Source organism: Tympanuchus pallidicinctus, unplaced genomic scaffold, assembly GCF_026119805.1.
Source record: "Tympanuchus pallidicinctus isolate F22 unplaced genomic scaffold, pur_lepc_1.0 scaffold31, whole genome shotgun sequence".
NCBI classification, from domain to species: Eukaryota; Metazoa; Chordata; class Aves; order Galliformes; family Phasianidae; genus Tympanuchus; species Tympanuchus pallidicinctus.
Window position 1 is genome coordinate 7,107,116 of NW_026294749.1, and position 62,135 is coordinate 7,169,250.

A 62,135-nucleotide genomic window follows, 5' to 3' on the forward strand; every position below is an offset into this window, starting at 1 on the left:
CTTGTTCCAGTTCACACCATTTAGCACAGGCCTCTGCTAGTCTTTTTCCAGGTAGTTTGACTCCTCCTCCATTACTTCCTTTCTGCCTTATGGTACCCCAAAATCACAACAAATAAATTCCTTCCACTTCCTTTGGAGATTGCCCCCTCCCAGAAAGGCCTCCTAAAAGTGCTTTCTTGGCTGATGTTGCAAAAATTTTACTGCAGGAAGTTAAACAACTCAGACTTTATGTTCTAAAACCTTCTTTTAGCTAACTTCTGTCTTACAGTAATTTTACACGTATAAATATTTTCCTAGCACACACAGCCTTCCACAGAGTGTGGTGATCCAGGAAATGTATGTGATGGTCATGTATGACCTCAGCAAAATGCCTTGGGGAGGTCTCCCTGGTGGTATGATGCCAGGACTTGCGCAGGTAAAGAGCCAGATCTGCTCTCTGTGGGAGGTCTGAAATGTGTTGACTCAAAGGCAATGATGCAACGGCCTTGAGGAGGAGCAGAAAGCATCCTGCTTGCCTGCACCTCCCCGCTCTCAAAGGAATCACATTCCACTTGGAGATCTGAATCCAGAAAAGCACATAGCTATCCTCAGAGTAATGGGGCAAAAATGTGGTAGGTAGGACAGCCTGAATTTTTGTGTTAGCCTTTTGGCACAAATCCATCATAATAACTCTCTTTTTCTGGCTTTTTCTGTGCTGCTTCCAAAATGACAGAGATTATATATGTACAGGGCTGGTTACTTACCATTGTAATTTGTGATTTATTCTGAATTGGTCTTAGTATTTAATCTAGTGCAGTAAGGTCTGCTTAACAGAGTGCTATTCTCCAGCAATTTCTCTGGTTCAGTTTATCAGGGTGTATAATTGAAGAATATTAGGATGTTATAATCACAAAATAAACAAGAGAGTTAGGCAAAGCAGACTATGATAACAAAAGAGAATAAATAGGAAGCTTACCCCTATCCTGGGCTCAGTCACAAAACTCCAACAGAGCAGATCTCCAGCAGAGACCCTTCCCCACTGGCAGCCAGCTCTTAAATAGGTCTAGGAGAGGTGCAGCCAGGCTCCCCCCCTTCCGGCAACACAGGTGAATTGCCTTCACCTGTGCTCCTGTGCTGACTCAGTGCTCGCCTCAGGTGGTCAATCAGAGGTTCAGGCTGTGACTCAGCAGTTCCCATACACAGGGGAAATGATATACATTGGTAAAACATGATTCCTTGAGCTGATATTTAACTTGGACCCTAAAACAGCCAGCATCCTTGTAATCCACTGTAGTTCTGTTGGCTCCATACACAGATCTCAAGGTTAGTAATGAAATATTAGCAATAACAAGAAGCAGCCATTACCCATTCTCAATTATACCTTTACGGAAAGACTGCTGCAAAGGAAGAAAGCAACTTGGCTTGTACATTTAGTCCAGCCACTCATAGTAAGCAGTAAATGTTCAAATCAATGTTATTGAAAGTCAAGCACACTTCTGCTCTACCGCATACTTCAATCTTCAATCAATTCCATTTATGGTGAAATAGCAGATGCATCTTCTGAAACTTCTGTTATTGTTGTTGTTTTTGTTGTGTTTTGTTTCTTTGGGGCTTGCTTGTTTGTTTGTGAACTGCTTTATATTTTTGTCTGTCATGATTTCTGGAATGCCAAGGAGCTCAAGAGCTTGATTATGCTTTTGTAGGGAAAAAACCTGCTTTCTTTAGCTTGTCTTGAAACTTCTGCTTGGTAAATTGATGTCTATCTGACTCTATCAGATTCAAGCTTAACAAGTCTCATTACAGTGATTTAAACATCACTGACCATTTTTCCAGTTCTGCACACAGGTCTACAGTTTAATTTCCAAACTCTGCAGTCCACCAAGGGCAAGGCAGATGCCAGAAGTCAGCATGTGATACTTGCACCTGCAACTGCGTGTATTACAGAATGATCAAAATCCATTCTATGACAAACATGGAGTAAAACAGAGGTGAGCAAGGACTGGTCATTTGTCCAGTCTCATTACTTGTAGTAATCCCTACACCAAGCTGCTGTGTCACTGTGCTTGGAGCCAGGCTGTGATGGTATGACTCCTGTTTACAAGGAATGGCAGACAAGAGGGTAGAGTCCAGACCTGAGAGATTCTGGAAAGGAGAGTGAAGGTAAGCATAGTGAGATGAGTGCTCTACTCCAAGAAGTATCATTTTTTGCCCTTAGAGACCACAACCCCCCAAAACAGTGGTAGATAGCTTGTGAAGTACAAGGTCGATATACCCAGCTAATCATAGATGATACAAAGTTTTGTACCAATCATAACTTGTGCAAATATTTTGAGGTACCAAACCTTTTCCATTATTTACTATCTGTTAACAATGTAGAAGAAATAGGAGAAGGAATCAAAGGAAAGTGCAGCACAACAGAAAATATCCACTGCCAACTGAGGAGACTATCTGGTCAGTCATAGTGCCTAGATATGCATTTTTTTGTTTGTGCTGCCCATGAGAAAATGAATGCTGCCCGTGAGAGAAAATGAGTGCCCACCTTCATTAGATGCTGTTTACAGGGCTTATGAAGATGAGGCACACAATCAGTAGACTTCTTGCTTGTATTTTCAGGATCTTCTATATTGGAACTCATCAAAGACTTTTGAACTGGAGCATAGAGAGCACTGCTTTGAGACTGCATGCTCCCAGGCTAAGCTGTCCTGCACTACGGACAGGAGTGGTGCCTACAAGGCTGTTTTCCAGGCTGCTGAAATGCTGAGCTCTGCCAGTTTGTATAAGAAGAGAAGACCATCCAGGCCCCATCATCACAAACAAGCCAAGCAGTGAATGTTTAATCTCAACAGGGCCCTAGAGCATCACCTCCACATGTCACTGATTGTTAGAAGCTTCAAAATAGTTTCCTAACGTCCTCTGACAAACTAAGACCTGTGGTAAAGACTGAGAGCCAGAATAAATAATGCGGCAAGTAAAGGGAGAAGAAGAGACCCACCGGATGCCCGTGTTCAGGAACAATTGTGCAGCAGGAAAATTGTACTGAAAAGTAACAATAGCCTGAGGAAACGAGTTGTATCTCACATACTGGAGAAGACGGCAATCTTCCTTTCCCCAGAGAATTCTTCTTGGCCCGAGATCAAGTGTTTGGCTTAACACAGATATCATGAACAAGATACAGTACAAGATTTGACACTGCTAGGATCTGCAAAACATGCTGTCATGTCAGTATCACACCTAGGACCTCAACATTCTCATGTCTTTTCCCAGTACTTATTTTCAGCACTTCTCCAGTATGCTGCTAACAGGATTTTTGATCTGAGTAGTGGAGATGCAGCATGGCTGGAAGGGCTCAGATGTGCTGAACAATAGGCGAGCAAACAAGTTAGCCTTCACAAAGCTGCATCTGTTGGAATTGCATGGCCCTAAAGAGCTAATCCCAAATGGACCTGAAAAGTGTGCTAGGTCTCTGTCTCCACAGAAGTGTTGTAGGGTCACTGATGGGCAATACTTAGCTTCCAGCAGTGGTCCAGTGCAATTGCAGGTGGATGCTCTTACTGCTGGAGATACCTTTTTGAAATCACTGCTGACTGTTTCCCAGTTTTTTTCACACTCTTGAAGATGTCTAATGAAACATGTCCAACTATAGCAAAAAACAAACAAACAACAACAAACAAACAAAAAACACCCGCAAATGCATGACTTAGCTATGCAGTAGCACTATACTTTCCAAATTTGATATCTTCACTTGAACAGGAGACTTGCCTGCTAGTCCTGTATTTGGTGGTCATGGCTAATCTTTTTCTGCAGTGGATGATAAATACACAGGGCCTACGAGGCTGTGAAGGAAACAAGATGCTCCATGCAGACATCTCCACCACTGGTACTCCTCATTAATAACCTTGGATGGTTTTACTCTCTTACATCCCAGCTACCAAAAGGGCTATGCTAGAAATAAAGCTTTTCCATGTGCCTATCTCAGGAGGGCCTTTCAGCAAGATGCTGATGTATACAAAGGCCTCAGCTCCACAGTCTGTCCACGTTTTGAACTGTACCTTCCCTGCAATCTGCAAGTGTTTTCTGTATTATTTTCTTTTCACTCTGACTTCAACAGTACCATTGCAATTCATGTCTTTTCAACTAAGAAATAAAAGATTAGCTCTAAATCAAAAGAGGAACAAGGACTCTAATTGTGACTCATCTCATTTCAACAACTGTCTTTTTTTCATTTTTATTTTTTTAAATGAGACCAGAACGATCACAGGCAAAAAATCTGCTGATGCCTGGAGAAGTTTCTCTGGTGTGTTGGAATTCCATCTCCTACTGGGATTCACTGAATCCAGTGCTACCATCAGTCTGAAGTCAGGACATCTCAACTAACTCAGACCTGTTTTATATCAGATTTACATAATGAGAGCTTACAAGCTGACAGGTGACAGACTTCACTGCAATGGCAATTAAATCTGGAGTTTATTAGCATTCCAAATAATTGTTATAAGTTTACTTAGACAATTTCACCAATTTGCCTTTTAAGACAGGTTTTCTTTGCTGTCCATGTGTATATTTGAGAACATCTTTATTTCTTAAAGGTAGAATTAAAGGCTTGATTTCATTTTTGAGTCTTAATGTGTCTCTCAACTGTAGCCAAAAAATAAAAAAAAAATAATAAAAAAACCCCAGCAAAACAGCATACTTTCCTACATGATGTCTGTATGTTTTTCCAGTCAGAGACTTTGTCTCCCAATCCTAGAGCACAATCATTGTATGGTAATCTGCTGTTTGTTACTAGTGAGGTTGTAGGCCACTGAGCCTGCCTAGCATGCATCATCAGTAAGAAAAGCTGCCCAGCGTTTGGCAATTGCAAGTGCAGTCCTCAGAAAGACAAGTGGTTACTGTGGCTACAAACTCTCCTGAGTAAATTTAGGCAGTGGTAAAATGAATAAGAATATTAGACCCCTTCAAGCTGAGCATCTTCTGCAGTCAATGTCTATAGGAAGGATGCACTCTTCTTCATTGTGAGTCATTTCTATTTTACACATCAGGACGTAGCCCATGGGAGACACCTCTCTTTACTCTTTATAGATATTTATCCCTATGCTTACATCTGGATACTTTTACTTTTGGATATTTTGATGGCAGAGACAGAATATATGGGCAAAATGGTCCACTGTGTCATCTATATGCTGTTGCACATGAGACAGTGAAGAACTGTAGGTGCAGTGTACTTACATAGTGTACAGATCCTGAAGAAGTAGTTCAGAAACCATTCTAACTTACCATGAAGCTATGCAATGCTACAGTTGCTGCAGAGCCTAGGGCTTATCATATTAAGCCTAGACTAAAACTGCTCTGTCCTGAACTGAGAGAAGGACAAAGTAATCCACACTCAAGCAGAGTGAAAATATAGCAGAATCAAAGTTCTCCATTCATTTACCTTTTGTAGACCCTGTGTGTCCTAATTAACGACTGACAGTATTCTAAGTTGATGGTGGTGAGTACAATGAAATGGATCAAGGCTCCCCAAAGTAAAGGAGCATCCATGTACCATGAAAGGATGTTTCTCTGCATCAGATGCAGATTCTTCCCTGCAAAATGTTAAAGCTACTAACTGTCTGTAAAAAAATATTCAGGGTATTCAGGATGTTGACAGATAAATGGATGGGATTCTCAGAATAAAAGAGAGAGAGGAACAGGAGGCACAGAGCTATGGCCAACCTTGAACTCCATTGTGGCTCTCTTAAATCCAAGCTCACGACACCAATTCTCCTATGTTGACTGAAAAAGCATTCCCACGGGGCATTCCACATTTGCAGGTACAATTTCAGTTTGGAACAAGCCCTTGTAGCAAGTGGCAATGGTGCTCCCAGGACTCCCGTGCCAACTGCTACACTCCCCTTTTCCTGCTCTTTCTCAGTCAGCCTGTTCTGATGAGTAAGTTAACCCAGGGAATAGTATGTACTGTATGCCAAGCCACAGTCTTCTTCTGCGTCAACACCTTTGCCTCATTCAGTATCTCTGAGGAAGAGAGATGCAGTCACAGAGTTGATACATGTCTTTGTAAGGATATTCAAAAAGGAGATAAATTTTGCAGCTTTATCTACAAAATGCCTGAGCTGAGAGAAAGTCACAAGCAGTACTTTTTTGGGACGTGACAAGAGAAAATAAGTATTCCCTTTGTGCTGCATTCACAGTCAGTTTAGCTCATTCTGGAGTTCTCTCCCTATAAACTTGCTCTTTGGAGGATATCAATCCATGACTGCAGCACTAAAGACCGACTGAAGGTAAATAGTAATGCACAACCCAGCACGCTGGCCTCTCTCTAGAGGTCTCAAAAAGCAAGGTAGTTTTAACCATGTGACGTTGCTGTAGAGTATGTTCCTTTATTACCACTGAACACAGAGGGAAACCAAGGCAAATGGCAAAAAGTCATATGATATCTCTTTTGAAGGAAGGCTCTTTGTCAACTAAAACAGGCCTTAATTTGTCCATGCTTGACCCAGATCTGTGTGTAATTCTCATAATGGCGGATTTTTCAAAGTACAGTGGAAACCAGAGGTCAGAGGGAGAAGGTGAATCATTTACAAGGACTGAATGGGAGCTGGAAAAGTTTTGAAAGATGATTTTCTTTTCTTCAGAGTTGCCTTTGAAGTGAAAAGGATTTTCCGATCCAGACAATTTAGAGGTTTTTAACAATGCTGGCCATTTTTGACAATCTGGCTCCTTACTAATTTATAGCAGAGACATTCCTACATCAACTGTAAAAGAAGAGTGACATTCTTAGATCACTGGATTCTCCAGGACATCTCTTCATGGTGTATGGACTGAGAGTAGATATCCCTTTGATCCATACCTACAAAAGTCACAAAAGGTGAGACATGATCAGTTGTAAATAGCTGAACAAATCTACGCAATTACTTTAGAACCATTATTCTCAATGAAAAAAAGGAGTTTGTTGCATTGTAAGTCCTCTCAAATGCCTTTTTCAGTGCACTTTATCCTGACTTGCCAGTTTTGATAATTTACTGGTTCATCCTGAGAACTTTCTATCATGCTTAAATAAATACATACGTGAATTTCTTGTGTAAAGGCAAATCACTGCTGGCTCACTGTCTATCTCCACATTCATGAAAGTGAATTCCGGGCTGACACTAAGCTAATGTTAGTTGTTCACAAGCCATTAATCCAAAGAGCTTTGAAAAGGTCGTGGGTGTTTTTTTTTTAGCTAATAGAATAAAATCCACATAATATAACATTCAGATAGATTGAAAGTTTAGGAAGTGTCTCTTGCAAGCTAATTTAATCCCCTGTAGACTAAAATGTCTGGATAAAGTTCACAAAAGATTAAAGGCATTGAGGGACCTGATTTTCTAACCCATTGCATTTTCTATCCCAGTGCAAATCCATACAAATCTTTACCTCTTTGAAGTCATTAACAAATCTCTTGTTTTTTTTCAATGGGACTTACAACTTCACTTCTGGTAATTACATCAGCCTGCCACTGTGGAACATCACTCTTGGGAAATGTTAATAATATAAAGCTGTCCACTGCCAGATCCTCTTTGTAGTAAAGCCATTTAATTTAAATAGTTCTTTTCTCTGCCTTGTTGAAGATGCAAGGATGTTAGAGACTCTGCAGATGCCCAAATCATCTCAGAAAGGGAAAAGGCGATCTTTTTAATGACGGTTTGAACTCTGATGGTCTAATCAGAGAGATGATCATGGCTATGTAGCCAGATCTCCCAAGGTTTAGAGGCAGGTGGCTGCTTCAAGGTTCATCTCCCTTCCTCAGTGCATGGCTTTCCTCCACACGATACTCTGACTTGGTACATGCCTGTCATAAACTTCTGCAAATTGCTCAGCTACATATCTCCCTCTTCGTCTTTCCAAGACCCATGTTACTGCCCGACCCAATGGGTGCACGGCAGCTCATCAAATCTGACAGCCTGTGCTCAGGCCATGCTCCTGAGGATGGCTCCACCTCATTCTGTGCACCCTGATGGATCAGCAAGAAATGGAATAAAAATTTGGCTGGATATGAAAGTAGGTCACCTTTTATCAGCAGCCTTGGCAGGCTGATAAATCTTTCCTTTGTGAGCCTCCTGAAATTAACACGTTGCAGAGGCATCCTGCACTGGCTGAGGAGCTAATGTTTGCCTAGGGGTACTTTCCATTGCTCTGTGCCCACATCCTGAAATACATCTTTTCATGGCAGCATGATGGATAAGGAAAAGGAAACAGAAGATGCAAACTGTGCTGCAAGGAAATAAGGGAAACACACTGCAGTCTCCTTCTTTTACTGGTTAAATTTCCAGCCAAAATACTCCATTGATGGAAGCACTGTGCTCTTTGGGGTCTTCTGTTTGTTTGTTATACCTCTCCGTTGATTTAGATAAAGGCACAAATGCACACAGAAAAGCAAAACAAACCAGAATTCTTGACTAAAGATCTGGATTTTCTGGCGAAACATGGGAATGATTAATTGCAACTACAGAACTCTGCAACATCTGCAATATCAAATGCTTGTCTGAGGTGGAGTTCACTGTGATCCCATTGCTGAACACTGCCCAAAGGCTCTCTGTTTCAGTAGCAATGTGTCTGCCTGTTCAAAATGTTATGTTTTTGTGGCCTGGCAGGTTGCTAAAGAAAAAGTTTCTTGTGCACTGCAGGCTTCTGTTCCTATCGCAGTTGCCATTTCTTTTCTCTACAGGGGAACTGTTGACAGAGCAGACAATAAGTAAAAGCCTAGATGATGATCTGGGTGTTGACAGATAAGATCCATGTGATTGTTGTCTCAACCCAGGCACTGTTTATCCAGTACAACCATGGGCTAATTTCACTGGCACTCACTCTATGCTAATGCCACACCATAAAGGAAGATTTAGGAGTTAATACAACTCCACCTGAATGCCTGTGCTGCTCCAGGTAAATGTCAGCTGAAATACCAGATGCAGAGATTGCATGCTCGATGATTTTTTTTTACTTGGGTGTTTTTTCTTGGAGTATCAATGTGGTGCAAGTCTGCCATTGTATCAGCTGCAGGTACTCCTCACTGAATGAGATTCTCTGTGAGATTTAATGCATATCACTCCCTAGGTATTGGGAAAAGTATAGTGGTAAACCAGCATAATTTGAGACTAGAATCACTCTAAATGACATATTAAATCCTGTGTTATTCCAATACCTTTGATGACACTGTGGCAGATGCAGGCTTGTGCTGTTTAAAGTAGAATCTGGGCTGTTTTCTCCTCTCTAAGCACAAATGCAGTCTTTTGGGAGCAGGAAATCATTTTCACATCTGCATGACAAAGAATTATTACATAGAAGAGATAATTAAAAGCATCACTTCATAGATCTTGTTTGAGTCACATAATTAGTTTTGTATCCAGGTGATAAATGAGGGCCTCGCCAAATGGAACCAGCGCTTTCTTACTTATCAGAAGAAAGGATTTGCTTGAATTGTGCTAAAACTCTTTTCCCTCTTACCACTGCCTTCTTTGACAAGCACTTGTAGCTCCTTTACTTCAACAGTATCTCCCCGAAATCATCACTGCAGGATAAGGTCTGTTCCTTAAGTGCCTTCTTCACACCTCTATACTCAAGAAAAGGCTGTGAGATTTATGTCCTTGGCAATAATCCCAGAAAGACACTCATTTCTCAATCTCGGTATCAGAGATACATCTGAGGCAACTTCCAGTCCATGTGCATTGACATTGATTAGGAAACAGCTGCTGGAAAGTGATGAATATTTAGAGGTACTCTTTGTAATGACTGTAAATCATAATTAGGGCTGAATGGAAAATATAAGTAGCTTGCTGAGAAGATGAATTTGCATTTTGTTAATGAATTCCCCCTGATGGTATCTATGTTTCTTTCTAATGTTCTTGTATTGCACAAACACCTAAGTGATAAGGATTTTCTACCCACACAAAACTAGGCGTGTTGAAACAGATATCATTGCTGCAGGTGTCCAAAGTGACTGAAGAGGTGTCAGGAGCATTTTTCCCACTGGTGATCAATACTGGAGGGATCCGGGCTTGCACAGCACAGCCTCACTGAGGGCAAACTGGTGGCAAATGCCAGCTCCAAAACAGATACAGCAGTGAGTTATCTGCACTATAGCAGCACTTACAGCTTCCCTAAACTATAGGGGACAATTGTCCCTAATATCCACCCTAACAGGGGAGATGCAGCTCTCCTTCACTAGCTCTAGTATCAATTCTTGAGAACTTCTCTCTAAGCAGAGCACTCAAATGTTACAGTAATATGAGAATTATGCCATTTAACTTGTGCCATAGTTGCTGCTGGTAAAATATTTTAAACTACTAGAATAAGAGGTAATGAATGCTTGTTACTGTGTGACTATCATTAACGTTTGCTTTTCTATTTACAGAATGATTTTGCTGTATCCTCTGCTAAACCCATTTTTCTCCTCTTTTGAAAAAATTACAGTTGAGTCTACCTATGCTAAACTTTGTAATGGTCAGCTGTGTTGTCTTTTGCTTTTTGAGTTTTTTTGTTTGTTTGCTTGCTTTGTGTTTTTTTTTTTTTTTTGTAAATAAATATTGTTAACTGGGAACTTAAACTTCTTTTATTTGTCAGATCAAGTCAGAACTTTAAAGCAGAAATCAGCTTTGAAGTGAGGCCTGAAGTACGAAAGAAAAGCCAACAAAACCTTTAATGTTTTATCTGCAGGTTTGCTGACCAAATCCATCTGCTTTATTTGACAACTGATAAAGACTGGCAGGTGCCCTAATGAGCCGGATTTGGCTGCACTTGCAGATCATCCTTTTGAAACTTACAATGATGTTGTCCTCCAAATAGCTGAAAGACATGATTGACCCCAATGTCAAATGTCTCTGGGGATGTCTGCATGACCATTCTTGTGAGCGTGTCTAAAATATTCTCCCACACCCCCTTGCTGCAGCTCTTTACTCCTGCTCTTCCTTGCCATACACATGCACACACATTACCACCACACTTGGTCTTTTTCCCTTCCATTTTGGGTCCTGACTTTACTACAACGTATAGAATCATAGAATCACAGAATGGCCTGGGTTGAAAAGGACCACAATGCTCATCGAGTTTCCACCCCCTGCTGTGTGCAGGGTCGCCAACCAGCAGACCAGGCTGCCCAGAGCCACATCCAGCCTGGCCTTGAATGCCTCCAGGGATGGGGCATCCACAACCTCCTTGGGAAACCTGTTCCAGTGCCTCACCACCCTCTGTGTGAAAAAATTCCTCCTAATATCTAACCTAAACCTCCCCTGTCTCAGTTTAAGACCATTCCCCCTTGTCCTATCACTGTCCACCTTCATAAACAACCATTCCCCCTCCTGTTTATATGCTCACTTCAAGTACTGGAAGGCCACAATGAGGTCTCCCTGGATCCTGCTTTTCTCCAAGCTAAACAAGCCCAGTTCCCTCCTCAACCTTTCTTCATAGGAGAGGTGCTCCAGCCCCCTGATCATCTTAGTGGCCCTCCTCTGGACGCATTCCAAGAGCTCTGCATCTTGCTTGTGCTGGGGAACCCTGGGCTAGAAGCATGTCAATGTCTGATGGAAAGAAGAGTCCAGTTCCTACCTATAGCACTGGTTCCCACCTATGGCACTCCCCATCATATATAGAAAACTTCAGAGGACTAAAGAGTTTCCACATTTCATCCATCTGAACAATCCACAAAGATCAGAAGGTTCTCACAGCAAAGAGGAGAGGAACTCATCTGTAAGAGCTCACATCTGAGAGAAAGCTTACAGAATGGCTTGTGTCACCCCACAGTCTGTATTAAAAGGGGAGAAACAAACTGGTCAGTGCTCTGGTCCATGGATGCTGCTCTCATTCAGGTGACAGAATTTTATCATTAAAAAGGCACAACTTATGGGAAGAGATCAAATAAAATCTAATAATTAGCTTTCAAAGGTCCTTTGCTCTTCTTAAAGTAGGCCCAGTTTCCAAGTTAATGGCTTCAGTATCAATATCTTCCTGTGCTACCTTGTCAAGCACCTCAATCTCCCTGTTTTGCAGGTGCGAACTGGAAATGTCTTCTCTCTATCACAGTCTAAGGGGACAGCATAATCAGGTTAAAATTAGAGCAACTGTTCCCAATTTGTATCTAGCTTTTCAGTTTCTTCTATTTTTTGACTCAAAGAGGAATTTCTGTACCCAGACTCTTGTTTGCTTTGCCAGCTATATCAGCCAGTCTGTTACCTCCTCCTACAAACCTTGCTTGCATTCTTAGACTCCCTCAGCAAGAACATTATCTTCAGTGGCAGTTTTGACTCAGCAGCGGACAGAAAATTCTTGTCTCTGAGATTACACGTGTTTTATCTCAGAGAAACTACTGAAGCTGTTATTGAGATAAGGAAACAAATCTAAGATTCAGTAAGCTTTTTAAAGGCTTAAATTGTACATAAATTCTCAAAAGAGAAATTGAAGTAAAAAGGCCAGTGTGAAAACAGTGATTATTTGGTCTGTATGTAGCTGAAATTTATTTACATTATGTATCCAGATCTTTTTCTCTTCTCTTTCTTCCTTTTCTTTCTTTCAAACTTTTTATTGCTGAAGTTGACAACATGCTCAGTTTCCCATTCCAAATGAAATGAGAAAATATTAGGAGAACAGACTTAAAGAAGCAGGGTTGGGCAGAGATGTAAGTGGAAAGATATGCTGTGCCCAAAGTTCATTCATCTTAATTACGGTAAATGATTAAAGAACATTATCTCATTCAAATCCCTACCCTGACATCTTCCTCTTAAAAGTGAAAGCCAAACTGCTGATGTAAGAGCAATGCAACTATCTTTGAATTGGGCTTTACAACCAAAAACAAAAAATAGGAGAACTCTGTCATTTCATTTTTACTGATAATATTATAGGAATTTCAGAGCAGTCATTTCTCTATGTGGTCCTGCTGTTCCTGACATGACTAGGCACACACAGCAGATTTTTCACTGGAGTGCAATCTTGCTGCATTTAATCAAGTCAGAAAATCAGAAAAGCTCCAACTGTATCTCCCTGAGCAAGTCTTGGCCCTCACAATTACATTTTCGAATGCTTGGGGAAAGAGAGAAGAAAATAAGACGAACTGTTCAAGCTGCCTTGAAAGGAATGCAGATTCCATCAGTATCCATTTCTATCCATCACTGGAAAGGACTCCCAGAAAATGCTATCTAAATTAATTGCTCAAGCTTCACCTGTTGGACTAACTACATTTCTTTCAGGTGCCATGTTACTGTTGATTATGATTTACACCAGGACATCCCTTCATTGTGGATATGGTATGTGCTTCAAGGAGTTCACGGTCTGATCAAAGCAAAATGAAGGACAGAATAAAGAACTTGTTACCATCACTTACAAACTGGGACTTCAGACATAGTGGGGCACTGGTATCTTGAGGGGCAGCTTGTGGTTGCTAAGAAAAAAGGGCATGAATAAATAAGCTTCTGTCACAACAGGATAAAATACTTGGCCAGAAATCCCAAGCTCTCAAGATCTGTCCTGCTCCTCAAGCTTGGGGTAGCCACAATACTATCTCTAATCCTGGAGAGAATTTGATGCACTGGCTAAAATCAGCTCTCAGCCACAAACCTTTCCTCTTGGCAATAACTCTTGAAAAATTCCATCACAAAAGCATAAACATCAGCAAGGAGAGTGTTTTAGGGGCCACAGCAAGCCTGTAAAGCAGGTGATCCACAAGTTTGTGGGAGGAGTGTCAAATAGGGCATTACTGCTCGTGCCGCTGAGTACTCATTGCTTCATGGCACTGGTTCCCTTTAGTTTCTCTTCTTGCTTCTTCTTTTTGCCTTACCTTCCCCCAGATAATACTGACAGGGAGGCCTGAACTGAAGAAGCAGGAGAGAAAGTGTTGTTTGCCATAATAATAATGGAGAATTTAGTGAGTTAACCCATCACATTAGATCTCTCAATTTGAAATGCTGAGGGACAAATAAGATCAAGAAGCAGAATGGAATTTCTTCCCCTGGTTTCCTTTCCCAAATACGAAATTTCAGTATGCCAAATAACTGGAAAACTGTAATGCAAGCACAATTAGAATCCTGAAGGGCAAAGGAAAACGAAACACATTGCTGTTCATGGAAAACTCATGTCTAAGGTCTGGACAGATAACCCTAATAACTTTCACCACACCATTTGAACAGTCACACTCAATGTCTAGAAAATTCATCAGCCAAAAAGAGCAGTCCTATCCAGGAAAAATAATTCCTCTCAGGAAAAAAAGGCAGCTAATGCAGAAATGGCTGGCTGAAATCCCACTGCGATGCAAGTGTGATTATAATGGACATTTGGACGTAATCTACATTTGCTCCAGCACTGGCTGTGTTCTTTCCTTCAGGTTTGGACCTAAAAATCTGACTCAGGCCATTATTCCTTCCTAGTGCAAAGTAATCATTCACTGTGAACAAGAGGCACTGAGCACAGACACAGACCGTCTGTAGCATCCATTGGAGTAAATGATGCATGGTCAGCCTATCTGATAGTCCTAGCCCAGGAATAACAAGAAAGTGTTTCCTGTAGTAGTCTGGACAATGCACATTCCTCAGCCAGGCACAGAGAACCATAAAAAGAGTTACTACTGGAGTCATGTAAGGTTAGTACATCATGTGAATGTGGTAACAGCTGTACGTTCATGTCCAAAGCATTCCTCCAACAGGGTACTTTCTACAGACTGGCTGCTAAGAGACTCACTCATGTCCCTAACTGAGAGAGTGTGGGATGTCCTGATGTACTCAGAGGGATGGTTCATAAGGCTTATGAGCTGATAAGGTCAGACACAAACAAGGATTTCTAAGCTAAAACTTTGGAAAATGTGAATGAAATAAAAGAGGTAGGGGATAGTAGTACATGTGGAAGCAAAGTGGGCAGGTATATTCTATACATCAGGAAAGACCTCCATCTAGTTATACCTTTGGGAATACCACATATTTTGCAATTGTGCTTGAGGATATAAGGATGATACATTCCAAAGTCAGATCACAGATGAGACCTGAAATACACCTAGACTTCTTTTGAACCAAAGAATTACCAAATTATCAACACCCAGAGGTGTGTACCTCAGTGCTCCAGCAATTTTGGGTTCCTGCCAACCCTGTCACAAGCAGAAGAAAACTTCTACTGTTACAATGCATCTACTAGAAGTACTAACATCATTTTAACCCAAAGCCTTTCTTTTAGGTCTGTATTTCTCTTACTGCTGGTCCTTTGCAGAGGGATATTCAGAGAGAGCAGCAGCTCTCCCCTATAGTAAGCCTTGCTTTGTTCCTGGGCTTGGTTTTGGAGAACATTTACTTGACATGTAGAAGTAGTAAAATGCAACATTTCATAAAATCACCATTCTAATACTTGTCTTGGCTTTATTGCTATTTTCTGTAAGTATAAGTGTTTGTATGACTGCTTTTTTTTCATTTTTTTTTCCCCAAAAGTTAGTGTTGACAAGCAAGCTTCATCAGAGAACATAAAATAATCTACTTAAATCCGTCAATGGAGATTAAGATGGGAACTTTCTGGAAGGTGTATATATTAATTTCAGGAAGTTCTGAGTGGCAGAGCCTTCAAGTCTAGCCATAGGGTTTGTGAATTCCTCAAGGCAAGGCCGTCAGCTAAATGAAGGAGACAAACTCACAGCTACTTGACACTGATTTCCACCTTTCCTTCTTCTCTCAACCTGGACATCAGGAAAAATCTATCCTTTGGGCCATGTTCTGGGATTTCTGTTCTCTTCTGATGTGCATGAGCTGGGTTAGCCATTAACAAGCCTGATCATAGTGAGCCCTGCCCTTTGACCCCACTGTGGCACCCTGTTATCTTGTGTTTTCTGGCCCCCGTTTTATCCTAGGGAAAGTAGCATTGTGCTTTCCCACGTCTACACCTCAGATCCTTTTCTCCTCTCATAATGTGATGACAAAGGACAGAGAAAGGCCTTTGCAAGCAGAAGCCTGCTGGGTGAACCAGTGCCACCCAGTACTAGGAGCTGCAGCGAGGGGCACCAGGGTTCTACCATCTTGTGGCCCCTTGCACAAGCTCCTGGCTTGGGTCTGGCACCCTTCTGCAGCCTGCACTGGGAGACAGCCAGCAGCACTTGGCACCCAGCACGTGAGACTGGGCCTCCAGACTCTAAGCATCCCCATCAACGAAAATTAAGAGCAAAATTCTTATGTTTCTAGTAGGGTGTTTGTATTTGCTTCGGCACAAGTGGTAGCAGAATACAATCTTTTTCTTAGAAATACATATCATTCTGTTTCTATGACCCACCCTGTCCCATGTGCACTCATTCTGAGAATGTGGCAGTAAAAAGATCAGTGGAAACAGCCTAGCTTTTCAAACCAGAATCTATCCACAAGCAGTGTTCACAGAGGCTGGGCTGCACAGCCTTACCATCCCATAAACCAGCCTATAAGATCCTATCACAGGTTTTGACTGAGGTGTACTACCTAGTTGGGCACTTTTATCCTGACAGGTAAAATGATCTGGAAGGAAGAAAACGCTGACTAAGCAGGTATCCACAGGAAGAAATGCCCAGAACTTCATGCACAAGTTGCAGTTCTATTTATTTTTCTTGTTTTCTTCCCTTAAAGTGCTTTAGGTCAGAAAAAAAGTTGTTCCATGCATGTTAAATGCTCTCCCGGTTGTGACTGCACTGCCACAACTGACACTACTAAAAGGATCTTACTAAAGAAAGGCACTCAGTAAATTCTGACCATGATCTCAAACTGCAGAATTGTGTTACTAGCCTCTTGTTAATTAGACTTATCTTTTTTTCTCAAGCTGACAGTATATTAAACCTCACATCCATTGAGTTGGTGAGACAGGATTCTATTTTATATAAGACCTGTGTTTTATGGGAATTAGGTTGGATGATCCAGCTATAGCTGATGAGAAAGGAAGTGATAGATTTTCTAAAACTAAATCTGAACAAACAGGCAAACCGAATATATCTATTTCTCTTTGACTGAAAAAGCAAACTGCAGAAAGAAGGTAGCAATGCTATTAAGGCAAAGGTAGCAGAGGAAAGGTGCCTGCTAAATCGTATCTCGTCAACCAAACTAAGAGACCTGTGAGGGGCTGTATTTGAGTTACAAGAATTGAGTGTACATGTTTGCACTCATATATGGAGGAATAATGAGAAAGGTGGTCTATTACCTTTGATGTCTACTGGAAGCTCAACTAAAAAAAAAAACAAAAAACAAACCAAACAAAAAAACAACAAAACACAAAGCAAATGAGAGATGAAAATCTGCATTTTTGTACTCCAAAGAAGGCTCTTACTATAGGATTTAAGTCTTCTGTGGTGTAATTCTGTCTGTAATTACATAGGAACAGCATTTGTGGTAGCGTCAAGACATATATTACCTGCATTAGGTCTTGAACAAACATGACTTGAGAGGCGTAGGTGTTCTCTAACTTACTCTGTCCACAACACCAGTTAATTGATTTTATTGAGTGCTATGGGCACCCCAAATTTTGAAAAATTGTGCCCTCTAGTGGCTATTGCCACTAGACCTGCTGTACTTTGCCACTTTCCAAAAATCTTAGTGGTCCTTCAGGCCTTTGGAGCAGGACTTCACAAGCATAGAGGGCTGGCAAGGCTCAGCACCAAGCAAGCCATTTCACTAAATGAACTGAGAGGTTCTCAGTCTCCTTTCTGCTTGAGGAAGATAAAGCTTGCTTGTAATGATTTTTTTGTAATTCATTTAATATTTGCAGTTCTTAACAGCTTTGTAATGTAATTTGCCTCTCACTGTCTCCTGGAGGGAGGAGGAGGAGAGGCGAAAATACTGCCTACTGTGTTTGAATACATCTAACCAAGGTATTTATTTACTCCTGCACCCCCTTATGTCATTTACCTCACAGCAATTCTCTTTGGATTTTGTACAGCTCCAATTTAAAGCTTATACCAGCAAATTAGCATTTTCGGTGTGAGAAACATTCTCAGCAAAAATTGCTCCTCTTTGGGCTTTGTTTGCATGCAAAGCCAGACCCATCCTGGCATTTTACTACAAGCTGGTTGTCTTTATTGCACAGAGAAACCAAACTACCTGGGGGTGGTGAAGTCAAAATCAATAGGCAGGCAAGATACTTGCAGTTCTTCAGAGGTGCCCTTATCAACTCCTTCCAACAGCAGATGCAAAATTAGTCCATATGCTTTAATAATTAACAGTAGTGATAAAAGTTTACAAGGTATCTTTAAGTTAGACTTTTCTTCCTTAATAAAGTTTGTAAACTATACCTCTGTTTTTCCATCTGCTTTTTGATCTAAAGCCTATCTTAATATAGTTATCATCAACAAGCAGAAGGGCGTGTTAACACATTCCTTTTGCTAGCATAGCTACAGGCTAGAAAATACTTGAACTTTAAGAAAAGAAAAAAATCAAAACAATACAGTAAGATCAAAGCAAAATGTCTGATAATTTTTCTTTTACAGAGTTTCCTTCTTTTCCTCCTTGTATTTTCAGACATGCTTCTGCATTTGGAGGTCACCCTAAGCTGTTCTTTGGAGAAAGCTGACATGGAAGCCTTGATAGCATTAAAGCGATCCCAAAAGGGATTAGGATCAGATCTGAGGGCAAAATTTCTGCTTCAATCAAGCTGGACTGTTCCACTGCTTTTGTTTTGCATACAAGAACTCAAGATGTGAAGCCAGTGTGGCAGAAGCAGCTCTGCAATAAACGCTGAAGAGGACGACTTCACTAAGCATTTGGCTTTTTCTTCTTTGAGATAACATGTGGTAATAGAAATAAATCAGACCTAGAAAGACAGATCGCTTCCCAGCCTTTCACTTAGCAAAATGGACTTATCCTGCAATGGGACGTTTTTCACCAAAACCACTTGTTTGTATGCATCTGCACTGAGTGTGTACTCTCGTTGAATCTGAGTCCACAGGCAGAAGTGGACACCACGTCAGAGGATCCTAAGTAAGTATTGTGTATTAGCCAAAAATAGCCCAGTCTGATTTTGTTGGAAAATAGAAACCAGTAAAGTAAATGTTATATGCAGAGGTATTAGGATACAACTAACTGGTGCTTCTTTTAGCCAGGATGCTAGATTGGAGACATGAAATCAGAGCTCTTCTTTTAGCTCTGCTATCAGCCTGACGCAAAGGCAAGTCATTGTACTTTTGTGCATCAAACAGGGAGGGAGTCCTGTTCTAAAAATGCTTATAATTAAATTGTCTCCTTCCAGTAGGGGTATGGAAATCCTCTGACATGGAGGATGGTATCTAAATGTTAAAGCATATTATGATCATGCAGTAATATTAGGGCAAGACTTAGGCTGATGTCCTGGGAAACACAAACATGCCATTGGTCCCAGGCTTCTGATTTAAATATTTTGATGGTTAAATGTCAAACATTAGAATTACACGCTTCTGAATGAGCTGCAGACAAAGAAGTTGCAAAGAAAATAACTGTGGTAAAATCCAAAGAAGAATCCCACTGCAGAATCCAGCAATTTATCAAAATATTCTAGAAGAGGGCAAAGTAAAATCAATTAGGTAGGCTGGGAATTACCAAGTGCATGTTTAAGTTCAACTGCAAAATAATGACTAGGAGTAGCAAATTTAGCCCCTGTGGGAGTCTTTAGCACTCAGCACAGGGGACTTGTGTCATTCTGCACTAAAGACTCCATATAAGCATGTCTGCTGGTAGGTATCTCTGGTTACAGCCTCTGGTAATAGACTAACTAGCAGTGTTTACAGAGAGCAGCTCTGCCTGGAAGTGTAGGGTAGACTAGCTTGTGGTGGGACACATTGGAAGCAAGTGATGCCTCACAGCTCCCTTAGAGGCTGTGTGCTGTGCCTCTTAGGAATAGGAAAGCCTTGCCTCAGTCCCTGATGTATCAAAAAAGTTGGTGGTGCATCTCTAGCGACCAAGGTGTTTTAGTTGGCGTGGGCTGGGATGAAGATGGTAGAGTTGCTTTTCTTGAGCTGTGAATGGAAAACTGAGGAGATGTGTCCAAGAATGGGAGTTGCAGATATAGCAGTTATCGTAGTGTTCTGTTAATGGAAATGATTGCTGGTAGCCTTGTACTAACATGTGTCATGGCCCTCTTTACAATCTCACTTACAGGCCCGCAGGCAGGTGCCTGCATGCAGAAGCTGATGTGTGCAGTCATCTCTGTTTTACAAAGATCTGGTGCAGTTATTTGGTTCCTGCTAAATTGAAAATGCAGGTTTCCCTGAGCAAAGCTTTGCATGCTGTGTGTTTTAGGGACCATAAGAGAACTTCAAGATGTAAGGACAATCCCTCGTAACATTCTGCTATACGGTTAAACCCAAAGTTGTTTTCTAGAATATCATCATCTTCCTGTCTATTGTGGTGAGATTTTTACTCCTCTGTTAAAATCTAGCTTGCTGGCAACTGCCGTCACTCTTAAGCTTTTAAAACTTCTTGTTCAGATATGTTTTATTTCAGTGTTCATTTTAATTACATTCTGAGGTTACCTGACAGTCATTGCTTGACTCGTCCTGGCACTTACACAAAGGCCCCACCTACAGCTGAGGTATGAGGGAAAACAGAGTATAACCTGATTCCACTGCAATGGGCTCATGTGAAAACTGCTGCAACTGTTTTGCAAGATTTGACAAAACGTGAGCTGCAAGAAGGGAAAGATCCATGAACTTTAAAAACCAAGTTTCTTTGCTCTTTTTTTTAATTGCAATATAGGAATTGGAAGTGGGGAAGCATTATACTGCTCTGCAGTCAGCTTCCTCTATCTCAAAGATGCCTGTTGCATACCTATATTCTCATCTAAATGATCTAAAGTCATTTCAAAATAAAGACTTGTCACAAATACACCTGCAATAACTATGTGAAGTCAAGTCCATTCTGTGACAGAGGCATCCTAGAGTCTGTGTTTTGTAGGTTGCCTTTCGTTCCATCAATTATTTTATTTTATGACTGGTTTTCTCTTGTCCAGGTGCAAAATATCTATTGGCATTGCATGGTTTCTGCCACCAAACTGAGTTAGTCGTGGAGTAACCTGTCCTACAACGCCTCCCTCTGCTTCTTGGAGTCTCAGTAGAGGACTGCCCTAGTTTTTGGAACATCCAAATTTTGTGATCTTGAACACTTGATCATCTCAAAGAAGAAGTAGGTACACTATACTGAAAGCTTTAGATACTGCAGGCTGTATTTTATCCTTTTGAAGGCAGCTTGAGACATTTTATATATCCCTTAGGCTCTGAGCTTTTAAAAACATACCTTGGCCATATTTTTAAGCTTTGCATCACTGCGAGGGTAAAACGTATTTTATTTTTGTTTTGTATAATTAACACTTTAAAAATAATATTTAATTTTTTTTTAAATGAAATATAAGTCCATAAACATTGTATGACTTAGTAGGACCATGACAGCCAGTAAGACTATTTACTTGCTACGTAGTCAAAACATCTCCAAGTGCATACAGACCTTTCAAATCTACCCATCACTAACCTGTGGGTAGTTTTCATTCTTTTTACATTGTGTGCTAGGTAGAAGAAAGAGAAAGTTTAGGAAACGTTATTGCTTCACACAGTATCTTAATATACATCTACCACCCACTGTGCATATCTAATGCACTATCTACCACCTAGTATAGCCTGATATTGCACCATAACAAAATTCGGCAACAGTATGGAAGAAGAAAGTAGCTTTTCATCTTGTGAGTAGGCCTATGTCTTCCCATCTCCATCAGGCAAATCCACTGAAGCACTATTTCCCCTGCCAGCACTGAGGTATTCAGGTTCTGTTAATTTAAACTTGTCATTACTGGACAGATTCATTCAGATTATCTTTCTGAAGATGATTCAAAGCATAGGTTTTTCCCCAAGATGCTTCCATTCCCTGCATCTCTGCTGACTTCTGCAGAAGACCATCTGTATGACTGAAAAGATGCTGTATGTACAGCTGGCAAAACTGAAATGAGGCCATGCAGACTCATTTGTGCTGTCAGACTTACTGTTTATGCTTGCAGTTGCCCTTATAAACCGTAACTTCAATTGTTCCAAAATTAAGCATGATATTTTGCTCCAGGTAGCAACTTGATGTGAAAGGCTTGGCAGGTGATTAGTTAATAATATCACTTAATCTGTTTCAGTAATTTAAATATTGTCAGCAGCTGAACGTGCCTATTGCAAAGTAGCTGCTGTAAGGATGCTTAATCTCTTCGTAAAATGCTTTTGAGATCTACTGATGAAAGTTAGGTGGTATTACTATTATTGTTGTTGTGTCATAAATTTGGGTGTATGCTACAAAATATTTTCTCTGAGTACTCACTTTAATTTGGATTTTAAACAGGCCGTTGTAGCCAACGTGTATTTCTTTCAAGCCTGCTTTCACAAATCTTGCTGGGTGAAGAATGTACAGGCTATTTGTATTAAGCCTGAATTCTACAAGCATTAACTTTGTGAGGTTGATAGCTGAGATACTGCTGTTTTCTGACTGTGACGCTGCTAATACTGTGTGGAGTGTGATGGAGGAAGATGGGTCTTTGCACAGGAAGGTATAGCTAACGAGTAGGTGGACAAACCCACCTGTTGAGTTTTTCAGTCAGAGATAAACCCAAGGCAAACAAACTCCTAGGTTAAAGGTAGGTAAAAAGATTTGTTTTTCTGCACCACTGATGGCAGGGCTTGTTGTCCTTCCTGGAGCAGAGCACATAACAAAGCGTGAAGTCCCCATTTCACTTTGTGCTTTCCCTGACTGTGATCTCTGTCCATCTGATGAAGCAAATTTCAAGTTCTGCAAAACATTGTAATTAGTCACATATTTCAAGTCTTTTGCTCTTTATGCAGCAAAGAAGAAACCACAAGGAGTTATGTTTACTGCATACACACAAATATGAGGCCTAGAAACTTGTGCTGATATTCTGGCTGGTTTCTGGCACCTCCTGCAACAAAGTGCTTTGGAGGGGAAAGTACAAGAGTTAGAAAGTGTTATGTACAAGTTTAGTGATTAATCATAGTTTAATGTATACAGGAGGATATGCAATATCACTTAATCCCATTCTGAAGTTGCTAGGTGTTCCCATAATGATACGCATGAATCACCTGGCATGTGCCTAGAAGGACAAACATCTAGCTCTCAATGTAAAAGGCTGTTCTGCTATAGTTTCTTCTGCTACAGAAAACCTAGTATGTCCTCTGAGACAAGAAGTCTTCCTTCCCTCTTGTAATTGTTACTCTGACCCAAACAACGGTAAATGGGCAGCAGTAATGTGAAAAACAAGACACAGTACATTGGATTTGAACGTTTGAATGTGCAAGTACCTTGGCTAATAGCTGGATCCAGGAGCGGGTCTTTCTGATGTTGCTGAGACAACTGAAACAACCTCACCGATGGATGAGCCTTTGTTTCTGTTTTTAGTGATGCTGTGATGTGTGAGGAACCAATCTATTATCCTTGCACTACAACAGGATTTGCAGAAACAGTAGCAGAACACTTGGATGGTCCAATTTAGCCTGTGTTACTATGCTCTCTAGGAACGTCCTGTAAATAAAGAAAACTGCATGCAAAGAATGAACAACTACCAATCCTCAGCATAAGTATCTCCTCAGGACTATAGATACAGGATTGCTCTTTGCAGACTTCTCTGTTACCTCAATACACCAAGGCCTTGCAAGATGAGATTTCAGGGTACTACATTGACTGTCTGGAGGAAAGCATTGCAATCTGCAGGGTGCAAAGCCAAATCTTTATGTATTTGTTATTTATGTGCATATTTCCTGCTAAGCTTTCTTGTGAGGATGTGGATGTTAAGTGCTCAGAACCTTCCCTGCATGAAGCAGCCCAGCAATGTGCAGCCTGGATGGATGGTGCTGTGAGGAATAGCCTTGGGCTGCACTGAGTAACACTTCCCTGGGGAAGGCTCTGTTTACCACCATGACGTGTCACTGATGGAGGCAGGAGGGAGAAGGTGCCTGTAATCCATACCCAACCCTAAGAATTCCCCCTGCCTCCCAGGCTCTTTCCTTTATTTCCACAGACACTTTTGGAGCCTGCTGGTAATGAAAATTCAAGATCTATCAAGAGAAAATGAGAGGAACAACAAAGCAAAGAGGATGCCTCAGTGCTTACTCTCTTTTCAGTGGCTCTTCTGGGCTGTGGTTGACTGTATGAAAAAACCCTGCTTCATTCCTGGGAACCAGAAGCTGTTTATGTGAAGGGAGAGAAAAATATGCTAGTAGAGGATTAAAGATTTAATAGTCATAAAGTAAAACATGTTCTGTAATGAACTATCAACACTAATTGACTAGTTTCTGCTATTTTGACAATTGCCAGGTGTTCTGCAGTGGCATGATCTGCACCTGCCTGTGTTATTTCAGCAGCACAGAGGCTTTCCTCTCCACCAAGCTGCGTCTTGCTCTGCAAATCTTCCCTGAAAAGGACTGGGAGCAGTTGTTTGGCATGTTGCCATGTTTCAACAAGGCAAAGTGCAAGGTCCTACACCTGGGCTGGGACAACTCCCAGTCATAGACTGTGTCATGGATTGAGAGTAGCTCTACAGAGAAGGACTAGGGTACTGGTGTATTAAAAATTGGACACGAGCAAGTGTACACTTGCAGCCTGGAAAGCTAACCATATCCTGGGCTGTATCAAAGCAGTGTGACCAGTAGGACAAGGGAGGTGACTTCCCCCTCTGCTCCACTTGTGTGATGCCCCGATCTGCAGTACTGCATCCAGGTCTGGGAACTCTAACAACAAAAAGGACATGGAGCTGTTGGAGCAGGTCCAGAGGAGGGCCAATAAAAAAAAGGGAAGTCTCTGGGGAGAGCTGAGAGCAGATTTCCAATATACAAGGAGAACATATCAGACAGATGGATACACCCTTTACCAAGGCCTGAAGTGACAGGACGTGTCAGTGGTTTTGAATTGAAAGAGGGTGCATTTAGATTAGATGTAAGGATGAAAGGCTACACCGTGAGGGTGGTCAGACACTGGAACAGGTTGTCCAGAGGAAATGTGAATGTTCCATCTCCAGAAATACTCAGTCTCATTGGATGGGACTTTGAGCAACTTGACCTACTAAAAGATGTCTCTGCTCACAAGGTAGTGGGTTAAACCAGATTATTTTCAAAGGATGCTTTTAATCTAAGCCACTCTATGGATCAGGAAACCCCCTTGGGCTCATAGTTTTCATACTTGCCTGTCTGTACAAAAGTGGCCGTGGGAGTGCTCCTTGGAAGCTTTCTCCTGAAGAGTCTGGCACGGGGCTAATGGCTGTCTGGAGGTGCAAGGCCACTCCTGCTATATGAGGATGTCTGGGAGACCTGAAGCACACTTGTACCAGGCAAGCTCCTGCAGCCCTGTACCTTGGTCTGTTCTAATCTCTCCCACAGCAAATGGGAGAGATCACCTCACCCTTTGAGGTGAACATGCATGCCAAGCAAAGACTTGGAGCAAATGTGCAGACTTTGACTACTTGGTCTCTTCAGCATTCAGAGTTTGCAATGGGTGTTGTAGCTTGCTGTTAGTGCTACTGATTGGGTATTAGGAGTGACTGTGGCTCAAGTTCATGGCTCAGTGTTGATCTCTGAAAGTATCTTCTGTTCAGCAAATTATTCAATGTAATGGATAAGAAAAAAGGAGGAAAACAGCTGATTCTGGATCTGGATTCGTCTGCTTCTGAAGCTATAATAGTACCATCTTCTGGCAAATTTAATCATCTGATGTCTTTGAGCTCCAAGCTTGATATTCTCCTTGTGCATGGTACACCAATGCCCATACATACTGTACTTCCAAAGACTGGAGGACAAAACATAAAGAAGCTGTTGTCATATTCCTGTTCCTAGAAGCTGAGGGTGTGTCAGACAGCCGAGCGAGGCCAGAGTCGCACCCTGCGGAGGATGTCTGTCCCCATCCCTCCCCGTCCCTGCACCAGCTCCAACACGTGCCTGTTTGCATAGATTGTTCAGCCCTCTGCCCCGGCCATGGGCTGTTTTCCTCCTCCCTGAGTTAGTTTCCTGCTGGCTTGAACTGCCTTATCGGCATATCAGCCATGTGCCAGCAGGGAGGGGAGGTGGGCTGGTGTGGACCCACTCTCCTGCAGAGCTTCTGTCAGCCCAACCCCAGCATCGCACCACACCCTCTGACACAGAACTGAAGGACTCTTCAGCTGTTCCCAAGATAGACGTCTAGATAATAACAATAGACAATAAGAGCAGTGTACTGCTCACAAGCATTTTTGGCAGACAGCAGCAATGCGGATACCAGAGTCTGAAGAGCAATGCTAGCTCTATTTGTTATGGCAAAGCTATTGACACAAAGGCACGCATATCCAAGTGCTTTTCTTTGCCTTCTGTTGCACTTTATCTCGACGGATAAAGATTTATCTGAATTAATTGCATCCTGTTATCATAATGGTGGCTACTTTGAAACTGCTGGTAATTACACTTCAGAAATCTGCTACTAAGATTGGTATATTGAAATTACTGCTCCTCCCATCATCAAAAATATGTATGTTTCCATTTCTGAAATTGTATTAATATGCCATGTTCCCAAGTCTTGGTCCTGAACTGAACTCAGAAAGATGCACATGGTCTCAGACGTATTTTGAAGAAATAGGCCTTTCTAGTGAAAGCTATCCTTTTATCCTTTTCCTTTCTCTCTGAGCTGGACCAAATCTAGAATTTCAAAGGGGTCTAGTTTAAACTTCCATAAGTGAAAGCAGCAGTAATTGGGAATATGCTTATACCACAGAACTGAGGTCTGCTTAAGTTTTAAGACACTTAAGTTTTAAGTACAATTTTCATGGCTATGACAAGTTCTAATAAAAACAATCTTAGCCCATAAAAATCTGAGCCTCTCAAATATTTCCACTGGCAAATTGAAGGCTAGATAAACCTTCTTGCTCCATCTTTGGTTCAGGAAGCATTGAAAGAAATAGATAATCCTGTTCAGTGGGACATTTAACTGCATTGTGCTAAATGACAAAGGTACACTAGAGTTGAGCATGCAAACAGTTCATCAGAAGAGTTTTCAATGCAGATCAAAATGTCCTCCATCTTTCAGCCATGAAAGAACACTCAGGGCCAAATTTGATTCTCTAGTTCAATCTTAGTAGCCAAAGCTGAGTTTTTAAGATCTAAGCACCTGTAGGATGATATTTCTTCCTAGATTTACCTATTTTCATAGGTGCTGAATGCCTCCATTTGTGTCAGAGCTGAGAGGCACAGAACAAATAGGGCTTTATAGCTTATTCCTGGTGGCCAACTGCCAGCTTGCATGAGAAGTTGGCCACTTCTCTTACAGTGTTTCCAGGTTATGGAACAATATAAAGAAGCTTGCTAATTAAGGACTTAAGTCATGTTCTGATCTTTTTTGAAACCATGCTGGAATTGTCCATAATCTTCTGTTTATCAGCTATTGCTAAAGTTCATTTATTTATAAGCATGACAAATAACCCTCATGTACATTCCTCCTGTGATTTATTGTGCAATTGTTTTGCATTCCTCAAATGTAAAATAAGCCATCAGAGTAAGACGTGATGCAAGATATTAATTTGTAAGAAACAAATGGAGAATTCCTTGAAATGAACAATGAAAAACATAAACAAACCAGCTGCTTTATATTCTACTGATAAGATTCTAGCTGAAAAGTTGATTTTGATGAGCGCACCATGAAATGTGTAAATTGTTTTATTGTAGAAAAGATACTGATTACAGTATCTGTCACAATGTTAGTTAGTGCTCCAATAATTCATAGACTTGCCTTGAAGACCAGGCTGTTGTGGGCAGCATCACTTTGGGGCCTGCCTCTCATTGACTTCCAGCTGCAGAAAGTGCAATCTGATCCAGATTCCAAAAGGGAAAAAAAGAGCTGGTTCAGGCATATTGTGCATGGTGTCAGTGGTCATTTTTAGATTTAATCTCCACTCCTCCATTCTCCAGTCTTGTAACAGCTCATGGTCCAGGAAGGTGAGCTGTAATTTAGGCACTATGGGAAGATATGGAAATTGTACTCTCTTCCAAAGGCTTCAGGAGACACAAGACTGGGACTGCCTGAAGAGTCTCTGCTGTGTAAGGAGGGGGTGTTTCAGGGGGTGTTTCTTTACTGCCTCCACTGATCTCATCTGTCCTAATTAAAATCATGCAGCAAGAAAACACCCTTGAGTTGCTTGGGGCTTTTGTGGATAAACAAGCGCTTTATGTTCCCCCAGAAATCAATGAATATCTAGTATATGGCACAGAGGGATTCATCAAAGACAAGACTGGAACCTTTTTCACAACCATTAGTTGTAAGATCCTTGAATTAACACGACTTCCTTAACCAAACTTATATTGGCTAATGCGTTACACGGGCACAATATAGATTGTGCTCTTATGGTCTTACAGGATAATCCAATTCCTAACCATCCAAATAGGTATATGAGCAAGCATGTTGATGCTGATTACATTGCTTTTGATTGTACTACTAGTTTGTCCTGCTTCAGCCTGCTCCAGTCATTCAGAAAAGGTGTTTGGCCTTGCTACAAACTGCCAATGAGCAAGCAGCTCATGGCAAGCCCTGAATGTGGCTTTTCTTGCTTGTTCACATGCGCTTTGTTGGATGGTCACCCTGCACTCTTTCCCTTGAGTGGCCATTTTCTGTAGTCTGCCTCCTGTTCGCTAATTGCAAGACCTTAACAATCCTTGTAACCTATGCCCTTCTGTCAGGCTGGTTGAGATTGGTCAGAGGGTTCAAGAGCTACTAGAGAAGGCCACACCTGTACCTCTGCTGGCAAGTACAGATGCATACCCATGTGAACAAGCACATTATGATCACAACTGTTTTTGTAGAAGCCTGATGAAAACCCTACAGAAGCTCTTAGCACTAATGCTGAGAGCCCACTCTTCCAATTGAGAGCAGGGCCAGTCTCTAAAGATCCAGAAAGTCTGTAGTGGAAGTCTCTTAGACAAATATAACACTGATTAACAGTAATGTAACCAAATTTCATCTTGGCAAGAGCTGAAACAATGTACAGAGCTCTAACATTACTGGAAATCTGTGAAATAAGCAGGCTGTTGCTTGGTTGTTTTGTTCTGCTTAATACCAATTGTTTAGAAAAGAAAACTTTTCTGAAAAAGGAAATCAAGAGCATTTCTCCATCCTACTGTTGCTGCAATAACAGGAAACAAAATTCGCATATGCCGAGTTCAGCAGATAAGAGCTGAATTGTAGGGGGGGGGGGGTTGTGTTTTTTTTTGTTTTTTTTTTAAGTAGTTGGTAGCAAGAGATCCGAGAGAAAACCAAACTGCTTGCCATTCGAGTGAACTGAGCCCTATGACTTCCAGAACCTTTGCAGGCATTAGGGTGGAGATCACCAAGGAGCTTTAGGAGACCTCACTCCTGAACCAGAAAAATGACTCCAAGTTCACCAGTGCACTGCCATTGGTTGGCAGTAGTGCTGTAGAACTGTCACCAGGTCAACTGGCAACTGTCAACAGGTCTACTGTAAGGTGACCTGGCAACCTGGGAAAAGCAAGCATGGCCAGTTGTGCCTCTTCCATGAGTTTCTGCAATGCAGGGTCTGTGGCTTTTCTGATCAAATGCCTAATTCACTAACAGATGAAGGAAGTAATCCAGGTGGTCTTTAGGCTCCTTGCCCTGGTCAGCTAGTGGTGGTCTTCCCTCACACGGAAAAATCCAGTAGTATTTCAAACTCTGAAACTGGAACTGCCTTGAGTAACCTATGGGATTAAGGTTTCTGCAGCAGTGCAGCACCATGTAGGCTCTGGGGACAAAAAAAAAAGAAAAAAAAAAGCGAAATGGTTCCCTTAATGATAACAGCAATATGATTTTCAAGAGTCGAGGGTGCTACACAGCTCACCTTGTCCGGTGATGCTGAGCAGTTTCCCCATAAGATTCTGCATCCATTTAGTTTCTTAGGTTAGCATGTAATGTTTTGTTCCACATTCATGTTCACAGATCATGTAGTAATAGCAGTGGATTTCACTTAATCCCTCCTTTTTACCTAGCCTGAGAGTTAATCCTGCTTTCTGGCAGCCTCTTATTGTCTGCTAAACCTGGCGACGCTGTAGCATACACTTTCTGAGTCAGGGCTTGCTCTCTGGCTGATATTTGGTATATGCATATAATGTGTCAGTAAAAGAACTGCAAGAATCTGTCTTCAGCAGTAAAAACCAAAGCATTTTTAAACAGCTGAAATACAGACTGTTGCCTTTTGTCAAGTGTGGGCCAAGACAAAGGCAGGTACTCATTTCTGGGGATGTGTAGCAGGGGGAGGGTGCAGATAGGGCTTCTGCAAACAAGAGCCTGTGGGAATGCAGAGCTCCTGCCCCAAAGAATTTATAATTTAGGAAATAATGTGTTTCTATAATGTATGTTTCACCCAAAGGTCCAATCACGCAAATTATTTTAAGGACAGAAATTAAGCTTGTTAGGGTAGCATTATTAAACCATCCACATGTTGTTGCCTTTAGGCTGGGCTGCATTGCAGGCATGTTTGCTGGCTTAAATGCTTTTTTGCTTGTCTTGACATAGCAGAAAAAAAATACTGTTTTTTTTTTTTTTTCCATTTGAGGGAAGATGGAATACTTTGAATAGCATCAGCCTGGCTGGGATTCCTACTCATACAAATTGCTCTATTGCTTAAAATGCAGAACTAAAAAACTTTCTCTAACTGGTTAACAGCTCCTTCTTACTGGCTCTGACACTCTTCCATCCACTTGCCCACTGTGCTTCCACTTCCCTCCACAGCATCCTCTGCTGTGTTTCCTACCTGGGAATGCACCTCTTACCTACCTTCATTTACATAAATTAGTTTTAGAAAATGTGCTTTCCTCTCTGAAATGAGGAAACAAGGATCACTAAAATGCAAAAATAAAGCAATAGCTCTATCGCTAATGTTACTGAATCTTTGGCTGCTTGGGAAGTGGTAGATGATGCTCTGCTTAACACCTGGGTCACCTAAATTTCCATCAGGTGAGGTGTAGCTTGCAAGGCTGCTTGCTGCTGTGACACACAGCTGAGCAATTCTCATCACATCTTAGCAGGGAAATAACTACAGCCCAGCCATTCTACTACTATTACTTTTTAACTTAACTGGGAAATGTGTCATCTTTAAAAAATCCGTAGGAAGTATGTGAGCTGGCAGTGTTGTTTGCGGAAAGCAACAACATCTTGTTGTTTGGCATCTGTTACTCGTGTTTATTGCTTGCGTATGAATGGTGAGATGTAAAAGCGAATATCTACAGCAAACTGGTGCACATGAGTTCACTCTGTGGAGTTTTTAGACATTCATTGCAAGTTTCTCAGAAAAATAAGCCCAAGTCCTCTCTACGGAGCTCCAGAGCAGCACCTCTCTACTACTGAGCTGCTCTAGAATAATTCATGCCTACTCGTAACCAGAGACAATGGATACTCCCTGCTGTCTAGTGACTAACTAAGCTTTAAATGACACCTTCAGTGGGATGAGTGCAATTAAATAGTCTTCAGTAGATCTGGGTGGCTAAAACTTACTGGAACTTAGTCAGCACTTCTGTGGTAATAGGCAAAACCTATTGCCACTCACCAGTGGTGAGGATCCTCAGCCAAAAATTCCAGGTGTCGACATAGCTGGAGAACACTGGCTGCAAGCAAAAATTAGCTCTGTGAAAACAATTGTTGATTAATAAATCACTGGAAGCTTTCATAAGGCCTAATTTAATGGAATTTAAAGATGAGAGGGGATTAAATGAATAAGAGAAAGCATCCCGCAAGAATTTCCCCCAAAGCACAGAGGGTGAACAAGAGAAGGGAGAGAGGAGTGCACTGTGTTGGAGTTGTGTTATGCATGCCTCTGAGGGGTGGTGCACACTCCCCCTGGGGCAAACCCCACTTGCTGCATCCCACACAGGCTCTGATGGGAGAAACCAGTGCTCACAGGGAACAGGTGGGCAAACCCTGCCTTTGTATTCAGCCCATGAGCCAACAAGGCGCGTTGTGTCTCGCTTGGTTCTCCTTTTCCTCTCTCCCCCACACGCTGCAGCAACCCCCTACCTCCCATCTCTGAAAATAAGGCCTCCTTTTCAGGTGGCCCCTGCAAGGGACAGGGTATTCAGAGCAACAGCACCCAGCAGCAAATGTATTTGATAAAATGCAAATATTTTCCTGACCAGTTCAGTGGCAAGACTGTTATTCAGACAGAAAGGACTGACTGTCTTTCTGCATGAGCTAGATGAGCGTTTTTGTTGGAAGTATAGAACACTAATGAGAAAGAACAGCTGTAGGTATTAAAAGCAGTTAACGAGAGGAAACAAGAATATTGCTTAAACAGGAAGCTTGACAAAGAGTATGTCATCCAAAGCACAACGATGCTTGAAAAACGCCATGAGAATGACAATAATTTTCTGCCACAGAAGTGGAAGTAGGATTCTCTTGAGCTACAGAATATAATAATTTGGAGTAAATAATTCCCCCCATTCTCACACAAGCACTTTTTAACGTCAAAAACCAACTGCACTGTGGATAAGTGAAAATATTACTCTGTTAAATTCCGAACAGCATTTTGTCTACAGGTATCAACTTTACATTGCCATATCAAAGAAGAATCCTACTAGCATGTCTTTAATTAAAGGCCATTAATCTCATGGCCCTACTGAGAGTGCCAAAACAAACAAAAAAGTGCATTTCTTTCCTTCTCAAAGCAAGAGTGTTGTTACATGAGCGAAGCAGCAGCTATGCAAAAGGTCCCAGAGAAGCAGGACTGAGCAGAATTACCCTGCTAACTGTGGGCTGTAACTGGCACAGCATGGGGAAAAGGAAGGGGAAAAGGAAGGGGAAAGAATTTTCTTCCCAGCCTCTAAAATGTTGCAAAACAATGCTAATTCTCCACCTAAGGTGATCCAAATGTGGAAAAGGCTCAGCTTGCAAACAGCAGCATAGACACATGGCCTAGACCTTGATAAAGTGCTTATGTGCATTCCCAAGCAGAGGCACAGTCCTGATTTTTTCTGCCTCCTGTTTGCATATTACATCGATTACTTGGTGAGATTTTTTTAGTTTAGCTTTGGAATGCTCCTTAAGGTAAGAGAATGCTAAATAGGAAAGCCCAGAGTCTAGAGGGCCATCTGAGGTAAGGACTGAGGTTGTGATAGAGGAAGGAGCTCTGCCCATTGCCATTTGCCCTGTCACTTCAGGCCCAGGTGGAAATGGGACACATCCCACAGCAGAATAAGGAAGAAGACCATTCACTGTACAAATGACAGTGAAGGAAAGGGAATAATTTCTTAAATTCCCTTCCCCACAACAATTTACAGAGTTACACAAATTTTAGCATCCACGCGTTGATTTTTCATCAGGTAGAACAACTGTTCTTACATTCATTGAAATGCAAGAAAGGTGTGAAACGGTGAAAAAATGAAACACCTGATGTACCACAGTAGAAAATCAAATTATCTCTGCAATGGCATAATGTAGTGTTGCAAAGTACAGCATACATTTAACACTCCCAGTCTTTATGTCTTTCATGACAGACCACACCTGAGTAGCAGTCATCTGACGTTCTGGGGAATGAAGGACAGAAAGGAGAAGGAAACCTGAGTCATCTGAGGTAAAATGTTATTATCGGTTTAAAAGCATAGCAGTTCATTAGGAAGATCCCATTTTTTCAAGTGGGTCAAGGTGCTGAAATATTCTGCTTTTCAACCAAAGCTATTTTGCCAATTTTCACATGTGGGCAGCCTTTCACTGAAAAAAAAAAAAGCAGTTTTCCAAGGAAGATGCATGATTTGTATATGAGGAAAGAAAAAAAAAAAAAAAAAAGCTATATTTTTTGATAAAAACATCATTTTTCCTCCATCAGACAATGTTTGCTATCACCTTTATTTGACAGGGAACTTCCTGTTAGCAGTGCTCCAACTCAAAGGTGGGTTGATATCAATGCAAGGTTTTGTTTATTCAGAGATGTCAAGATCAGGCTTTAAGTCTGTAGAAACAAGAGGCCCTGCTACTGTTTTACTCCTAGATGTGCAGCTGATGGGTGTTCAGCCTCCAGGACTTAAGATTATTGAGATAAGGTTTCAGATAAACGTCCAACTGTTTAGATCTTTATCTAACCCAAAGCTCTGAACCTTTAAAGGATTACCCACCTCCAGGGATAATCCTGTAGTGATTTCAACACCTGTACTGAGTCAAAGTGAGTTCATAGTCTCCTGGCCACAAGAAATGGTTCAAGCCCACCATTTGTTTTGGATGGCTAAGAGCATCCACGTCAGATCTGAACATGATTAGCTGAACATTCTTATTTAAAATGACTCCATCATGGGATATCTCCAAACAGTCATCACTTATTACCACGGAAAAACAACCTGTGACATTATGCTTCAGTGGCCTACAGAGCAGATATGCCCTGGATGTTCTTATGGTGAATCAGAAGCAATAAATAACCCACATTTTTATAGATATTTAAATGAGCAGCTTCTCTGTCAGCATTTTGCTTTGGAAACAGACTTTGCTGCCCTCTTTTGCAGTTGGCAAGAAAATGTATTCGTGTTGGCACACAGGAAAGCTATACTGTAGGTTACAGTGTTGATCCTAAAGTTTACCGTCAACGGATACAGAGCGTGGCATCTTGAAAGTGGCTATTTCCCTCTGTTACTGCAAATATCTTAGACATGACTGAGGGAACCTTGTTTCACACCTCTTCCAGATTCTGAAGAGTGGGCTGTGCGCTGTTCTCCATCTGAGGCAACAGCTTGTCCCAGTGCCCTGAGCAGCAATTGGACTTTGAGCTTTTTTCAAGCTCCTCCCAAACGAAGTGGTAATTCTTAGCAGGTTTACTGCAGTTCTTCCAGCAAATCCAATAAATTACTCTGGGTGTAGTTTCATTCTGAGACGCTATGCTGATGCTTCACAGAGAAGCAAGAATTGGGAGGAAAGAAAAAACACTTTATAAACATGTATGCACCTGCGTGTATGTATGTAGGTAGTTTCACATTATTTCACCATGGATTTGAAAGTGCTTTACACATGTTAACTGATCATAACACAGAGATCTCCTTTCCTTATTTTAAAAAAAAAAAACAAAAAACAAAAACATGCATTATTCTGACAACAAAATTATAGACAGAATGCAATCTACCCTGGGGCATTTAGGCAAATCCTTCAGCCTTCCTGAGTCCCTCCTTAGTGTGAAAGGAAGGCAGAGGTTTTTAATAGAAGGGTTGCCCAGTAGACTGAACCTGAGCAAGAAAAATAGGGCTTACTATTCCTCACTTGAGAAGCTCATCTGCTGTAAGCAAATATACCTCTGGAAACAACTACTGGCTTTGATCACTCCTGAAGTACAACAGTATTTAAGGAAGAGCTGATCTTATTTTAATCACTGGGTCTTCAGCTCATCTTTGTAATTAGAAGGAAAGCTTGCCTTGACAGTGCTCAGGTGGAATGCATTGGAAACATATGATTAAATGGTTAGCCTAAGTTTAGCATTTCACTTCCAGAAAGCAAAACAATTTTTGGGTGCAAGAGATACTTGAAATACCAAATTAATTTACAATGGCCTATGTAGTGAGAGGAGACAAAGGGTGAAATCACCGTGAATTAAAGTCACTTGAGATTCTGCTGTTGCTTTCAGTTGGGATAGACCTAGAAGATTCTATTTGAAAACGGAGTCTCTACAGATTTAGTTTTGCATTCATGTGGAGTTGAGTTGCAGGGAAGTTTACTGATAAGGAAACCAAATACAGATTGGGTGTGTTATCTTATGCCATGGCCATCTGATCAGTCTGAACTAAAAGCTCCTCCCTGCCATGTTGTGCATCTTATTGCTCAGTAACTTCAGACAAATGTTTTTAATAGAGTTCTGCTGATTATACTTTCCACAATATGTTGTAAATCTCTGGAAGTGGAGGAGGATGTTTTCCTGGAGAGAAGAAACTTGTTTATCCTTTTAAATAAAACTGTTCTCTAGTAACTCTGTCAGTCTGGCTACCGGCAAGCAGAACTCCACAAAATTATGTCTCAGGAATGTTTGGACTTAGGGAAAATTAAGAATTAGTCTGGATGTCCGCAGCCGGAGAATTGCAGTCAATGGCTCCAAATCCAAACAGAGGCCAGTAGCAAGTGGTATCCCTCAGAGGTCTGTCGTGGAATCAGGGCTCTTCAACATCTTTATCAACAACCTTGACAGTGAAACAAGTGTACCCTCAGCAAGTTTGCTGATGACACCAAGCTGAGTGCTGCAGTTGATGTAACAGAAGGCAGGGATGCCATTCAAAGGGACCTGGAAAAGCTTGAAAACATAACATAAAACTTGAGAACATAATGAGGTTCCCCAAGGCCAATTGTGAAGTGTTGCGCTTGGGTTGGACTATTCCCGGTATGTGTACTGACTGGGAGAACTCATTGAAAGCAGCCCTACACAGAAGGATTTGGAGGGTTTCTGGTGGAAGAAAAGCTGGATGTGAGTCAATAGAGCACACTTGCAGCCTGGAAGGTCAACAGTATCCTTATCTGCATCAAAAGTGGAATAGCCAGCAAGAAGAGGGAGGTGATTGTCCCCCTCTACTCTGCACTCATGAAGACCCGTCTGCCTCCATCCCAGGACCCCAGCACAAGAAGGATTTGGAATGAGTTTAGAGGAGGCTCACAAGGATGATCAAAGGGCTGCAGCACCTCTCCTGCAAAGAAAAGCTAAAGGAGCTGCTTGTTCAGCCTAGAGAAGGCTCCAGGGAGACCTAATAGCAACCTTCCAATACTTAAAGAGAGCTTATAAACAAAAGGGAAACTGACCTTTCCTATGATCTGATAGTGAGAGGACAAGGGAGAATGTTTTTAAACGAAAAGAGAGAAGATTTAGGTTAGATGTCAGGAGGAAATTCTTTACTCAGGGAATGGTGAGGCACTGGAACAGGTTGCCCAGAGAAATTATGGATGCCCTGTGCCTGGAGGTATTCAAAGCTAGCTTGGATGAAGCTCTGGGCAATACGATGTAGGGAGTGGCAGCCCTGCCCATGGCAGTGAGATTGGAACTAGATGTTCTTTAAGTTGGGTTCTTCAAACCCAAACCATTCTGTGATTCTATGATTCTATTCTACCTGTGTTTTTCACCACACAGTCCACATCTAATTTATATAAAGATGTGGTCCAGGGAGTATTTTCACCCACACTACTGTTATTATCATAGGATACCTACTGCTTGCATCTCTGATTCATTGCTTATTCCCTCACCATCCCAAGAAAGGTTTATCCTTTTTAGGGATTTAGCAATAGCAATGGGATAAGTTACTGCATGAACAGACGAGGCTGTATTGTGCACTAGGCAGCCAATAATGTTAAGAGTTCCCAGAAGTTCCTCCAGTTCATTCAGCCAATACTTTCTGATATTCTCACCATCTTCAAATTTCATTCTAGGTTAAATAAAATTTAATGTGTGCCATTTGATATAAAGCCATTTCCAGCTCTATTTTTTTCTGTGATGGTGAATAAAGTCTTCTCTCACACTTGCTTGTGTTTCTAACACTTGTCTCAGAAGATCATCAGGAAAAATGCCACTTCCTAAACTGGATTTTATAATCTACACTACAAGATATGATTCATAGAATGGACTTTCTGGAATCTGTCAGGTACTTGAGTCTGGAACATTTTGCTTCTCGACAAGAAGGAATAAAACATGCAGTTACCTGTAGGAAATTATGGCTAGCCCATGGTAATGCTGTCCCATGGAAAACCATTGGTAGGAAATGAAATTCTAGATTTTTTCCAATTCATTTTCAAAATTCTGCTAGGTCAGAGTAGAAATTACTAATAACAAGCCCCCTGAACAATTGTTCAGGCATCAGATACATCATTTGTCTCTTTGGATGTCTCCAAAGATATCCAAAAAAAGTTTTAAAGATTTCTGTATCTCAGATATTCTGTATCTCCGAGTCTGAAGCTTCTAGATTCTAGGGGAGAGATGAGGTGAGTAGGAGACAGACCAGATATTTGGGTTTAAACTCTAATGCAGATTAAGATTTCAAACTTGTGAAAACATTTCTCCTATTTGGCTGCTTAATTTCAAACTTTGATGTTAGTCTGGCAATTTCTTTTAAGGACAAACATCTTGATAAACAACCACTTAATTCCATTTATTTCCATTTACAGAAGAGCTAAATGAAGCACAAAATGTTCCAGGAGTGCCTGACTCACAGTAAATGGCAGCCAGTCTTTGCTGAGGGCAGCAGTCATGAGACTATGGCCTAGAAAGCAAGGAAAAGAAACACTAATGGCCTGGAAACGTATGGCTTGGAAAGAAACATTGCTCACAAAAGGAGCAGAAACATCTTCCCTCCACCCCACTGAGTCTCCAGAAAGAATTCTTCTTTTCATTGTGTTCATCCTGCATTGCTGACACCTTCATGAAATCATGAATTTACATCAGCCAAGTTCCTTGGTGAAAGAAATTAACATACTGGACTGTTTTGCAAGGTAAAGCAGTGGGTGTGTACCTGAAAATGAATGAAACAACACAGAGAATACACATTTTAGACACTATAAACCATGGCTCAGACTGTGTGTTGAATAGTTTTGAATGATGAAGTAGCCTGTTGTTATTAGATTGATGTTTATTACCTGCTGAAACCCCTACAGCTATATTAATTGCATAAGAACACATATTAAACCTGTTGATTGGCAGGAAACAACTAACTCAGTCTTTTCTTTTGATCATATTGCTGCTGTATGTTCTTTACCAGGCATTTAGCTTTTTTTTGTAACAGTGGTTTCTCTTTCTGTGACATTCTGTGACAGTTGTATTAATGTTCATTGCTCAGAGAAGGACTGACATAGTACTGTACACAAATCTACTCCCTACATAAGTGATAAAATAGCATTTTTTTTGCATATTAGGCATGAAAATCTGAGCTTCCCGATGCAAAATATTCAGAAAGTTGTTTTGATGCCTGCAGTTCCTTGGCAACTTTCATTTGAAAACTTCTATATCTAGAATATCACATTTTACTGATTAGTAAAAGGAATCTGAGTGATTCTTCATTGTCCAAAGCTGAATGGAAAAGCAAATCCAAACGCCACCTCTTTTCAGAATGGATGTTTGCAGAGGTCTCCATTTGAGTATAAGATGGCAGCTTACACCTCACTGATCACACATTCATAGGACATCAATGATCAAATAAAATATTGAAAATGGGGAGCATCTGTGAGTCCCTCATCCCTGGCTAGTGAAGTGAGCAGCTCAGCCGTCTGTTCCAGTATAACAAACACCCTCCTACAGCTTCTCAGATTGTGAATGGAGTCTAAAGTGCAGCTGCCTGTCAGGGGAAAGTAAGAGAGGAAGACAGGGAAATGGACAGGAATAGGAGGAAAAGAATAATAATAACAATGCAATGCTTTGAAAAGGTAGGCTCGACTCCAGCTTAACTTCAAAGACCTCTGAGCTGCATGGTAACTTAGCAGCTGGGAGGTTTTCATAATGATATTGTGCACTGTGCTGAAGTGGCTTCTACCACTGCGACCGAGCCACTCTGCAGAAGACTCTGGGGAATTACCTTGGTATTTAATTTGTGTTATGAAAACAGTGAGTTTGACTGCAGCAGGAATAGTTGCTTCCCAAACAGTTACCAGAATCCTATTGTTGTTCTCCTTCTTGTTGACCTTTTTGCTGGTTTTGCGATTGTAATAATGATTTTCCCGTCTTTGCTATCTTGAATTTGTTTGATTTATATTGTGCCAGGAATTCTGAAGGGGAAAAAGCAACCCATCTCAGGCAAAACGTTCTGCTCAACGATGGATTCTTAGTAATTTTTTTGAATGGAATTGTGACTGGAAATGCAAAGTTTTCCTTTCTTTAAGCATTTTAATTACATATGGCCATCACACACAAACATAGGGGTCCATTTTCAGACATTTCTTCTGCTAGCACACAAGCTTTTAATTTTTTTTTTTTTTGTATTAAATTAAAAACAAATACTGACTTTTTTAGAGTAGAAAGGCTATAAAAAATCTCATAATGGTACTTGCATCCAGAAATTTACTGAGATCAATGACTTCCTTACTTAGTTTTGTTCTCTGATGGTATATACTGTGCTTTCTACTCTATCTTTCACATAAAATTCCTAATTGAAGAGAAAAGCTCTACCAGTATTCTTTGGATAGCTATAGATAATCTTTCCTCAGAATCCTGTTTGCTGCATCTCTGTGTGCAACCTCTCCTTGACCTCCCATGAAGGTAAAGCTCATATTAAGTCTAGTTTAGCCCATGCTTTACCAGCATATGTCAAAGCAGACAACGGCATAACAGAATCATTTCCAGTTCAATTATCCTGTGCCTTCTGAGACTTAGGCTGTAATTTCTCAAAGTGTCCAAGATGGTGGCAATATTAGGAAAGTATTGTGTTGCCTGGCACAGAAACTGCATTGTAAAATTATTTGACTATTAAATATGTTGGATGGGCAGCTGGATCATCTTCCCTTTGCCCTCTAATGGGCTAATGGCACAAGACACTAGCACAAGAGAGTGTGTAACTGTGCCTCCGCCTCTGGTCAGCCCATGTTCCCTTTTACATTCTAACATGTCTTGCATTGTATCCACTATACAAGTACCAAGCTAAAAATTAGTGAAAGCAAATGTCTGCTAACTTAGACTCAGATGAGAAAATGTATGATGTTGTTTTGAAGACCAAGTCACTAAAGAATATAAAATAATTTTTATATTTTTTACCTAAATGTTCTTTATTGTAAGTAGTTGACTGTATCTGAGGTAATATTTGCCTTTAAAACTATGCACCACTATGATAAGACAACATAGTCATTATGATGGTATTTACTGTGCTGCTTTTACAGGATGCTCATTCTGTTCCTGCACATTACTTTTCATTTACTACTTGTGGTAGTGTTTAAAAAAAAAATTAAACAAACAAATACCTTTTTGTATGTGTGTGTGTGTGTATCATTTGTATATGAAGGTTATGCTATGCAAAGCTTACATTTTAATTGACATTTCTTATCTGCGAGGACAAATTTCTACAATTAGAGCAGTGTGCCTTAAGCTATTTATGAACGTCCTATTGGGAGACAATTATTATAATTATTATCTTTATTAATGTTAGAATGCTGTTAAAAACATCCTATCCACTTAAAAGATAGAAAAAACAGCTCTCCATCTTATACTAATTTCTTCCAAGACAGCTTGCAATCTACACACACAAAAACATCTGAGAACAACTTTAAAAGTGTGCATAGCTGTGAGGCCAAAGTGGCTTTCATGGACTTAAGAAAATGCAAACATAGTCTTGAATACATTTTATTAGAACCTAGATGACTGAACTGTGCAACTATGCTGTCTCTGGTGTATATTTCTTTCTTAAATTACAGTAATATAAGTGAAATAAGGTAAACATGAGTTGCTAGTTTGACACCAACTCTTCCAGCAATGATGTCATTTTGACATCTTCTCTGAAGGTCAGAGGTGTTCTGTAAGCCTATTTCTTGTACTTTCAATGCAGAGGTCATATATATAAAAGGTTCCTGAGTTTTTAAGCCTTGGGTCCACCAAAAAAGTCTATCTTGTATGAAGATAGACTTTTATGTGTTCCACCAGACTTTTTATTATTTTGTTACCAAAGATACAACCAGTTCACAATAGCCATCTGATTTATTTTTTTATTATGCGCGAGGTTATTTGCATGGATATTTGTAGTAGTAGATTTTAGCACAAGGTAGAGAGGAAGCACAAGGAAAGCAAGATGCTGCAGTTGAACAAAAGAGAAGAAGCTCAATATGAATAGCCCACAGAGCCTCGTTTGTTATTTTGCTCCATTTTTCTTGGCAGCACCAGCTAATACTCGTCCTCACAGTGCAGATGGAAATGACTCAGTAAATCTCCACCTGGGGAGTATCAAAACCTAGACAGAGTTGAAATATTACTGAAAAAGTAATATAGACATACTTAATACAAAATCAGGAGAATGAATCCAGTGCTGCAACAGAGCTAGAATGCCAGTATTTCTCCCTGTCCTTTGGCCTCCCCTGGGCTGCCTTTAGCCCACGTAGAGCATATGTGTTTGCACATTTCAGACTCTTGAAATTTAAGCTAGTGCACTGAAAAGGGAGAATTTGTTTAGTGAGCCATGACTCATCTTGAGACACAGAAGAAAACACTTTTACCAGTGCTCTGGCCTAGATCTAGCCTGTTTCTCAAGGGCGGTCTGGCAATCAACAGCTTTGGAAAAAACATTTGGATCCCTGCTGCCAGATGCAGACAGGTGGACACTGATCCAACCAGAACTCTTCTGGCAAACAGCTCCATCCTGCAAGACCATTGAGGCCTCGAACCTTGATGTGGTAAATGGTGAAACTAAATCAAGCAGCGACCTTGCTAATGGAGTTTTGGATGCTATCCTCAAGCAGTAAGAGAGGACCCAAAATATTCTGGGAGCAGGTGGTCACCCAGCAGCTGCTGCCAAACAAAATGTTCTCAGGAGTGTGGTAAGGCTTCGGAGAAAGGATTTTTATCTTCACAGAAAGGTCTGAACACTTTGCAGAGGGAGTGTCAGGTGCATGACGGGGGTTTCAGGTCAGTGTGTTCTCCGTATCTGCCAGCTGGCACATGGAGAAAGCTACAGCCACTCAAACACAGCTCTGCTTAAATCCCGGGGTGCCACAATAGAAATCAATCTTGATATAGGATGCTCTGCTGTACATCTGGGTTTTGTGCTAAGTGATGCCAATGTTAAATGAGACTGGGGGAAAGCTGCTTATTTGAGATTGCACAGGTAAGGAAGGGAGGCCTGCTCCAGACCCGTAGTCTAGCCTCCAGCTGATGCTTCCCTCTTTATGTGCAAGCACCCAATTTAGTTGTACAGTTCAGAGCAAGAGTTATCTTTCAATTCCGTGTTTGTACAGTGATGCCCTCACAGTGATGCCCTTCTCTTTGACTACAGCTTAGAGACGTCATCACAACACACACAGTAAATAATAATCAGGTCAAAGATAGCAGTGAATTAAACCAGAGCAAAAAGTCTACTGGAGGCTTAAATGGGTCACAGTGCCAGTTGAGGCAACCAGCTCTCAAAACTAAAAGAGAACATTCCTCTACAGAAAAATAAACACTATTCTTTTTCTCTGTAGCTAGATAAAGTGTTGTGTGCTTCCGATAAATCCATATGGTTTGCTTGCTTGCAGAGGAAAGCATGAACAATTCCCCAGATATCTTCCTCAGAAGTTGCATTATCAATAAATGCCTGTAATATCAGTTGGGTTCTTTAGCTGACACATCCGGCCAGTATCTTAATTGCAATAACTTCACGTCCCAAGAAGCCAATGCAGTGATATACAATGGACCTGATTCCAACCCCTAACCTCCCAGAGCCCGGAAAGTCTTTCAGCATTCCTGCAAACTTACATAAGAGAGAATGAGGAGATAACATTGTACGTTCACAGTCAAAAATGCAGAATGCTTGTGCCCTCTTGCAGAAAGGAGTGAAAGAATGGCCCCTTAGGAAGTGCTTCTCAATTAGAAAATGGCCTTACAGCTGAAGAATTTGGAGTGCAAAACACAAGACTCTTGGGATTGCCCAAAATTGTTTTTAACTCTCCAGAATGACTTAATTGCCCTTTTCCCCCTAGTCTACAATGCCTCAAACCTACTGAATACAGACGAATGTGCTGTATGTCTTTATCCATACTGAACTAGGCTTCACCAGCAAGACATATGAAGTGGACAGAGGACAGGACTTACTCTTAAGTGAAGAGGGAAATTCACTTTAATTAGAATATTTCCTTTATTTAATTTACCTTCAGAATTTCAAACTGTAGGCTGGAACTGGGAAGTCAGACCACTCTGACTTTCATCGCTGTGAAGGCAATAGATGACTCCACATATCGCTTGGGAAAGAGTCAGCTTCTGTAAAGGGAGTGCCTGTCTCTGGATCTTTAGAAGGATATCAATAGCTCCTGAGTGAAAATAATCCAATCAACATAGTGTATCTGGATTGTCAAAGGCCTCTTACAGTGCTTACAGTGTTCTACAGTGTGGAAGTTAAGAATCTAAATGGCCAGAGGATTGCAGTCAGCAGCAGAGTCCTGCAGGGATCACTCGTGTCTTCATTCACAACGAAGAGGAAAGAAGAGATGGAATGGTAAAATCTCCAAGTCTGCAGATAATACTAGGTAGTTTTGCACAGGGAAATGCTATGCCATGTTAGAAGGACCACATGAGTGGACAAAAGGTAGCAGATGAGGTTCAGGTAGGCAAATGACTGGCAATATTTCTTTAAGATATCTTTAAGATATAGGCTTTTATTGAAAACTTTAGGAGCAATGAGTGAGAGTGCTGCTATACTCAAATAGGCTTTGTTTTGATTATGCTTTCTTTTAAACTACTATTTAATGTCACTGGATTTCATGGGTATGTGAAAGTGAATAAGTGAGATGGCATTGATGTAGTTCAATTAGTAATGAAAGTACTTAATTAAGTGCACAACTTTAAGCAACTGATATTTGAGAGATTCTGAGAAGGAATCAGGGTGAGAGTGGTCTCATGGATTTTGTTGAGCTAAAATCTAACAGTTCTTGAATTTGGTAAAGGGGAATACTGTCTTCCTGATCAAAGAGGTCATCTTGGCCTTTTCCCTGAGGCTGTAGTTCTGCTCCTTTTTTTCCTCTTTCAGATCCATTCAGTGCCACTGAAAGGACTATCAGGCATGATATTCTTTCTCAATGTTTCTGTTGCACTCTTAGTTTATTCTTTAGATGAGTGGGACAGGTAGTACTTTAAAATGTAGTTCCTCAGTGCTCACACCATTCCTGTGAAAAGGAGTCAAACCTGGGGTAAGATGCTATTAGAAAAGCTGTGGCACAGAGGGAGGAAAATTCAAGTGTTATTTCAGCTAAAGAAAAAGCTTGTACCCGCCTTTGATCACTATTTGTCACTATTGTTAGTAAATGGAAGCTTTACCAGCTTTAAAAGGCTTATCTAAACTCCAGGACAGCACTGCAATGTGTTTTGTGAAAGCTCACTGAACAGAAAGTGGTTGTAATGCAATCAGATCATATCCTGAAGTCAGATTTTTTTTTTAATTTCCAAACAGTGGATACTTTCCTATTTGTTGTTTAGATTAAGTAGTTACAGTGGGTTTAACATATATGATAAACCTTACATTTTATCTGACTTACTACTGTTGTAGTTTGAGTCCTGTAAAAAAAAGTTTTTCTGGTTCAAACTCTTGTTCAAAGCCGTATGAGCAGTATTTAGGCCAAATCTATGGATATCAGACAAGATAGAAGTTCAGATATGCCCACTACAATTCCAAGTGTTTGCACAGAGTTAAGAAAAGGCTGAATGAATTACATGGAGTCTTAATTTTGTGCAGTTCTGAAAATTTAAGCAATATTTCTTCTTGTTAAGAAGGAATCCACATCTTCCTGGCACCTATTCTGATCTACCAGGTGTGTGTGGTCTCTTCCCCTTCTGAAGTTGCCCTTTTGTTCTGGCTTTAGCTTTTTGGGGAAAAAAAAAATCAGCTGGACAGCTTTAGTCTGTTAAATAGTCCACATTACTTCCACGGCTACTCTCCTCACTGACCCTTAACAGTTTAGTAGCTATGAGCCTTAAGAGGCTCAGTCTTAATCTATCATCAAAGGCGATGGAATGTGGCCTTTTGATTGTGGTTTTCCCTGAATTTTAGAAACCCATCTATGTCAGATGGTCACTTGTATGCTTTTATCTAGATGCTAACAATGGTAAAATTAATGCAATTTAAACAGGCTTGTCTAATGGCTTTTCTTGCTCCTTGATACTTTGCTCCTCTTCTGACATGAGCTCTTGCTAATGTTGTGTTAAACTGCAGACTGCTACCTAAGGGACAAAATGTTCAGAATCCATGGGCGCACAGAAAATAGGCTGTCAAGTGCTCTCAGGATTATAAGTAAAGCCTTTTTTTAATGGGGAAAAATGACATACGAATCATGTGATGAATCGATTATAATACTGTGTATACTATTATATAATACTATATAATACTGTGCACATGATTTCAGACACTGTTTTTCTGTAATCTGCACAGATGTCAAGACTGGACCCAAAGAAGCTTGTTACTTAGGGAAAGTAGTCATTTTTAGCAAGACATGAGTGTTGAGCTGATGTTCTCAGTGGATTTTTCCCAGTGAAGTAGTGTTCTCCCATGATTTCACACAGGTATCATTTGCCATTTCTTACTCTCCTTTGGATCTCTTTGGATCAACTGCGCTCTGAGCAGTAAATATGGAGGGTAACCATGGCCATGGTTATGAACCTGTACTGACGTAAAGAATGTGTTCAACATTCTTTAGGTTGACACCTATGGAGTTTGAATTGGATCCTTTCCTGCTGCTCCAAGATGCATGTGGCTTCCTCTGCAGCATGTGTGCCTAATGCATGCAAGACCTCAGTTCCACTGATAGTATTTTTTTTTCTTTCTGTGAGGATAGATGCACCGAAAGAAAGGAAAAAATAGAGTCAGGAAGGAGAAAGGATCAAACTGTACTAATAGTTTCCTTGCAGTATCTAGATTTGTTGGAAGAATTCTAAACCAAGGTGCTAACTTTGGGCAATGCATGGCACTGGGACCATGTATGGATGCTCTTGCTTACACTGATGATGCACATGGACCTGCTGGCTTCCCTGGCACAAACACCAATGGATGATGTTGTGGAGGCTTTATCAAGATGCTAGGGCCCATGCTGGGCTTCTGTACATTCAAAAGCCTTGACTTGGTTGTGCGACATTCCTTCATATCCTGTCCTCTCTTGCTGACCCTTTATTCCTTGTTTTGCATGTGACTGACAGCCCTTTGAAACACAAAGCAACAGGATAATGTCGGATGGTGGGAGGAAACATTGTCATCGGTCTGGGATATCATTATTGAAACAGCTTCAAGTTATCAACAGCTTCAAGGGGGGAAAAACGCTGATACTTGTTTTTGCCTTGCATACTATTCCCCATTCATTAATTGGTTTCTTGACTTCCTGACCCACTTTCCTGCAATAATAGTACTATGGAAAATCTAATATTTCTTATCCCAATGTCTGCATCCCTCGGCTGAAGGTTTTCAGTTCTGCTTACTGGCAAACCCTTGTGAGATACTTCTGCCCGTAACTAGACAAGGCCTTTCCTTCCTACTGGATTGGAAATCATGTCCTAATTCTTCCCTCTTACACACTTTTCTGTTTCTTCACTACAGCTGCTAGGAAATGTAAAATCTGTTGAACTATTAGGGACCATCGGGGTGAGAGAGAGTAGCAGGTCTCCTTTCTCTGGAGCCATTATGCCAATTACCTGCATAGCACATCACCAAAAGAGGTTTGACTGTAATGATTAGTGTCTCAAAGCCTGCCACTTATCTCATAATCACAGAGCTTTGCAAACATTTGTTAATTACTTTCTCAGAAGTCTGTTTTTTTTAATTCTGCTATTCTAACTTGGTGCCACAAGAGCCACTGTTTTTAGTAAGGTAATTACTAGCTTCACATCAGCATTGTATAAACTGATACACAAAGCGATTACATTAAGTCATTGCCCAATTAAATACTGCATATGCAGCAGGGAGAGGGCTGCATCTGACTCCTTCAATTCTATTTTGACAATTAGGATAATCTTGCTTTTTAATCCTGTAAATTCATGTAGGGTCTTCCCTAATGCTTCACTATAACAAAAAATGGAGAGAAGAAGTGGGTGGACAAAAAAAAAATCTCCTTTCTTTATCTTTCCTCTGCCCCAAAGCAAAAGCAAAATACTAAGCAACGACAAATTTCTCATCAAGCAGGTACTTGGAGCTTGAGCTGCCATGGAAGCTGAGTTAGCTGTAGATGTTGCCAAGACTGTAAAGTGTAAGTAGTTGTGAATAGCTCTTATACTGAGGAAAAACTATCTGCAGAGGTGCGTAGTAGTGGAAAGCTCACCCCAGAGCAGGGATCTTCACTGTGAGGTGAAGCTGTGGTAATTATGAGCGTTAAAATTGCCACAGTAGTCTGCTAGGGAACTACACAGGTGAACTGCTTATAATTAATAAGCTCGGTATACTTTGAAGATTAGATAATCCACCCAGCATAACCTGTGGCAGATAACATAGGCCATGGGTAGCCATGGCCTGGGGTCAGTAACCAGCGGTGCAGTTTCACAGTTGCTTTGAGCAGTATGAGGCCACCATGCTCCTGCTTGCTCTCTCCTGTCAGCAAATCTATGCCCTTCTTCTCATGCTCTTTGCTTTGCACCAGCTCTAGTGGTTTTGAGGCTAACTTAAAAGTACCAAAAGAAGTGTTGTTTTCAGTTGGATCACAGTGTTTGAAACCTATGCAAGCAATGAGGTGGGGTGACACAGCCAGAGGCTGAGAAGGGCATATTTTTTGTGTGAAAGCACCCAATTACAATTGGGATCTTCTAAAACATCTCTATCTCAGTTCTTGGCTGATCCTGAATCAGAAATGTTGACATTAGGAAACTCTCATCACTGCCCATCAGTAACATTTTCAGGAACACAGGACTGCCTTCAGCCACATCACCAGAATAGACTATTCTTTGTCAGAAAAAGGTTTTTTTACTTTATTTTTTCTGTTGCTCACTCTGGAAAATGCTGAGGAATTATACAAGCTATTCACAAGGTTCTAATGACATGAGGATAGTACGGAGAGATAGCTTAAAAGACAAAATGACAGTCTAACAGTTGCACACCTAACCCTCCTGTATAGTTATCAATATTCTATAAAAATCATAGGGCTAGCTAGCATTTAAGACTGAGAAGTTCCTGTCATTAGGCTGTTGTCAGTGTCAGCAAGGTCAGTGTTTGAATACCTGCAGCATGTAAGTTACAAACAAGGGTCAAATTCCAATGATTGATGGGTACAGTTCAAATTGTGAGGGGAAGGAAGAGAGTTATTTGCTAAGGTGTGATTTATGTATTTGAAGATCATAAAAAGGAAACAATATGGAAGTGACACTTTTTTTTTTTACACAATAATCATTTGTGCGTTACACTTCTCGAAGGTAAAAGCAGTTTCTCTCCAGACTAAGATAATATAAAGCAGTACAAGTGGGCAAAACTGGCTGAGTGGGAATTAGCATTTGGTTAGTGCTAAGACACATAATGAAAAGGAGAGCTAAGATACAGCAGAATACACTGACAAGCTGATTGTGCTTCTTTCAGCAATGCATTTATAGTAATCCACACGTAAACACACCATTTTTTTGATACATGTGAATTTGTGCATAAGTCCAGTTGAAACCAGTGGAAAAATGTATTTCTGACCAACAGTTATGCCACTGAAAAAATCCCTTCTCCTTCAAAAGTTTTGCTCTACTCCCATTTTATTGTTTCTTTTACTGAAAACCTCTGGATGTTGACTTTTTTTCTTTTTAATGCTGGGTTTTGTTCTTATTTTTTACTACTTCTTCAAGCTGTTTCATGGACTTTTTCCCCTCTGATCTCCTGTGAAAGGCCACCTCCTCTTTTGGGTCTCCCCAGAGCCATCCACATTTCTGTCCTCTGGGAGCTGTGCAGCCTTGTGGATCTCGAATCCCAGAAGCACATGCTTCTGTCTCCTGTGGGAGTTAGCAAGGACAGGGCTTGTGGAGTAGGGCCCTTGGGCTGCAAAGGCAGCAGTGATGTCCCCTCTAGGGTTGGTGCTATCTCTAAGGACTCATTTTCTCAGAGGAAGATTTGTACCCAAATACAAAGTTTGGCATTTTCCTTGTTGCTCAGACTGTGTTGGGAAATGTTGCTTTCACCTCTAAGCCCATACATGAGACCTTTTGCTCTGTCTCCTCTTCGAGCTCATAGATTTGTGCATATTGGGTGTAATCTTGGCCTTTATGTTTTGTGATCTAACAGTGATGGTAATGAACAAGATGCCGAAGGCAATGAATTGTTTAAAGGCCTCAAAGGCAAACATAATGCTAATACAGAGCACAAAATTTATTAGCCTCTTATATTTACAAGCCAGATGGGAGCAGAGAACTTAGCTTGCAAAATGCTACATGAGAGCTGAAACCATTATAATGGTAGAAAAGCTAGCTGGAAAGCATTGGAAAAGCAGCTGAGAAGACTGCATGATATGCTGGAATAGAGAGAGAGAGTTGGCCAGGAGCTCTTGGAAAAATTTAGGCTGAGGGGTGATGACATGATGATAGCAATATAAATAAGTGAAAGGAAATTGCATGAAAGAAAGGAAGAAGGTTATCTGGATTATCAAGAAAGTGGTTGAACAGAGTTTGGTCTAAAATTAAAAATGGAAAAAGAATCAGGCTAGACATTAGGAAAAAAATTCGTAAAGTTGAGTGTGACTGGAATAAGCTGTCAGACTGACATGGGTGGGTGAGACTAGACAGGGGGAGACAATAGCAAAAATAAAGTAAGGAAATAATCCTTGTGGTAAGAGTGAGTGGATGGCCCAACTCATGTTTTTCCAGGCTGGGCTGTCTATGTATAGTTCAAGGTAGACAGTAAGGTCTGTGCACTTGTCACCGGTGGCTGGCTGCTATAGCATGCTGTGATAAGTTTCCTTGTGCCTCCATAGAGTTTTATAGTGATGCAGCTGTGAGGGCCAAGTGCTTTCCAGAGGACAAGCTGCAAGAATGACAATGACATGGAAAAGAGCTAAACTATCAGTCACAGCTGTGGCTCTCAAAATCTTCCAGGCTTTGGGAGTAACTGCAGCTGGAGAGGTTGCTTTGGATGTTGAAATGTTTACCTTTGTTTTTCAACAGGTCTGTTGCAGCTTCATCATTTGCATGTCTGCTATCTCTAAACAAATCCCTTCATCTTGTTCCATCTCCAGTGGAGTGATACAGACTGCAGACCCCCAGCAGATGTTATTGATAGGAGAGCTGTAGGCTCCTTTGTAAATATCGAACGTAAATGAGTTCTGTGCCTACTTGTTTTGTTTCATATTCCCCTTGATGGGTTGTGGAGAGAATGGTGTGAAAAATGAAGGGAACGAAAGGTGTGAATTTGCCATGGTGCTTTTTGTTTGTTTGTTTGTTTGTTTACCCATCGTGTCAGGGTTTGGGAATTGTTTTTTTCTTTTTCCTGAAATGTGCGTTAATGTAGCCTCTGTCTCTTTCAGAAGAAAGACACTGAAGAAAAACATGCCTTAGAAGACCTTTTGGCACTTTCTTTTTGTTCTCTGTGAGAATTTTTTGTTTCATTTTGTACTGATAGGCTCATACTAAGCTAAAATGAACCTTTAGAGGAAGCAATCCTAAATGTGCCTTCAGGTGCATTCTCTCAGACCAGACAGAAATGGAAGAGAAAGCATGAAATTCTCCTTGCAAAGAGAAGGGGTCTGCATTTCTAACCTAATGAGTCATTCTTCCCGTATTTGGTGTTCATTTAAGTTCCTAAGAGAGTTGCAGTTACATGCCGGAGACATACCAAAAGGGAAGAAGCAAAATTCTGAAGTACTGCCAAATACTGCACATTGTTACACACCAACGTGCTCTCTGCACACCCTTTGGGCAGTGGTTGTTGGTATGCAAATACTCAGGTAAATTTAGTCATTCTAAATTTACATGCCTCTTTACAGGGAAAATACTGATCCTGTTCCCCAGTAAAGGCGTTGGGAACTCTGCTCTTGATTTACTGCTCAGAACAGGCGCTGCAGATTTAGAGGAATTCTAAAGAGCAGAGAAAACTGGTGGCAGGCTCCATACCCTGAGAAGGAAATCGGTTGGAAAGGTGGCAACTATTTCTTAAAATCAGAAAGTAAAAAGACCGAATGTGATGCTGGGCCAAATGTTTCTGTTTCAGGGTGGCAAGAGAGGGAAGAAATGATGCAGACTTGAGGGAGGAGGGGGCAAAACATATTTTCCAAATTTTCTGCAAAAGGGGAATTCCACCAAAAAAAAAAAAAAGAATTGGAATAGAAACATTGTCCATGAAAACTTTAAAAGTCATTGCAGAGAATGTCTAAGCTTCAGGACATCAGGGGCCAGAGTTCCCAGGACCACTTGTTTCCTACCTGTGGCCAACCCAGCAATGACTTGCCATGGAGTGGGGATGACAGCAGCAATTCCCTTTCCCTTTCCCATTACCACATCAGGCAGCTCAGCAGGAAAACACTTCAGGACCCATCTTACATGTGCTTTATCAGAAGATTGTCAAACAGACATGTTTCCTAAAGACACTGTCATTCTGAATTGCCCTTTTCTGATCTGTTTCACTGGAAAATTCCTGAAATGCCCTAACTACCATCCAAAGATGCAAAAGAAACTGAAAGGTAGCAAGTAAGCTGAGAATTATTTTGAACTGTTTTTCCTATACAATATAATTCAGATACACAACTCATTAGGCCATGCTGTCTCTCAGGCCAGGAATTTAGCAAGATTTGGAAAGAGCTGGGAATATATGTCGATGTGCTTATTTGCAGTAGTGTTAAGTAATGCTACAAAAGTAGGTTTGGGAAGGGTTGTAAGAACTGTTAAATCGGGACTTAAGCTTGTGCCCTGTCTCCCTAGGGTTTAGGATGAGATCTTCACTGATCTCTCCTGCTACAGTGGGCTGAAATGGATTACCTACATGTGTGTATTGCAGAGTACAGAGAACAGAGATTTCACTATCAGAGTAATAGTGCTCATTCACTTGTTTCTCATCCTGATTGGATGGGAGAGGCTTAAATAACAAGATTTCCTATTAAATGGTAAGACTCATCTTTGATGCAAGAGATGTTTAATTTGAGAGGTTATTTGCTTGATGTTCTGAGTTGCCATAAGTGCCATTGGAAACACAGAGGAAAAGATATTTTTCTCTTTGGAGGGGCTTGGGCCTATATTGTTGAGACAAGGAGGGTTGGAGGTGAAGAATGGGCAGCAAAAGTTTCTGGGGTGTCAGGTCTGCACAGGGCCATGCAGGTACAATATCCTCCAGGAAGGGAGGGCAGTTTGTAGGAGGAATGGAACGTCTGGCAAACGACATTTCAAATTCCTGAACTGCAAAGTCATGGCCAATTTTACTATGAGACTTTTCTGTCTCACTAATTTTGTCAGGTGGGTTAAGGTCAGCATTTCTAGCATAAAAAAATTACCTTCTGGGCATGATTCACCTCACTTAATTTTAGTCATTTAAGACTAAGTCTCGTTATCAAGAGCCCCTATATCCTCAGCACATGGAGAAAAGGCTGTCTACAGGATGATTCATCTCTCTTGTCTCTGATATCTGTCACAGAACAGGTTGAACCATTCTCAGAAGAGCTCATCTCTTTCCTCTGACTTGAGCAGGAGTCCAGATACACCAGGTCATGCCACATACGTAATGCTCAGACAACTCAAGTGAAATAAATCCTCCTTGGGTAGCTGTGCTCATAGCAGAAACAGCAAAAAGCACTAATAAACTTTATTATTATTTAATCAACTCATGCTCACTGAAATGGCCAACAAAATGTAAATTGTATGAGTACCAGCAAAGAAGAGGCTGCCTTCAGAGCTATGTCAGTAAGGACCCACTGTTACATTCCTCCCCCTTTCAGTTCTTAGACTTTAATTTCCGTCAAAATCTCTTCTACTTTTTCTCAGGAGGTAAGTAACTTCACATGGAGCTAGAAGAAATGTAAGAAGATAGGAGCTTATCAGCTCTGGTGTGCACCAAAGCTTGCTTGTTTATTGAAAGATACTAGTTCTGCCTACTTCCTATTCTCTTACCATCAAGGCAGCCACAAAACTACCCTTACCTTGCCCTCAGCTGATCTCTGATGAAGAACACATGCTAAGCCTGTAGTGAGATAAACTTGTGCTTTTAAAACGTACACTTGTCTATTGGTACTTCAAGCCAGAAGAATTGCTCGTGTTTTGTACAGTCAGAACATACTTAAGCATCTCATGGTGATGAGATGCTCTCATCTGCAAATGGCAACACTTGAGGCTTTTTTATCTAAGAGCTCAAGAGGTTATGTATTTACGAAAGAGGGATTTTCTGTGTTTTATCCATAAAAGCAAATCGACTTCCAGAAGTATATGAGTTTCCTTGACGTGAAGGAAGCAGAAATGAATGACAAATAAACCCATAGAAGGGACGGACAGCGTTACTCATACAATGACTGTCTCTTAGAGGAAGAAAACAAATCCCACAGAAAACCTCAGAGGAGAAGCACGCAGGGAATTTCTGTGCGTTGCAAATCCCTCGTTTTGAGTGCGTAAGTAACAGCGCTTGCCATCTGGGAGACTTCTTGCACAGCCACACTTTGGTAGCTGCTCATTGTCCTTCTAGGGAAATATACAGTAAGTTGTGCAAATAGAGGCGGTGTGGAGACTTCCGTCTCCCACTGGCGAGGAATGTGGGTGTGGATCACACCAGGCTCCAGCCCGGCCCCTCTGGGGCACTGCCATTGCATGGCCTGAAAACAATAACCACGGGGAAGTGTTAAGAGACCTTTGTGATGGGGGTGGAGAGGAGAAAAAAAAATACTGTCCCAGTGCATCTCGTAGTGCTATTTCTGGAGATCAGTGGTATGTGTGTATGTTGACGTACTGCTTTTGCTCACCTGTCCAGGATGCTCACAGAAGTGGGTGACAGGTATTGCAGCATGGGTGGTACAGTGGCCTTGGTTTCCCCTAAGGATGACTTGTCCTTGGATGGGCTGCCAGTTCACTCTGTCACAAGCTGTGGCTTTTTCACAGCTGCCAAAGAGGGAAGATCTGCAAGCACTGCCTCTTAGGATGCACCTGGTGGAGAGACAGAGAAAGCAGCACCAGCAGAAGCTCAACAGCATCCTAAAATAGCTAGGTACATGTTTACCACCATCTGCTTTGCTAGCCAACTCTCTTGGTCTTCACGCATATCAAAGTAATTAAGTACTCTTTTTCATGTTGTGTGGAGCTGATGTGTGCGTATCCCACCCACGTTGAGGAGAGCGAGTATTCCCTGTGCTGTGGTTTGGAGAGAGCAGCTTCTGCTAAAGCTTCTTGTGTAACACCACCTCCTTGCTGGCTATTTCTAATTCCAGACTGGCTGCTTGCTAAAAAGACATCTTAAAAAAATCATTGCTGGGAAGCCCATAAAGAAGGCTGCAGTAACCCATCCTTTGGCACCTCCAATACAAGAGCAATGCTATACTTCTGGCACAGCCTTCAACACAGGCATCCTTCTCCAATGGCTACAACCATGCCGTGTTCTCTAGCAGAGGTTATGACCACTCATCACAGCTATTGCAACAAAAACACCAACTGTTTTGGTCGGTGGGATCTTATCGCCAGCAGTAACAAAGGAGGGAAATGTAGGTAGCCAGAAAGGACCCACGGGTGCAGCGGTCAGGCAATGATGCTAATCAGTATTGTAAGAGTGGATTGCCTGTCTGTTGGCCCTCCCAGCCCTGCTAAGTAGCAGATGCCAGTGGCAGGTTTGATGTTTTTGGACATTATTCGCTGCAGACTGCAGCGGATCCATTACTGATGTTGCATCCTCTCAAAACTCAGGACAGTTATTTAGCCATCATTATCTGGAAGATAACGGTTACTTGTACTCACCTTTGAAAGTAGCTGAAATCTGACAAATGTCTCTCAGCTACTACAAACAAATAAATGTTGGTTTTCTTCTTTGCTCTGGTTTCCCCAGAAGCAAATACAATGGAAGTAAACAAGCTGTGATTGCCTTTAGCTCTGGTTCTGTGCATCTTGCCCCAGCAAATGCAGAGTGAGTAAAGCCATTTGCTAGTGTAGATCTTCTGTACTACCAGTTCTTCATGTAATCCACAACAAGCTGTGTCAGGTATGATTTTTAAGCTTCTTGTTAGTGTATCTGTATTTAAAACAATAAAATTATGTGATACAGAGGCTTGCTGTAGCTAGCTTGAAACATTAAATTTAAAGGAAAAAGTCGTTGAAAGAAATAGACTGGACTAGAAACAGCTGATGGTCTGCTACTTGGCTGTTGTAAGGCTGTAAATACAGGATAAACAGTGATATCTCACAGCATCATGGGATCAGCACATCCCCTTGCATGATAAGCCTCTGGCTGGTTGGTTAGTTTTGGACAAGGAGAACTATTATCCATGGTGAAGATCAGTGTGTTTCACTCATCACATCTAGTAAGTGTTACTTAACATAGAAATAAATAGAAAACAGCACGTTCAGTGTGATGGGTTGAGGTGCAAAGTTTGGGAAAGGTATGTGAGAGGGATTTCCAGGACATAGCTTAGGTGCCAGTGACTGCTTTTTGTACCAGGGACTTCCTGAGTCACTTTGGCAGAAGCAGTGCTTGGCTCTGTGTTTTTTCCCAGCTACTTCCTGGACTGAACACCCAAACCCATCTTCCTGGGGAAAAAGAGATAAGATGGACTAGCCAGAAAGCACAAGGATATGGCATTCAGAATTTCACGTTCTTAGAAGGAAAGTGATACATTTCTGCCAACTCCGCTAGAAATTAACTTTGCATTCCTGACTTCACCTCTGTTACAGAGGTGGTGGGAGCAGGGGCTTGGCAGGGTCGCTGAGCCCTCCAAAGGGCGCTGTCTGCCCTGGGTTTGCCAAGATCACACTACTCCAGGGCTCCATGGCATGGAAGCTGCCAAGTCATGACTTTCTTTCAGGAACTGGGGCCCCTAGCACAAGAAGGACATGGAGCTGTTGGAGTAGGTGCAGAGGAGGGCCACAAAGATGATCAGAGGGCTGGAGAACCTCCCCTATGGGACAGGTTGAGACAGTTGGGTTCTTCAGCCTGGAGAAGAAAAGGCTCTAAGGAGACCTTACAGAGGCCTTCCAGTACCTGAATGGTAGGAAAGCTGGGGAAGAATTTTTATAAAGGCATGTAGCAACAGGACAAGAGGAAATGGCATTATGTTGGATCAGGGTAGGTTTAGACTAGATACTAGGAATAAATTCTTTACTGTGAGGATGGTGAGACACTGGAACAGGTTGCCCAGAGAGGTTGTGGATGCTCCCTCCTTGGATGCATTCAAAGCCAGGCTTGATGGGGCTTTGAGCAACCTGGTCTAGAGGGAGGTGTCTGTTTATAGCAGCAGAGTTGGAACTAGAAGATCTCAAAGGTCCCTTCCAACCCAAACCTTTCTATAACTCCATGAACTGCACTCTGCCTTCCTTCATTTCTCAGGCTCTTTGGGGTTCATCTTAGTCTGCTGGCTTTACCTGATATCTTTGCCATCACTCTGGACTCAATCCTGTCTTATTTTCCCAAGCTCTCCAAACCAGTAACTCAGTAACTGCAGTGAGTGTTCTTAGAGAGTCAGGCAACAGAACATTGCCCCCAGACCTGCATATTTATATAACACTTGCTTTTTCAGGCATGCAACCTGTTAACATGCTTCAAAGTGAGTGACTGCCTTTCTCCAGCACCAACAGCCCAGAATGAAGAAGACACCTTGCCTCAGGGGATGCTTGTGGCTCTGAGTGATGGGTGTCAGTGCAGCAATTAATCTGCCAGCCACTTGGACAGCTGTGCTGGAATTCAGGGCAAACACATCAACATCCATTCTCAATGGCGATGGGTGTTCTGCAGGATGCAGCGGCCCTTTATTTCTGCTTGTGGTGTCTGCAAAGGGCATGGGTCAAGACCTTGGATCTGAGGAGAGCTGGCCTAAATCACTCAAGGAAGATGTAAGCAGCATCATGAACCATCTGCAAACAGCCGACAGCAGGCTTCCTTTCTCATAAAATATTCAAAATCCACAGGATCATCACTGATGGCTGGATTAGCGTAGACATGAGAAGGTAGCCTCGAGCCAAATGAAAGCACAGCTTTCTTTTTTGTTACACAGCCAGCTCTGCTTGACTTCACCAATTAAGCCAGGCTGTTCTCTTATTTGTTTGTGCATTTGCTTGCTTGTTTGTTTGTTTCAAAAGGAGAAGGGAATGTCTGTGTTGTACTCTTACAGTTGTAATTCGATTTATCCTGGCTTTTCGTATGCTGTTGAGACAAGCTGAGTGGAAATTCCAGTTAGATGTTTCCATTTGTTCCCCATTGGCATGTGGGTTATGGGAATAGAGCAGCGGGCCCATTGGCCTACGTGTCATTAATCTTCTGGGAACAATGAAGAGAGAGCATTTGAATGTGTCTTGTGTTTTCCGGTAGGCTCTCTCTGAAGGATTTTTCATTTGTGTGGCAAAAATAACAAAATAAGGGGGAAGAACAATTAGTGGAATCTTTGTGAAGAGATCGCGTGCACCCATGGGTGCCCATCAGTCTTCCTAGATGGGCATCTAGCCTGCATCTAGCCTGCATCCAAATACCAGGAACAAAAGCCAAGGTTGCAGAGGACTCCCTTTCAGAGCTTGAGAAGCCCAAAATGTTGATTAGATTCAGCTTTTGGCAAGGAGCTGTAGATGTACACATCCGTGCCTCTTCCCTAAAAATTTCCTGAAGGCAAGGCAGAAAGCCTTCTGACCCATCCCTGAAGGCTTTCAAGGACCCTGGGCAGCCTGATCGGGTGGGTGGCAGCCCTGCCCATAGCAGGGGGTTGGAACTGGGTGGGCTTTGAGGACTCTTCCAACCCAAGCCATTCTATGATTCTAAGGTTGGTGTCTGCCAACAAACATGTTTCTCTCGTGCTGTTGCTTGAGAGCCTCTATTAACACTGCAGGTGGAATGTTTTATTCTGCAGCGCTCTGATATTTTTGTAACCTGTATTCCTTGTTCTGTGCCCTCACTGCTGCCCACTTGTAACAGCTACCAGCTATCTCTCTCACAAGCTCTGTGCTGCTGGGTTGTGTTTAAACAATTATCATACTGAATGCATGGGGAGCTGACTAGGATTTTCAATGCAAGATGTGCCAGCTTCTGTCTGTAGGCAGGTATATTTTAGCTCATAAATCCTTAGACTAAATATCTAAGGATTTATAGACCTGCTGGTAAAAGGGGTGTCTGAGGAAACCTCAATATTTTGATTACAGGGCTGGGCAGGCAACAAGAATTCCATTTTGCAAAATATTTCAAGGTGTTGACACTGATGTCAAAGTGGAATGAAACCGAGACTCTCCCAGATGTTTTTGCCAAAAAATAAAAATTAAAAAAGAAGGCAGGGGTGGAGGGGAATACACATGCACAATAACCGACAGCTCATGCATGCAGATACTCACTTGAGAAGTGGGCTGTAATCTGAAAGAGGAAGAGCACTCTTACCAACTGGCTGCTCACCATCATGGGGTGTGCCTCCCTACACTAGAGATATTTCTCTGCACCCAAGCAAAAAATATTTTCTGTATTCCTCATTGAAAAGCAAGCAAAAACAATAGGTCTTCAAGGACAGTTTTGGTTTTAATTTACTGTGCTTTCCAAGGAAACACCCCCTCCCATTTTTTTTCTTTTATCTTCCCTGCCATCTCCAATTATAGCATTCTTTTTATGTGTTCTCCACAGTGGAACGGATCCAAGGCTAGTGGAATTGCTTATCTTTTTCCAATAGAAACAACAATAATCAGAATTATTCAATGTATAATAGGAATGTTTTGGTATTTAGTATCCCAACAAGCTGTGTTTTGCCTTAGAACGTTAAGTTTCTGCTAATTCTGCAGTTTATTAGAAATGAACTGCAAGCCTTGCCTTTCTGGAAAACTCATGTCTAGAAAAATGGATAGGCTCTAAGGTACAAAGTGCAAGTATGCTCCATGGGCAAGCACCAAAGGGCACTCCCTTAGGGAGAAAGGTGTTGCCAGCAACTATTTTCGTTGTCCATACAAAGCCTTCTTGTTTTGAAAGCAAACAAGAGATTGCACTTGGTGTCTTGGGGATTTTCTGTCCTCCTGCAGCACGGGGAGGGAGTGTTAATTGGGGTGAAAATTTTAAGGTTTTACCAAGATTTTATTGGGTTTTTCCTGGAGAACATTGGAAGTGGTCTATAAGACAACACTCAGTAAGCTCTTGTGCTGCAGTCTGAGTATTTTGGCACTTTATTTACTCTAGAATTAAGAGTAAATATTACCGATAAAGAGAGAGAGAAAAAAAAAACAACAAACACATCACATACCTGAGATTTAATTGTGTTATTGAGATTTTCATCAGTGAAACAATTGAAGGATTAGGCCTTACATACTGAAGCTGCCTGTTGGAATTGTGTTTGAAAAACTTGTATTCATAGGATAAATGCTGGGAAAAATATCAATCCGTGTGTCTGCAAGAAAGATGGAAAATATAAGTGTCTTTGAAATAAAGGTTGGTAAGATTATGCATTTTAAGAAAATAGTAACTCATATATGATGGTAATTCAAATTTATCAGAATTAAAGCACTGCAACATCAAAAAGAAATTCCATACGTGGAACAGCATATCTGAAAATTCAGAGAGAAAAAAAATCTTTGGAACATGTCGAAACATATCTACAGGTAGTCAAGAAAATCCAAGTATCTCTTAAGTTCTGTTCTAAGTTTTATAGAAAGCAAACTCAAAACCAAGGTTTCAGTACTTCTGTTGAAAATATTCCCAAGAAAACTGGTAATTTTTTGTTGTATCAAGGAAAGAAAGCAACAAATCACCCAACCGTGACCATGAAATCCTGCTCAGAAGACAATTTGCAGTTGGAACAGGAAACCTCTTGACCGTAGAATCATAGAATCACCAGGGTTGGAAAAGGTCTACAAGATCATCCTGTCCAACCTCCCACCTGTCACCAACAGTTCTCACAACATCTAAGCATTCCTTGAACATCTCCAGGGTTGGTAACTCCACCACCTCCTCCGCCCAGCCATTCCAGTGCCTGACCATGGGTATTTCCCTCCATTTTTACCAGTTTCTCTGTGAAAGAGAGAGGTCCCAGAACAGGACCAGCCCTGAGGATGGAATGGTGACATTCACCATCAACAGGGGATGTGAGGGGCTTGTCTTACCCAGCCAAAACATATAAAGGCAGAAACTGTGATTAATGGAGGTCTGGTGAAGCTTAGCAGCAAGTGTGCCTGACCTGGACACCTCCTGGGCCCCAAGCCACTATTTGCAGTGTTTGTGCTTTTCTTTATTATTTCTCCTTGGGGGTTAAAACTAATCCAGACCCACCTCAACCTCATCCTGTTTTACCTCCAGGTCCAAGTCCTTTCACAGCCAGCTCTGCAGTGAAGATGTGAAGAAAAGCCTCTTGCTGGCACCATGAGCACCCCAATTGCTTGGCTTTTTGGGCTCAGGAGCCCCCCATCAGAACATTCACTCACTCTTCCACCCACCAAATCTTCAGGCAAAGATGGCTGTTCCTCCTCCCATTTCACAAGCAGCCTCATAAGGGCTAAATTCACCTCTGTACGCAGCAGCACTTCTCAGATAACAGCACAACCTGACTCACGGTTTCCTTTTGTTCCTCCCTGCCTGTGGTAGCCACCTGTGGCATTTCACCTAGCACTTGGTATGGAAGGCTTTAGGCAGGGCTCCTTCGTTTGTTGTATGTTTGCATGCATAGCACAGAGTGGGAAAACCTGAATCACGACTGATGCTCCTGAATAACACAGTGTTACACAGACATACACACACACACACACACACACAAAAAAAAAACAAAAACAACTGCAACAAAGATGAGGATTTGTTGGTACTCAAGCTGTACTCAGCATTAATGTCCCCGTGCAAACTTCAGCCATATGCTGATGGGGTTCAGCTCCATGTGTGGGGAAGGATATTTGCCTTTGGGAAAGCCCAGTAAATCTCAGTATGCCTCAGTTCCTCAGAGGAGTCTTTGTCCTCCCTTGTGGACTCTGCTGCTGCTTGTGGTGATGGAAGCCACCACATGCTGGCTGCGACAGAGGCAAAGCATGGTGTAGTTAAATGCAGAGATATACTAGGAACTAAATATAATGGCCCTGCTGATGTAAGACAAGAAGTTATCCATCCATTCAAGGCTTAGGGGAATATATCAGTGTGATATGAGTGTGTACTATATGTTGTTTTGAATGAACTAGAAAGATATACATGTTTTGCTTCCCTAATACATTACTGATATGATATTTTTCTCCCTGTGTGACTGAGATCATGTTTCTCTTGTATCTACAGTGCATGAGGAAATAATTTCCTTCCATAAGACCTCTTTCAAACAGAGAATCTTTTATTTCCTTAGTATTATCAGAGGAAGGCAGGATGGTTTAAAAAGAATGCAGCAGCTTAGAAAGAGAAGAATGCTGCTTTTATTTTTATGCAGGTGTCAATGTTCATATGGGAATAATTGCTACCAAGAATCTTTGGAACAAATTAACACCTACCAGAAATACCTTGGGCCTCAGACCAGCAAAGCAATTAAACATGTGCTCAGCTCAGAACACTGCCTATTTTGCAAGTCACTTATGTGCATAATGTTAAACAGGGCCTTAATTACTCC

The 62,135-nt window shown here is 41.4% G+C and overlaps 1 long non-coding RNA gene across 1 annotated transcript; it reads left to right on the forward strand.

The window, feature by feature from the left end:
* The first annotated feature begins 18,330 nt into the window (after nucleotides 1-18,330).
* On the forward strand, nucleotides 18,331-38,560 carry LOC128087880 (uncharacterized). Its single transcript, XR_008210052.1, has 2 exons — nucleotides 18,331-18,893; nucleotides 38,022-38,560. It is a non-coding gene; the product is annotated as an uncharacterized LOC128087880 (long non-coding RNA).
* The last annotated feature ends 23,575 nt before the right edge of the window (nucleotides 38,561-62,135 follow it).